Raw genomic sequence first — 72,089 nt, forward strand, 5'->3', positions numbered from 1 at the left:
AGTCCTGCACCAAGTCGCGATCCAGGATGTTCCAGTCCAGGACCCAGGAGCGTTCCTCCGGACCATATCCCTCCCAGTCCACCAGGATTGACCTTCCTCAACACCGTGAAGGGACCGATGAAACGGGGCGCCAGCTTGCGGGACTCCACCCGCAGCGGGAGATCCTGAGTAGAAAGCCAGACCCTCTGACCAGGACGGAATGAAGGAGCCGGTCTGCGGCGCTTGTTGGCCTGGATCCGTCGTTGCCAAGAAGCACGTTGTAAAGCCAGCCGCGTTCTCCTCCAGGTCCGTCGACAGCGCTGGACAAACTTCTCCGTGGAGGGAACCCCCACCTCGAGCTCCTGCTCCTGGAACAGTGGAGGCTGAGAGGGTCGTGGATAACACGTTTGATGAGGTGGTCACACCGCAGGTAAGGGCTGCACAGGCAGAAGGGAAATGGGTGACCATCAGGCAGAGTAGTAGATGCAGGCAGGTAGTGCAGGGGACCCCTGTGGCCATCCCCCTCTCAAACAGGTATACCGATTTGGATACTGTTGAGGGGGATGACTTACCAGAGGAAGGCAGCAGCAGCCAACTTCCCGGCACCAGGGGTGCTTCTGCTGCTCAGGAAGGGAGGAAAAAGAGTGGGAGAGCAATAGTGGTAGGGGATTCTATCGTAAGGGGAACAGATAGGCGTTTCTGTGGCCGTAGACGTGACTCCAGGATGGTTTGTTGCCTCCCTGGTGCCAGGGTCAAGGATGTCACTGAGCGGCTGCAGGGCATTCTGAAGGGGGAGGGTGAACAGTCAGAGGTCGTGGTTCACATTGGGACCAATGACATGGGTAGGAAGAGGGATGAGGTCCTGCAGCAAGAATGTAGGGAGCTAGGTAGCAGATTAAAGAGCATGGCCTCAAAGATTGTAATCTCTGGATTACTCCCGGTGCCACGTGCTAGTGAGTATAGGAATAGGAGGATAGAGCAGATGAATGCATGGCTAATGAGTTGGTGCAGGAGGGAGGGCTTTAGTTTCCTGGATCACTGGGCCTGCTTCTGGGGAAGGTGGGACTTGTACAAGTCGGACGGGTTGCACCTGAACTAGAGCGGGACAAATATCCTTGCGGGGAGGTTTGCTAGCACCGTTTGGGGGGGGTTTAAACTAAAATGGCAGGGGGTTGGGAACCTGAGCAGGGAGACAGAGGAAAGGGAAACAGGGATAAAAGCAAAAGATAGGAAGGAGAAAAACAAAAGTGGCAGTCAGAGAAATCAACGGTTTAAATCAAATGTGGCCACAGTAAATAATAATTCTAATAGGTCTAAGAGCGTTAAAAAAACAAGCCTGAAGGCTTTGTGTCTTAATGCGAGGAGCATTTGTAATAAGGTGGACAAATTGGCTGCGCAAATAGAGGTAAACGAATATGATTTGGTTGGGATTACGGAAACGTGGCTCAAGGATGGCCAAGACTGGGAACTCAACATCCAGGGGTATTTGATATTCAGGAAAGATAGGCAAAAAGGAAAGGGAGGTGGGGTAGCATTACTGGTTAAAGAAGGGATTAATACAATTGTAATGAAGGATATTAGCTCTGATGATGTGGAATCTGTATGGGTAGAATTGAGAAATACTAAGGGGAAAAAAACATTAGTGGGAGTGGTATATAGACCTCCCAACAGTAAGGCGGAGGCTGGGGATGGCATGAAAAGGGAAATTAAAGAAGTATGCAATCATCATGGGTGACTTTAATCTACATATAGATTGGGCCAACCAAATTAGTAACAATACTGTGGAGGAGGAATTCCTGGAGTGTTTACGGGATGGTTTCCTGGACCAATATGTCGCGGAACCAACCAGAGATCAGGCCATCTTAGACTGGGTATTGTGTAACGAGAAAGGATTAATTAGCAATCTTGTTGTACGAGGCCCCTTGGGTCTGAGAGATCATAATATGATCGAATTCTTCATTAAGATGGAGAATGAAGCAGTTGACTCAGAGACTAGGGTCTTCAATTTAAATAAAGGAAACTACGATGGTCTGAGGAGCGAGTTGGGTAGGACTGATTGGGGAATGGCACTCAAAGGGTTGACGGTGGATAGGCAATGGCAAACATTCAAAGACCGAATGGATGAGCTACAGAATTTGTTCATCCCAGTTTGGCATAAAAATAAAACAAAAAAGGTGACTCAACCGTGGCTAACAAGGGAAATTAGGGATAGCATAAGATCCAAGGAGACGACATATAAATTGGCCAGAAAAAGCAATAATCCTGAGGATTGGGAGCAGTTTAGGATTCAACAAAGGTGGACAAAGGGATTAATTAAGAAAGGGAAAATAGAATATGAGAGTAAGCTTGCAGGGAACATAAAAACTGACTGTAAAAGCTTTTATAGATATGTGAAGAGAAAAAGATTGGTGAAGTCAAGTGTAATGAAATGTGTTTGGCTTGCCTGTATTCGTTTTGCACTCATGTATATTACCCTCCCCCACACGGTGTATAGTTTCACTTCCTCTTTCCTGACTAACCTGGAATGTTCCAGGTCTTGACTCTTGGCTCCGCCCCTGACTTCTCTGACATAAAGATCCCAGGATCTATATGACTCATTCCTGCAAGCCAGTCAGTGTGTTGAGATGTTAGCTCTGATCTTAGTGATTAAAAGCCAACTTGTTAAGGTCTATAACTTCTAGTTTTGTGGTTATTGAAGGCACATCAATTTTAATCACTAAAGAATACTAGGATGGATCGACTCCTAAAACCAGAGCGTCTGGACTTGGATCCACATTTTGCTGAAGCATCAAATCAATTTGGACACTGGCTCAAATGCTTCGAACTCTTCGCGAGGGCCTCATCCGCTAGCGAGGTAGATAAACTGAGTCTACTGACTACTCGCGTTAATCATCGGATTTATTCGTTCATCCGGGACGCCACCTCTTACATGGAGGCCATCACTATCCTGAAGGCCCAATACCAGAGGCCAGTAAACGAAGTGTACGCCAGACATCTGCTGGCTACACGCAGGCAGCGACCTGAGGAATCAATGGACGATTTCTTACAGGGCCTAAAGGACTTGGTCCGGGACTGTAACTGCAAGGCATACTCTGACGAATTGGTCCGCGATTCCTTCATCACGGGCCTCAAATCGAATTATATCCGGCAGAGACTGCTGGAGAAGGAGGTCCTGGACTTAAAAAAGGCAGTGGCCACTGCGCGATCGCTGGACGTGGCCCAGAAAAACTCTGACTCTTATTCTTCCGGCCATGCGGCTCTCACCACCTCGTGCGCGCCGAGCGGGCCGCCATCTTGGAATCAGCCATCTACCCCATCCAGGTCTCAGACCAGCTCTACACCGCCGGAGTCCCCACACAGAAGTTCACCCAGGAGTCCTACTACAGTGGCAATGTCTCGAGGCCCGAAATGCTACTTCTGCGGCCAGGCCAAGCACCCCAGACAACGATGCCCAGCGAAGGACGCTACATGCTTCAAATGTAAGAAAAAGGGGCATTTTAGCAAAGTCTGCAGGGGGAATCCGATTTCCAACTCCGTCGCCGCCTCGTGCGTGCCGTGCGGGCCGCCATCTTGGGATCCGCCATCTTTTCCCGACTCAACGGCCGCCCAGGGCCCAACAGTGGCTTCGATCACGGTGGATCAATCCAGGCCACACCCGTTGACAAAATCCATGATGGACATACAGGTAAACGGGAATTTAAAGAAATGTTTAATTGACTGTGGGAGTACCGAGAGTTTTATCCACCCTAGCCTGGTACGGCAGCACTCATTAACGGTAACCCCTACACGGAGCAGAATTGCTATGGCTGCTAAGCCCCACACTTCGAACATTTTGGGCTACTGTGTGGTAACACTGACTGTAAAAGGCACGGACTACAAGGATTTTAAACTCCTCGTGATGCCAGAACTCTGTGTTAATGTAATCTTGGGCCTGGACTTCCAGTGCCACCACGAAATTGTCACGCTAGCATATGGCGGGTCCCAGCCGCCACTCACAGTCTGTGGCCTATCAACCTTAAAAATCAGCCCGCCCTCTTTATTCGCTAATCTCGCTCCGAACTGTAGGCCCATAGCGACCAAAAGTAGACGGTACAGTCTGGAAGACAGACACTTTATCAAGGCGGAAGTGGACAGACTCCTGCGGGAAGGCATTATTGAATGCAGTACCAGTCCGTGGAGTGCCCAAGTAGTCATAGTTAAAAATAGCGAAAAGAAACGGATGGTAATTGACTACAGCCAGACTGTTAATATTTATACCCAGCCGGACGCCTACCCTTTACCCCGCATATCAGAAATGGTCAACCAGATCGCGCAATACCGAGTCTTCTCGACTATCGACCTCAAATCCGCGTATCACCAGCTCCCCATTAGAACGGAGGACCGCCCATACACCGCCTTTGAGGCGAACGGACGCCTCTACCATTTTCTCAGAGTGCCCTTCGGGGTAACAAATGGGGTCTCGGTCTTCCAACGTGAGATGGACCGCATGGTTGACGAGAATAAACTACAAGCTACCTACCCCTATCTGGACAATGTCACTATCTGCGGGCACAACCAGCAAGACCACGATCTAAATCTTGCGAGATTTTTAAAAACTGCCCTAAAGCTGAATCTAACCTACAACGAAGACAAATGTGTCTTCAACACAACCCGTCTCTGTATCCTCGGCTGTGTGGTGGAAGATGGGGTAATTGGACCGGACCCTGACCGATTACGCCCCCTAAAGGAACTGCCCCTGCCACACAATCCCAAAGCTTTATGCCCAATGGGTGCCCAATTACTCTGATAAGGCCCGACCCCTCATTAAATCGACGTCCTTCCCACTATCAGCTGAAGCTCGGGAGGCTTTCACCAGTATCAAACAGGACATTGAAAGGGCTGCACTGTGTGCAGTGGACGAAAGCATTCCCTTTCAAGTCGAAAGCGATGCATCAGACTTTGCCTTAGCTGCGACCCTCAATCAGGCTGGGAGACCTGTGGCCTTCTTCTCCCGAACCCTTCAGGGACCTGAAATCAGGCACTCTTCTGTCGAGAAGGAGGCACAGGCTATAGTGGAGGCAGTGCGGCACTGGAGACACTACCTAGCCGGCAAACGTTTCACCCTGCTCACCGACCAGCGGTCGGTGGCTTTCATGTTTAATAACAAACAAAGGGGGAAAATCAAGAATGACAAAATACTCAGGTGGAGGATCGAACTATCCACGTTCGACTATGATATTATGTACAGGCCGGGAGCCCTTAATGAACCCCCAGACGCCCTATCGTGGGGAATGTGTGCCAGCATTCATACGGACAAATTACAGGGTCTCCACAACGACCTCTGTCACCCAGGGGTCACCCGACTATACCATTTTATAAAGTCCCGCAATCTGTCCCACTCCATCGAGGAGGTCAGGGCAATGACCAGAGCCTGCCGCATCTGTGCGGAATGCAAGCCTCGTTTCTACAGGCCTGACCGTGCACACCTTATCAAAGCCACACGGCCATTCGAGCGCCTAAGTCTGGACTTCAAGGGACCCCTTCCCTCTGCCAACCGTAACGTATACTTCCTCAATATCATCGATGAATATTCCCGCTTCCCCTTCGTCATTCCCTGCCCAGACATGACCAGTGCCACGGTCATCAAGCGTCTCGGTAATCTATTCTGCATGTTTGGCATGCCGAACTACATACACAGCGATAGGGGGACGTCATTTATGAGTGACGAACTGCGCCAGTTCTTGCTCTCAAAGGGGAAAGCCACTAGCAGAACCACTAGCTACAACCCCCGGGGTAATGGGCAAGTGGAAAGGGAGAATGCTACTGTTTGGAAGGCTGTCACATTAGCCTTAAAGTCAAAAGGCCTTCCGACCTCCCGCTGGCAGGAAGTCCTCCCAGACGTGCTCCACTCCATAAGGTCTCTGTTATGTACAGCCACTAACGCTACCCCTCACGAAAAGATGTTCGTTTTCCCCTGGAAATCTACCTCGGGCACATCTCTACCCATGTGGCTGACGTCTCCGGGGACAGTACTATTGCGGAAGCACGTGAGAGGCCATAAAATGGACCCCCTTGTGGAAAAGGTACAGCTCCTCCATGCAAACCCTCAGTACGCCTATATCGAATACTCTGACGGGCGAGAGGACACTGTTTCCATAAAAGACCTCGCTCCCTCGGGGAGCGGAGAGAACGATGAGAGACTACCCGAGGAAGACCTACACCAAAAAGAGACAGGACGCCCAGAGGTATCAATATCCAACTTTAACCTGGAGGACACTGCAGATAACCTGGACGACACTGCGGAGGCCCGGACAGCGGAAGAACCAGAATCCACTCCCCTAGAGGCACCCCAACCGGCTTTGTGCCGATCACTGAGAACCGCAAAACCTCCTGACAGACTCACTTATACCAACTTTTAAGAAACATCACCCCGATGGACTAAATCTAAGGGGTGAATGTAATGAAATGTGTTTGGCTTGCCTGTATTCGTTTTGCACTCATGTATATTACCCTCCCCCACACGGTGTATAGCTTCACTTCCTCTTTCCTGACTAACCTGGAATGTTCCAGGTCTTGGCTCTTGGCTCCGCCCCTGACTTCTCTTACATAAAGATCCCAGGATCTATATGACTCACTCCTGCAAGCCAGTCAGTGTGTTGAGATGTTAGCTCTGATCTTAGTGATTAAAAGCCAACTTGTTAAGGTCTATAACTTCTAGTTTTGTGGTTATTGAAGGCACATCATCAAGCGTAGGTCCCTTGCAGTCAGAATCAGGGGAATTTATAATGGGAAACAAAGAAATGGCAGACCAACTAAATTCATACTTTGGTTCTGTCTTCACAAAGGAGGACACAAATAACCTCCCAGAGATGCCGGGGAACATAGGGCCTGATGAAAGGGTGGAACTGAAAGAAATCAGTATTTGTAGGGAAATGGTGTTAGGAAAATTGATGGGACTGAAGGCCAATAAATCCCCAGGGCCTGATAATCTACATCCCAGGCTACTTAAGGAAGTGGCCCTAGAAATAGTAGATGCATTGCTGGTCATCTTCCAGAACTCGATAGACTCTGGAACAGTACCCAAGAATTGGAGGGTAGCTAATGTTACCCCACTATTCAAAAAAGGTGGTAGAGAAAAAGTGAGGAATTATAGACCAGTAAGCCTGACATCGGTAGTGGGGAAAATTCTAGAATCTATTATAAAAGATGTAATAGCAGAGCACTTGGTAAGCAGTGACAGGATCGGACAAAGTCAACATGGATTTACAAAAGGTAAATCATGCTTGACTAATCTACTGGAATTTTTTGAGGATGTAACTGGTAAAATAGATAAGGGAGAACCAGTGGATGTGGTGTATTTGGACTTTCAGAAGGCTTTCGATAAGGTCCCACATAAGAGATTAGCGTGCAAAATTAAGGCACATGGGATTGGGGGCAAGGTATTGACTTGAATAGAGAACTGGTTGGCGGACAGAAGGCAGAGAGTTGGAATAAACGGGTCGTTTTCCGAGTGGCAGGCAATGACTAGTGGGGTACCGCAAGGATCGGTCCTAGGACCCCAGCTGTTCACAATATATATTAATGATCTGGACGAGGGAATTGGATGTAATATCTCCAAATTTGCAGACGACACAAAGCTGGGTGGGAGGGTAAGCTGTGAGGAGGGTGTCGAGAAACTCAAGTACGATTTGGACAGATTGGGTGATTGGGCAGAAACATGGCAAATGCACTATAATGTGGATAAATGTGAGGTTATCCACTTTGGTGGCAAAAACAGGAAGGCAGATTATTATTTGAATGGCAATAGATTGGGAGAAGGGGAAGTGCAAAGAGACCTGGGTGTTCTTGTGCACCAGTCGCTGAAGGTAAGCATGCAGGTGCAGCAGGCGGTTAAGAAGGCAAATGGTATGTTGGCCTTCGTAGCAAGAGGGTTCGAGTACAGGAACAAGGATGTCTTGCTACAGCTGTACAGGACCTTGGTGAGACCGCACCTTGAGTATTGTGTGCAGTTCTGGTCGCCTTACCTGAGGAAGGACATTCTTGCCATGGAAGGAGTACAGCGAAGAGTCACCAGGCTGATACCTGGGATGGCAGGAATGACGTATGAGGAGCGATTGTGTCGATTGGGCTTATACTCACTGGAGTTTAGAAGATTGAGAGGGGATCTCATCGAAACCTATAAAATTCTGTCAGGCCTGGACAGACTAGATGCAGGAAGGATGTTTCTGATGGCCGGGGAGTCCAGAACCAGGGGTCATAGTCTAAGGATAAGGGGTAAGCCATTTAGGACTGAAATGAGGAGGAATTTCTTCACCCAGAGAGTGGTGAACCTGTGGAATTCTCTGCCACAGAGGGCGGTGGAGGCCAGTTCATTAAATATATTCAAAGAGGAGTTGGATATATTTCGTAAGGCTAAAGGGATCAAGGGATATGGGGAGAAGGCAGGGACCGGGTACTGAATTTGGATGATCAGCCATGATCTCATTGAATGGCGGAGCAGGCTCGAAGGGCCGAATGGCCTACTCCTGCTCCTATCTTCTATGTTTCTATGTTTCTAACTGGCACTCGAATGGTGATATTCCTGTGGAGGAGCAGCGCAAGGTGTTGTGCGCGTACTCAGCCCAGACGATGTGACGGCTCCAGGTCGCAGGGTTAGCGGACACGAGACACCTCAGGGTCGTCTCCAGGTCTTGATTGATCCGTTCCGTTTGACCGTTAGACTGAGGGTGGAAACCCGAGGAAAGGCTGACAGTAGCTCCAATGAGCTTATAGAAAGCTCTCCAAAACCGGGAGGCGAAATGTGGACCACGGTCAGAGACGATGTCAAGAGGCAAACCGAACAACCTGAAAACATGCTGGACCATGAGCTCGGCTGTCTCTTGGGCTGAGGGAAGCTTGGGCAAGGGCAGAAAGCGACAGGCTTTGGAGAAGCGATGCACGATGACCAGAATGACAGTGTTGCCTTGAGATGGTAGAAGGCCTGTGATGAAATCCACAGTGAGGTGTGACCAGGGGTGGGTGGGAATGGGGAGAGGATGCAGCAAACCCTGGGGGCGGGATCGAGGGTTCTTGTTTCGTGCACAAGTATCACAAGCTGCCACGAACGCCTTTACGTCCCTCTCCATGGTGGGCCACCAGAACCTTCTGCGAAGAAACTCCAGCGTCCTGGATGTGCCTGGATGACCGGTGAGTCGAGACGAATGCCCCCACTGCAGAACTTGTGAGCGTGCCGTGTTGGGAACAAAAAGGCAACCTGGTGGGCCGTTGCCAGTGTCTGCCTCCCTCTGTTGCGCCTTTCTGACCAGCGTCTCGATCCCCCAGCGAACCGGTGCTACAATTCGAGAAGTTGGAAGAATAGGCTCTGGTTGTCTCTCCCGCTCAGGTGGATCAAATTGCCTGGAGAGAGCATCAGGCTTGAGATTCTTGGATCCTGGACGATATGACAGGACAAAGTCGAAATGATTGAAAAACAGTGCCAAGCGAGCTTGACGGGAGTTAAGCCGTTTGGCCTCCTGGATATAGGCCAGATTCTTATGGTCTGTCCAGACAATGAACGGGTGTTTAGACCCCTCCAACCAATGTCTCCAGTCCTCCAGTGCCAACTTAACTGCTAGTAGTTCCCTGTTTCCAATATCTTAGTTTCGCTCTGCAGGAGTGAGTCGGCGAGAAAAGAAGGCGCAAGGGTGCAGTTTGTTGTCATTAGACCGCTGGGACAAAACGGCACCCACTCCTATATCAGAGGCATCCACCTCGACAATGAAGGGGAGTGAGGGATCCGGAATCACGAGGACAGGAGCAGACGTGAAGCGCTGCTTGAGATCCTCGAAAGCCTGCGCAGCCTCAGCGGACCAACTGAAGCGGGTGGAAGCGGTTTTGGTGAGGGCGTTGAGAGGGGCAGCAATGGTGCCGAAGTTCCTGATGAATCTCCGATAGAAATGAGCAAACCCCAAGAAACGTTGCACCTGTTTGAGAGAGGTGGGTGGTGGCCAATCTCGGACAGCTTGGGTCTTGCCAGGGTCCATTTGGATATTGCCGCTGGAGATGATGAAGCCCAGGAATGAAACTGTGGAAACGTGAAACTCACACTTCTCAGCCTTGACAAACAAGAGGTTGTTAAGCAGACGTTGCAGGACTTGCCTTACATGCTGGACATGATCGTGAAGAGTTTTGGAGAAAATGAGAATGTCATCCAGGTAGACAAAGTCAAAGCGATTCAGCATGTCTCGGAGGACGTCGTTGATGAGCGCTTGGAACACAGCAGGGGCGTTGGTCAATCCAAAGGGCATGACCAGGTTCTCATAGTGCCCAGTAGGTGTGTTGAATGCTGTCTTCCACTCGTCCCCTTCGCAGGCACGGATGAGGTTGTAGGCGTTGCGGAGATCCAATTTTGTGAAGACTGTGGCTCCTTGTAGTAGCTCGAAGGCCGTCGACATGAGCGGAAGAGGATAACGGTTCTTTATAGTAATCTTGTTAAGGCCACAGTAGTCGATGCAGGGGCGGAGATCTCCATCTTTCTTACTCACGAAGAAAAAACCGGCACCAGCAGGAGAGGTGGACGGACGGATGAAGCCAGCGGCGAGGGCGTCACGGATGTAATCCTCCATGGCAGCGGTCTCTGGAACAGAAAGAGAGAAGATCCTACCCCTAGGTGGCCATGTCCCAGGCAGGAGGTCAATGGCACAGTCATATGGCCTATGAGGCGAAATGATGTGGCTCGAACCTTACTAAAAACCTCTCTTAAATCCTCATACTCGGGAGGCACTCGGGACAATTCAGAGTGAGATGGGGGCTCCTGGGGCTGGGAAGGAGGCTTGGAGCAAAGGCAGGTGGTGTGGCAGGCGGAGCCCCATTCCGTAAGCTGGCCGGCGGCCCAATCCATGCGTGGATTATGGCAGGCCAACCAAGGGTAACCCAGAACTAATGGAAACTCGGGAGAGTGGATAAGGGAGAATTGGATGGTCTCGAAATGTTGTCCTTCCACGCCCAAACACGGGGGGGCAGTATGATGGTGAATAGTTCCGGAGCCCAGGGGTCTTCCATCCAGGGCGACAACAGTGAGGGGGTGATCTGGATGGGTCAGGGGAATCTTGAGCTGTTTAGCTAAACCCAGATCCATGAAGTTACCATCGGCCCCAGAATCCACCATGGCCTTAAGATCATGTTGTTGATCGCCCCAGAAAAGGGAAGATGACAGCAGGACCCTAGAAACAATGGGGCCGGGAGGGACAGTTACGCTCATCTCAGGGCCTTCCGTCCTGGATGAGCCCTGGCTTTTCCCATCAACTCTGGACAAGAAGAGCGAAAGTGGCCCAGTTCCCCACCATAGAGGCAAGATCCCTCTCTCATTCGGCGATCACGTTCAGGCTGCGAGAGACGAGCTACTCCCAACTGCATAGGCTCCTCTGGAGCAGTCAAAGATGGACTCGGGATGGCTCGGAGGCTCTCGAATGGCTTCGAAGCAGGGAAGGCTCTTGTTTCCGGAAGTGGGATGAAAAAGGAGCGGCGTTCTCTTCGCCTCTCACGGAGACGATTATCCACTCGAATGGACATATCAAAGAGAGACTCCAAATCACTCACTGAATCTCTGGAAGCCAGTTCGTCCTTGATTTCATCCGTGAGACCGTGGCGAAAAGCGCCTCCGAATTCCATTGGCTCTCCGCCGCGAGAGTGCGAAACTCAATGGCGAAGTCCGCAATGCTACGAGCCCCCTGGCGAAGCCGAAGCAGTTTGTTAGATGCCTCTCTCCCACTGACAGGATGATCAAAGACCTTTCTCATTTCCTCAGTGAAAAGTTAGTAGTTTGAACATGCCGGAGTTTGCTGTTCCCAGACGGCCGTAGCCCAGGTAAGTGCTTTGCCGGTGAGTAGCGAAACGATGTAGGCTACTCGGGAACGGTCAGTGGGAAACAATGAACCTTGCAGCTCGAAAGCCAGGGAACACTGGGTTAGAAAGCCTCGACATCCTCCCGGGTTACCGTCATAGCGCTCGGGTGCAGGTAATCGGGGTTCTTTCAGAGGGAGAAGCGAAACCGGAGGAGCGGGTAACGGTGCTGGAGTAGCTTGGGTCGCCTGACTCTGGCTCTGATGGAAAGCAATGACGAGGGCCTCCAGCTGTTTCTGGCTTCGGGAGACCGCAGTTCATCCAAGATCAGTTGTAGATGTTCAAAGATTCGTCGTAGCCATTGGTCCCTCTCTGCTGGGTCCATGTTTTGCTCAGTCTTGCTGTGACGAGTGGCACTGGGTGAACCCAACTGCAGGAAGGCAAACTGAGGCAGAGGTTAGGTTGCATAAACAAAGGTAGACTTTACTAGAAACAAACAAAATAACAACAGCACAGATACAGGCTAGCAGGCCGGCAAGAGGATCACAAGGCAGTGTGAAACTCAAGACTGAGCACCGGACATAAAACTAAGCACCACTTAAATAGCAGGCATATAACCATGCACAGGTGAGTACGATTAGGAAGAAAGAAGGAAACAATTAAGAGTTCATGGTGCCCTCTGGTGGCGAGGCGAGGCAGAACCTGGGTCATTCCTGACAGGCCCATCTTGTTCGTGCCAGCCGACAAACAGCTATCCAGCCTAATCCCACTTTCCAGCACTTGGTCCATAGCCTTGTAGGTTACAGCACCTCAAGTACATATCCAAGTACTTTTTAAATGTGATGAGGGTCTCTGCCTCTACCACCCTTTCAGGCAGTGAGTTCCAGACCCCCACCACCCTCTGGGGAAAAAAATTCTCCTCAAATCCCCTCTAAACTTCTGACCAATTACTTTAAATCTATGCCCCCTGGTTACTGAGCCTTCTGCTAAGGGAAATAGGTCCTTCCTATCCAATCTATCTAGGCCCTTCATAATTTTATACACCTCAATTAGGTCTCCGCTCAGCCTCCACTGTTCCAAAAAAACCCCCCAGCCTATCCAATCTTTCCTCATAGCTAAAATCCCCTAGCCCAGGCAACATCCTTGTAAATCTCTTCTGCACCCCCTCTAGTGCAATCACATCCTTCCTGTAATGTGGTGACCAGAACTGCACACAGTGTTCTAGCTGCGGCCTAACTAGTGTTTCATACTGTTGTGTCTGTGTGTTGATAGAGACACTGAAGACAGGAGTTGGTTTGATAGGTGTTTACTAAACAAAGTCTGGAGGGGAACTAACGGATACAACACAATACTCAGGCTTATATAGCCCGAGTGGCCATTACCGGCATTACAGTACACATGGGGCTCTTAAAGGCACATACACTACACATACAGTTCAAGCATACCCTCCCTGCTCTTATATTCTATGCCTCGGCTAATAAAGGCAAGTATCCCATATGTCTTCTTAACCATCTTATCTAACTGTCCTGCTACCTTCAGGGATCTGTGGACATGCACGCCAAGGTCCCTCTGATCTTTTGCACTTCTCAGTATCTTACCATTTATAGTGTATTCCCTTGCCTTGTTAGCCCTTCCCAAATGCATTACCTCACACTTCTCCAGATTGAATTCCATTTGCCACTGTTCTGCCCACCTGACCAGTCCATTGATATCTTCCTGCAGTCTGCAGCTTTCTTCTTCATTATCAACCACACGGCCAATTTTTGTATCATCTGCAAACTTCTTAATCATACATAGAAACATAGAAGATAGGAGCAGGAGTAGGCCATTCGGCCCCTCGAGCCTGCTCCGCCACTCAATGAGATCATGGCTGATCATCCGAATTCAGTACCCTGTCCCTGCCTTCTCCCCATATCCCTTGATCCCTTTAGCCTTAAGAAATATATCCAACTCCTTCTTGAATATATTTAATGAACTGGCCTCCACCGCCCTCTGTGGCAGAGAATTCCACAGGTTCACCACTCTCTGAGACATCCTTGACCCTTGCACCAGGGAGGCAACACACCATCCTGGAGTCTTGTTTGCAGCCGCAGAAACGCCTATCTATTCCCCTTACAATAGAATCCCCTATTACTATAGCTCTACCCCTCTTTTTCCTCCTGTCCTGTGCAGCAGAGCCACCCCTGGTGCCAGGAAGTTGGCTGCTGCTGCTTTCCTCTGATAAGCCATTCCCCCCAACAGCACTCAAAGTGGTGTATCTGTTTGAGAGGGGGATGTCCACAGGGGACCCCTGCACTACCTGCCTGTGCCTAGTACTCTGCCTGTTGGTCACCCGTTCCCTTTCTGCCTGTCCAACCTCTACCTGTGGTGTGTCCAACTCCGTAAACATGGTATTCACGATGTTCCGAGCATCGCGAACGCTCCAGTATGCATCTAATTGCAGCTCCAGTGCCGCAATGCGGTCTGTCAGTAGCTGCAGCTGGATGCACTTCCTGCACATGTAGTTGCCAGGGACACAGGAAGTGTCCCTGAGTTCCCACGTATCGCAGGAGGAGCATACCACGTGGCCGGGCTGTCCTGCCATGACTTACCCTTTAATTAATTGAATTTAAATTAAATCAATCAATCCCACTAATTACAGTATAGTTAAATGGTTTACCAACAGTCCCCGTTACACCAGAGAGACCTTAGTAACTATAAACCACAGAGTTTAAGTTTATAAAGAGAGAAATACTCACCAACCAATCACTTACCTGCTTTCTGGTGACGTCACACTTGAATTACTTTTTACTTCTCTCCCTCCCTCTGAGCTCGGAGACTGGAGACTGGTACACCTCACCTGAACTCTGGCGCTTTTTTTAAACCGCCGCTCAGCCTCGTCCCTCGCAGGTCCGCACCGCCGCCGCCACCTCCGCTGCTGCTGTGGGGCCTCACCTGAACTCTGGCGCCCTTTTCAAACCGCCGCTCAGCCTCGTCCCTCGCAGGCCCGCACCGCCGCCGCCGTCTCCGCTGCTGCTGTGGGGCCTCACCTGAATTCTGGCACCCTTTTCAAACCGCCGCTCAGCCTTGTCCCTCGCAGGTCCGCACCGCTGCAGCCGCCGCCTCCGCTGCTGCTGCTTCCTACATTCAAGTCCAATTCATTGATATATACCACAAAAAGCCAAGGACCCAGTACTGAGCCCTGCGGAACCCCACTGGAAACAGCCTTCCAGTCACAAAAACACCCTTTGACCATTACCCTTTGTTTCCTGCCTCTGAGCCAATTTTGGATCCAACTTTGCCTTGGATCCCATGGGCTTTTACTTTTGTGACCAATCTGCCATTAAAAGATCATGGTCATGGGAGATCCATTAGTCTGTTAAATAATCTAAAATGTAGAAGGTATATGAATTACTTGAGGAACAAAATCCCTCCCTGCGAAAGTAAAACCATGAGTGTTTTAAGGATCTGAAAGCAGATGAATTGATTTGTGTTAGGTGGGGCTGTAGAATTTGTTATCAGGTAGTCTGACTAAAACTGTGTCCAGTTATTTTCTGTCTAAAGTAACCCTAGATTGATTGCTCAAACCTTTCAACAAATTAACTTCTCCTCAGGGAGCACATCCCTCCTGCAGTCTGGGAATTCACTCTTTATTGACTCTTTTACTGCCCTGTCTGTATGTTCCCAGAAGTGGTGATCAGGGTAACAATACAGGCGTGTTTTAATTTGAAACTTGAGAAAAGCAATACCTGCTAGTGATGTATTGTGGCGGTGAAAAGGTTAAAGAGTCCTCATTAGTTTCTGGAATGCCACATTTAACATTCACTCCCAGGCTTCAGAGGGGGCTGGGTGGGCGCCGGGACTGAGTGAACACTGGGAGAGAAACTTGGTTTACAACCAGTGCTCGGGGGCTGACAACCACGTCTACTCCTTGAGGTAAGAATTCCGAGGGGTTTCATTCTTAATCTTGAGAAGTAGTGTTCCCAGCTCAGTTGTGTAAGTGAAGAGATGCCAAACTCCACACAATACTAAGAATGAGAATATGTGGGTTATTATGCAAGCTGCTGGTTGGTCTGGGTGTTTATTTTAGAAATGATATCAGTTTCTCTCATGTTTCCTCAGATAATAAAAGTGTTTGCCAAGACAAAGCATGAAGGGTTCAGCATTGCCAGTGCAACTCCCACTCCTGCTCCTAATAACGTGGCTCGCTTTGGGACCAAGTGCTGAAGCCACTCCTGAGATCTGCCGGGGTCTTTACTGCTACGCGGCGGCCAGCGGGGAGGGCAGCCGGCCGTGCACCGGAGCTCACTGCCAGGGCAGGTCGTTCAGACCGTCCCGGGGGAACTCGGGCAACATTCAGGACAGGGCCAGCTTGGGCTCTCGGGGTTATCAGAGAACCGGCGGCGGCGGCGGCGGGGCGGGTTCCAGATCCACCGCTGATCCCAACACCATCCTGCACACCGTGAGGAGGAAGGAGAACGCGAGGGTCCCAGCTCCTGACAACGGGGGTCTCTGCCCGGGGGGCGACTGCCCGGGCAGACAACCCAACTCGAACGACACGAAAGAATGCAAAGGCATCGAGTGCAGGTTGCCCCTGAGGATCCGCCTGAAGCCCAAACCCCGAGCTCACTGTGCCGGAGAGCACTGCCCTCCTGGTCCTATTGGGTTAGGGGCAGCAGTCCTTGGACAACCCAGCCTGGTCCACAGGCCTGACAGAGCAGCTCAATTCATTGGGGAGATTCCTGACCTCGGCTATTCAACAACCGAGCTAGGAGCAGCAGCTCTGGGAGTTCAGCTAACATGTGACATAAAACCAGGTCAGTGGAAAATCTTCTGGCATTTATGCTTATGATAATTGTTAATTAAGAATGCAAACAGGCAGTTATGCCTTTGTGGAAAAATGGAAACGTTGTCAAAAAGACAGGCCCCTACATCATAAAATAAAGACTCGCATTTCTATAGCGCCTTTCACAATCTCAGCACGTCCCAAAGTGCCTTACAACCAATGAAGTACTTTTGAAGTGCAGTCACTGTTGTAATGTAGGAAATGCAGCAGGCAATTTACACACAAACTGCAATGTGATAATGACCAGATAATCTGTTCTAGTGATGATGCATGGCACATGGCACACTTATCAAAATCAAATCAAATCAACTTTTATTGTCATTGTTAGTGCACAAGTGCAGTACAACAAAATGTAGGCTTGCGGCTCCTGAGAGTGTACATTTAGATTAAGACATTTAAACATTCAACATACATTTGGCTTGTAATACATTAACATAAACATAACCATAATAAAGTGCATTGGCAGATGTGCAGGCTTTAGAGTTTATTTGTGGAGTTCAGTAGGATGACAGCCCTGGGAAAGAAGCTGTTCCTAAATCTGGTCGTACGGGTGCGAATGCATCTGTAGCGTCTCCCAGATGGCAGGAGGGCGAACAGACTGTGGCTGGGGTGGGTAGGGTCTTTGATGACGGAGCGTGACCTCCGTAAACAGCGTTTCTGGTATATGTGCTCTATGGTCGGTAGCCGGGTGCCGGTAATGCGTTGGGCAGTGTTGACTACCCGCTGCCGGGCTTTCCGGTCATAGTAGCTACAGCTGCCATACCATACTGTGATACAGTTTGTCAAGGTGCTCTCTATTGTGCAGCGGTAAAAGTTAGAGAGGATCAGGGGTGACAGGTTACATCCCTTCAGCCTCCTTAGGAAATATCGGCGCTGCTGGGCCTTCTTCACCAGAGAGGAGGTATTGAGGGACCAGGAGAGGTCTTCCGTGATGTGGACTCCGAGGAACTTAAAGCTGTCCACCCTTTCCACCACAGCCCCATTGATGTGGATGGGGGTGTGACTTCCGCCTTTAGACTTCCTGAAGTCCACAATGATTTCTTTGGTTTTCTTGATGTTAAGGGCCAGGTTGTTATCGGCGCACCACTTCACGAGATGCTGGAACTCCTCCCTGTAGGCTGACTCATCGTTGTTGGTGATCTGGCCTACTACCGTGGTATCATCCGCAAACTTGATGATGGTGTTGGAACCATGAACAGCCACACAGTCGTGGGTAAAGAGGGAGTAGAGGAGGGGGCTCAGCACACATCCTTTTGGGGCCCCCGTGTTCAGGGTCGGGGGGGGGAGGTGTGGTTACTTAATTTGACAGACTGGGGTCTGTTTGTTAGGAAGTCCAGGGTCCAGTTGCAGAAGGAAGTGTTCAGGCCAAGAGTTTGGAGTTTGGTGGCCAGCTTGTTGGGGACGATAGTGTTGAATGCTGAGCTGTCGTCTATGAACAGCATTCTGATGTAGGTCTCCTTACCATCTAAGTGATTCAGTGCCGAGTGTAGAGCAGTTGTGATTGCATCCTCCGTTGATCTGTTTGCACGATAGGCAAACTGGTGTTGGTCAAGAGAGGCGGGGACACTGGCTTTGATGTGAGCCAGGACCAGTCTCTCGAAACACTTCATTATGATGGGTGTTAGCTTTTCCTACAGTGTAATTTAAAATATTATTTCACAAAATATACACCATTCACTTTCTATTATCAACAGTAGTAGAAGACAGTGTGTAAGTTTTGGGCTGCAGTTGTAGTGAGACCACTAGCTGTAGATTGGGAAGTGCAGTCAGATCTGTAAGTTATATTGAAGGCTGGAAACTTATCCTAACGGGAAAGGTCCCTGTGCATGTGTTTGCAACAATAAGGACTTACATTTATATAGCGCCTTTAAAACATCCCAAGGGGCTTCACAGAAGATGCGCACACAGAGAGCACCTAAAATCGCAATCCAAAAGCGGCAGAAACAGCAGCCTCAGGCCGTGCAGACCATACTCTCTGGCATAGTATCTGGGCTCAGTCTTCAAACATAAACCACCTAAACTTTGCTCTCATGTTTTATGACTTGACCTGAACTTAATTGGGTTCTGTGTCTTGTAATTCACTGGCAAACATCTGGGGTCCTCAGTTTATCACAAGCACAATAAAGCAAGGAATGACAGAAGGCTATACACAGTTCACTTCCTCATGTACTCCACCTGGCCTATTTAATGTCCTGAGGAAGGATCTGCAGTTTCCCCCTGCCTCTCCTCCCCCACGATAAATCAAATAAAACATCAAAATATCAATTTAATCTTGCAGCCCACATCATTTATCCCTGACTACTTGCTTTCCTTTTGTTACAAACCTTTTTGAAAGGGTTATTTCAATAGCTGAGGAAAAAGTATAATAAAGTCCTATTAACGCTGTGGTCCTTTAATGCAAATCACACTTTTCTGACCATTTCAACAGCTCTGATATTGTCTTAATTCCTGTGTTATCTGGCTGCTGTGGGAATAATAATTGCGAGGTTTGTATGGTATTTTTTCTTTCCACAAGTGAGTTCCTTTAAGGGGAACTATCTTTTACAGCTCATGTATACTGCAGTACCGGCAGTGACCACACCTGTATACAGCACTGAGTAGTAATCTGTACAGATCAGTTCCAGTGTGAGCCTCATTGAGTAAACACCTGTTATACCGTTCTCCTGCAGTCTGTGTCTTATTATACACAGACACAACATTGGCGACAAGGCAAGTTCGAACCTACCTGCAACTCTGCATCACCTCCCGGGGATTCGTTCCTGGAGATCAGTGGATTGGAGGTCAAGGCCAGAGACTCGGGCGTCGACCATGGGCAACCGCCCAGTCATCCAGCAGAGACTCGAGAATTGCGGGGGAGGCTGTCGAGAGCCAGGCAGTCGAGGTGGTCCAGCGAAACGGGCTGGCAACAGGTAGTGCGCAGACCCTTCCCGGACAGCGGCGGGCTAGAGCCCGACCGAGCGGCACAGCAAAGGGCCGAGCAGCGTCGACGGGGGAGAGAGAGAGGGCAGAGTGCACAGGGCGCAGCCGGTGTTCAGGGGCCAAGCAGCGTCGGAGAGAGGGAGAGAGAGACGCACAGAAACCCGCGAGGCGCGGCCATTGTCACGAGGACCGTTGAGAGTGGCGTTGGCAGCAGCGCAGGAGAAGCGCGCGAAACCGACAGGGTGCCGCCATTGCCATGAGAACCACCGGGAGCGGCGTTGGCAGCAGCGGGGGAGGAAGGAAAGTGCGGGAGACGCCATTTTAAGTCATTGGGAGACGCCATTTTAAACCACACCCAAAATGCCGGGCAGTATCACTGCATTTGACAATGAAGTCGAAGATTGGACTACATATGTCGAACAAATAGAGGTATACTGCTAGGCAAATGAGGTGTCAGATGACAAGAAAGCATCGGTATTGTTAAATTTAATGGGTGCAAAGACGTATGGTTTATTATGAAATCTAGTAACCCCAACGAAGCCAATGGAAAAGAGTTTTGAAGACATAGTAACGATACTACAGGAACATTTAAACCCCACACCGCTGCTGATAGCAGAAAGATTCAAGTTTCACAAACGGAACCAGCATAAGCATGAAAGCAATGCTGATTATTTAACAGAACTGCGCAAACTATCGAAACACTGTCAGTTTGGAGCGGGACTGGCAGATACCTTAAGGGACAAGTTTGTGTGTGGGCTTCAAAGTGAAGGAACCCAGAAACGGCTTTTATCTGAAAAGGACCTTACGCTGGAAAAGGCTTTCAGCATTGCGGTATCATATGAAGCAGCAGCACGGGGTGCTGCAGAGATACAACAGAGACCGCAAGAATATGGCACAAACAAAATGTCATATGGAACAGGGAAGTGCTATCGCTGCGGCAGAACAACACACGACCAGAATGATTGCTGGTTCAAAGACAAAGTGTGCAAACAGTGTGGAAAAGTAGGACACATAGCACGAGTCTGCAGGTCGGGAAAGAAAACCAGCAATAAGAAACCTACCAAAGGAAAGTACAAGAAGGTACATAAGATGACGGAGAATAGTTCAGACGAACAAAAGAGTGATAACGACTCTGAAAGCAGGGAACTGAGTTGTCTGAAACTACATAATGTGATCACAACGGAGGATCACCGAACCATTTGGGTCACTCTCAAGATAGCAGGAGTCCAGGTAAAGATGGAATTGGACACAGGATCAGCCCTAACAGTCGTAAACCGACGGGACTACGAGCGGCTATTCTCACACATACCCTTGAGAGACACAAAAATTATTTTGAAGACGTACACGGGGCAAAAAGTCTACCCCAAAGGAAAAATAAGGGTGACCGTTATATATAACGGTAAGGAAACACCAAAACTAGACCTGTATGTATTGCAAGATGGAGGACCACCATTACTGGGACGTGAATGGATCCGGAAAATACAACTGGATTGGCATTCCATACAGGCACTGACTGTGGCTGACGAAAAGGATGATGACATCACACCTGGGCGACTGTCAAAGATCCTAACTGACGCGAAAGAAGTGTTCCAGCAAGGACTCGGAACACTAAAAGGCATGACAGCGACGATTAAAATTGAAGAAAACGCAAGCCCAAAATTTTTTAAGGCCAGACCGTTACCCTATGCGATCCGCCCAGCCGTCGAAGCAGAGCTGGAGAGTCTGGAACGTTCAGGTGTACTGTCCAAGGTAGACTGGAGCGAGTGGGCTACACCCATTGTCCCTGTGATGAAAAAGTCGTTGAGCAGCACGCCTGGGGAACCAAGGAAGGTTCGCATCTGTGGGGACTTTAAGGTAACAGTGAACCCGGTCCTTCACACCGTACAATATCCACTTCCGCGGATTGAAGATATTTTCGCCTCGCTATCTGGAGGGAAACGCTTCACTAAGATTGATCTGGCCCAGGCGTATCTGCAAATGGAGGTAGAAGAAGCATCAAAAAAATACCTCACAATCAACACCCATAAAGGTCTCTACCAATACAACCGGCTGGTATTCGGGGTAGCATCAGCTCCGGCTATTTGGCAGGGGGCAATGGAACAAATCCTGCAAGGGATCCCAGGGACCCAGTGTTATTTGGACGACATCCTGGTCATGGGCGAAAATGACAGTGGTCACCTTGCCAACCTGGAGCAGGTGCTCACTAGATTGCAGGAATATGGGCTCCGAGCTAACCGCCCCAAATGCGAGTTTTTTAGAAAACAGATCTCGTATTGTGGCCACGTTATCGATAAAGAGGGGTTACAGAAGTCCCCAGAGAAGATTGAGGCAGTAGTCAAGGCTCCAGCACCGGAAAATGTTTCACAACTGAGGTCGTTCCTCGAGCTGGTAAACTACTACCATAAGTTCTTGCCAAATTTGTCTACAATACTACACCCACTGAACACCTTACTGCAAACTGGGCTGCCATGGAAGTGGAGTGATGAATGTAGACGAGCTTTCCAGAAGAGCAAAACACTAATCACATCGCAAGAGGTATTGGCCCATTACAACCCAGCATTACCAATTCAGCTGGCATGTGATGCGTCACCCTACGGCATTGGAGCGGTGCTGTTGCACAAATTTTCGGACGGCTCAGCGAGGCCAATAGCCTTTGTGTCACGATCACTAACCTCAGCCGAGCGTAACTACGCCCAGATTGACAGGGAGGCCCTCAGCCTAGTGTTGGGAGTGAAAAGGTTCAATCACTATCTGCACGGGCAGAAATTCACCTTGTTGACTGATCACCAGCCTCTTGTCTCCATTTTTAATCCGAAGAAGGGCGTTCCACTGGTGACTGCGCAATGACTACAAAGATGGTCACTTTTTCTAGGGGCGCACCACTATGAGATTGAATATAAGGGCACGAAACAGCATGGAAATGCTGATGGGCTATCACGCCTGCCACTGCCTACTGCGGAGGAAGCACCAGCAGTGGATCCTGTCGAAATATTCCATTCAACTATAGTTGAATACCTACCGGTAACTAACGCTTGTATCGAAAAGGAAACCCGAAATGACCCGACACTGTCTCGGGTATATGATTTGACGGTGAAGGGATGGCCAGCACATGGCGACTCACTGTTGCCAGCATTCTCGACAAGGAGAGAACAGCTGTCAGTGTGCCGGGGGACCTTGATGTGTGGATCCCGAGTGGTAATTCCACCCAAGTTAAGGGATAGAGTGCTCAATGAGCTTCATGAGGGTCATCTGGGAGGGGTAAAAATGAAAAGCCTAGCCAGGGCTTATGTGTGGTGGCCGGGAATCGATAAACAAATCGAGGACCTGACCAAGAGCTGGCTCAGGATGCCAGAAAGTCCAAAATGCACCACCACAGGCCCCTCTACACCCATGGGAGTGGCCCTCATCTCCATGGCAACGGGTGCATATTGATTTTGCTGGTCCATTCATGGACTGAATGTTTTTAGTAGCCGTGGATGCGCACTCGAAATGGCCTGAGGTCATCAAAATGTCCTCCACCACCACGGAGAAAAGTGTTGCAGTCCTACGGACCATTTTTGCCAGGAATGGCTTGCCAGAACAGATTTGCTCCGACAACGGACCACAGTTTGTGTCCGAAGAGTCCCGGAGGTTCTTGAAAAAGAATGGGGTAAGGCATTACACATCCGCCCCGTATCATCCAGCCACAAATGGATTGGCTGAGAGGTTCGTACAAACCTTTAAGAAGGCAATAAAGGCTATGTACAATGACAACATTCCGCTGCAGCACAAGGTGGACAATTTCCTGTTCGCCTACCGGAATGAGACACATGCAGTCACCAACCAGGCCCCAGCCATGATGTTCTTTAACCGAAGGTTAAGATCTCGCCTGGATTTGCTCAGACCAAACGTACGAAGAGATGTTGAGAGTAAGCAATTCCAGCACATCCATGAGAAGCCACCAAGGGGCTTCAATGTAGGGCAACCAGTCTTGGCCCGCGACTACCGAACAGAAAAATGGCAGCCAGGAACGATATGCACACGGCAGGGCCCACTAATGTACACAGTGGACGTTGGGGAGAGCATCGTGAGACGCCATGCTGACCAGATCCTAGAATCACAGGAACAAGTCAACCCCATGCCTCGCCCATACGTACCTGGTGATGAACCCGAGGTACAGGTCGCATCTACCCCAGAAACAGTAGCATCGGAAGCTGATGAACCAACCGACGATAGGGGGCCAGAATCGCCTTCGCACCAAGAGCAAGACACTCGGGAAAGGTGCCATCCAGAAAGGGTCAGGAAGCCTCCCCAAAGACTGAATATATAAATAGACTATTTTCAGCTAATGTTGCATGTTAAAAGTGTTAATTGTAATTAGTTTGATATTTAATTGTTAAATGAATGTTATGGTACTGTTAATCTAAAAGGGGAGGAATTGTAATGTATATACCTTTAAGGGGAACTATCTTTTACAGCTCATGTATACTGCAGTACTGTCGGTGACCACACCTGTATATAGCACTGAGTAGTAATCTGTACAGATCAATTCCAGTGTGAGCCTCGTTGAGTAAACACCTGTTATACCGTTCTCCTGCAGTCTGTGTCTTATTATACACAGACACAACAATGTAGACCTTCTGAAACTATTCCAGCGCTAGTGTTGTGCTTCAATTAAGAATGGGTACTGAGAAAGATTTATAATAAGGGTTTAAGCTGCGCAACTACAGTAACCTATCCGGTTACATCTTAATTGTAATGGTCAGCTACTTGCTCCCAGCTTTGACTCATGGGGAGAAGGTTTCCTCTGTGCAAAGCCATCTGAGGAGAACCTATTTACAATTTTGTTACATGGGGGGGCCGCGGGGGGTGGGGGGGGGGTGCGAGAGACAAATCTTCCCCTATGCTGTTAGACAAAAGTTGAAACTCCTGTGGGATTTACTCATTTAATCTCCATCCTTCTGAGCGTGGGTCTTGCCTCTGCCTCTGATTTACCAGAATAGTGTTGTTTAAGACTGGCAACTTGCCATGAGTCCTTCCACTCTATTGCCTGTTACTTCACTCTGCTCCTGGGGTGGGTGGGGGGGTGGGGGGCGGGACTTCTGCCTGTCTGTCTGACACTGCCACAACCTTGACCCAGTTTCCTGGATTGGGGGTGATCATGGATGCTGAGCAGGATTTGGGGTACGACAGCATGGTGGTTATGTTACAGGACTAATAATCCAGAGGTCTGGACTAATGATCTGGCGACGTGAGTTCAAATCCCACCACGGCAGCTGGGGAATTTAAAATCAGTTAATTAAATAAATCTGGAATAAAAAGCTAGTCTCAGTAATGGTGACCATGAAACTACTGGATTGTCATAAATATCCATCTGGTTCACTAATGTCCTTTAGGGAAGGAAATCTGCCGTCCTTACCTGGTCTGGCCTATATGTGACTCCAGACCCACAGCAATGTGGTTGACTCTTAACTGCCCTCAGGCCAAGCAAGCCACTCAGTTGTATCAAACCGCTACAAAGAAGTATCAAGGACTGCAGCGGTTCAAGAAGGCAGCTCACCACCACCTTCTCGAGGGCAATTAGGGATGGGCAATAAATGCTGGCCTTGTCAGCGACGCCCACATCCCGTGAATGAATTAAAAAAGAAATTCCCGCCAGCAAAGGGGAACCTGCCATTGCCTGCTTGTAAAATCTTAATGATGCTGCAGAACCAGTTGAGGCAGCCGGGAAGTTAAAGGGACAGAAAAGCCCCGAAGACCTGCAGCTCAGCTGCCTTGTAGGGGCCTACAAAGGAAGGTAAGTGGAGGCCACAATGGAGGGAGAGGAGTCTGCTACAAGGTCTGCTCCATCTACTGGGGAATGTCAGGGCCGTTACCGCTGCTTCCTGAGATTTTCCTTCCTGACAGTGACCGTGGGAAGTGCTGGTAACATGGGCAAGTGCAAGGAAAGTCTGCTGGGGATCTGGGCCTTTTCTCACTGCCCCTAGTTACGTGCTGCGGGCGGGGAAAGTGCACCACTAGTGGTCCTAGCGGGGGTGGGGTGCAGGGAAATGCTGGTGGGGCAGTGCGTTGGTGGCAGGCATCACCAACCAAATTTTTCACCATTCCCCGCCATCATCCTACCTAATTACAGGTGGGATCGCGAAGGAGAATCAGCTAATGTTGTTCAAGTCACAACGAATGCTGTTTTGTGACTGGGATCAGCCTTTAGTTCCATCTGATTTCTCTGAAATCTGTTGATTGAACCCGCTTCACGCAACTATGTAGAATATGTATGACAGTGCACACATCTGTTATATCGACCGTCAATCCATTTGTGCTTTTGTGAATCTGGGCAGCAAGGCTACCCGAGAGAAGTACAGATATGAATCTATGATCTTAAAGGCATATTGCGAATTGGTAGAATCTTTTCAAAATATACCTAAACAGAGAATTGCTTAAGGACATATTCAGTGATCTCATGGCCTGTTTGATCACATGTGCTGCTGTAAATTTAAACATTTTAATTAAAAAAGACTTTAGAAAATGAACTATGGTAATGTTATAAATTTACAGCAACGTCTCCTACAGCATACATTCTCCAAAGGGGCTGATATGCCAGTGTTTGAATGAAGTTTTAGGAGCTGGCTGTTCACAGAACATAGCCTAACAAATAAAGTGACTATGGCGCTTTAAAGTAAACTGATATCCCATTAGTATCATTTGGCTATGATACAGGAGCAGTCGTGTCACAGTTAGTACCTGTACCTGTCCAGTCTGGGTACTTATTCTGTGGTTGATGAACCTTGCTAATGAAACCTGATATTTCACAGTGAATAAACTAACATAATAACAAGACTCCCATATGCCATCATCACTAATTGTGGTGTATGTGCCTTTAAGAGCAATTATGGTGTATGTGCCTTTAAGAGCCCCAGGTGTGCGTAATGCCGGTAATTGCCACTTGGGCTATATAAGCCTGTGTATTGTGTATATCCTTTAGAAACCCCCCCTCCCCAGACTTGCTTAGTAAATACCTATGAACCAACTCCTGTCTTCAGTGTCTTTATCTACACACGGACACTACAGTGGCGACGAAGTGGAAACGGACTTACCTGCAATTCGGCAGCACCTCAAGGACATCGAGTCCTCCAGCGTCCAGAAGACTCAAGGAAGTAAGAGAAACTGTGGTTTCACCAGCTGGCCAAGCTGGTGACAGGTACTGCGCTAATCCTTCCTGGGCGTCAGGCTGGAGCTCCAGCGGCGGGCTCTACAGCTGAGACAGGCAGCGAAATCGGAGGCAAGCAATAACGGACTGGGAGGGTGCACTCGAGAGACGGCCGGCGCGGCAAGCAGGTCAGCGTTTAGACCTCCGTCGGGAACGAGTCTCCAACAGTGAATAAACGGAAACCACAGTAAAACAGCGTTGTTATCGGTAGCAGCGGCGGGAAAGCGCGGGAAGCGCCATATCTTTTCTGAAATGCCTAAATCTGGTAATATTGAGGCTTTTGATGGCGAAATAGAAGATTGGACCACATACGTGGAAAGAGTAGAGGTTTATTGCACTGCAAATGGAATAACAGATGAAAAAAAAGCTTCAGTACTTCTGAACTTAATGGGCGCGAAGACATACGGGCTGTTACGAAATTTAATCACTCCAGCCAAACCAAAGGACAAGACTTTTAAAGAAATTGTTGATACCCTGCAGGAGCATTTAAACCCAACACCGCTGCTGATAGTGGAACGATTCAAGTTCTTCAAGAGAAATCAACACAAGAATGAAAGTAACGCTGATTACCTAACCGAATTAAGAAAGCTATCAAAGTACTGCCAATTCGGAGCAGGACTATCGGATTATCTTCGAGACAAATTTGTTTGCGGTCTCTTAAGTGAAGGAACACAAAAAAGACTGCTTTCTGAAAAAGATTTAACATTGGACAAAGCTTTCAGTATGGCTGTATCATACGAAGCAGCAGCAAAAGGAGCTGCAGAGATACAACAAGAGACACAGGACTTCGGCACCCATAAAATGACACAGGAGTTCGGAAGATGTTATCGCTGCAGCAGATCCACCCATAACCAGAGGGACTGCTGGTTCAAGGGCAAAGCATGCAGGCAATGTGGTAAGATTGGACACATTGCACGGGTATGCCAATCTGGACAAAATAAATCCACTGACAGAAAACAAAAAATCAATAAAGAAAAGTACAGGAAGGTACAAATGATGACGGACAATAGCTCCGAAGACCAGAATAGCGATAGCGACTCCGGAAACAAGAGACTAAGCTGTCTCAAATTACATAATGTACTTGCCAAAGAGGATTACCAAACCATTTGGGTTACCCTCACAATAGCAGGGTCCCCAGTTAAAATGGAGCTAGATACAGGATCAGCTCTAACCGTAATAAATCGACGAGATTACGAGAGGCTATTTTCGCATATACCTCTAAAAGACACATCCATTATCTTAAAAACATATACGGGGCAGAAAGTCTACCCCAAAGGAAAAATAAGGGTGCCTGTGGTATACAACGGCAAAGAAATACAAAAGTTGTATTTATACATTCTACAAGATGGTGGTCCACCGTTGTTGGGACGTGAATGGATAAGGAAGATACGTTTAGACTGGCACTCCATTCAGGCACTGACGGTGACCAGTAAGGAAAAAAACAATGATGACATCATACCTGAACGATTAAAAGACATCTTGGCCAACGCCAAAGAAGTGTTTCAAGAGAAACTAGGAACCTTGAAAGGCATCACCGCCTCAATAAAAGTGGAAGATACAGCAATTCCAAAATTTTTTAAGGCAAGACCGGTGCCATACGCAATACGTCCGGCAGTCGAGGCAGAGCTGAAGAATTTGGAAAAGGCAGGCGTATTATCCAAAATAGATTGGAGCGAATGGGCAACACCCATCGTTCCAGTCATGAAAAAAACATTGAAAAATAACTCTGAGGAACAGAAAAAAATTCGCATCTGTGGGGACTTTAAGGTGACTGTAAACCCGGTCCTTCACACGGTACAGTATCCTCTTCCGAGGATAGAAGATATTTTCGCCGCACTATCCGGAGGGAAACGTTTCACAAAAATTGACTTGGCACAGGCATATCTACAGATGGAGGTTGAGGAGACCTCTAAAAAGTATCTCACAATAAACACACACAAAGGCCTGTACCAGTACAATCGACTGGTTTTTGGAATAGCATCAGCTCCAGCTATCTGGCAAAGAGCTATGGAGCAAGTCCTGCAAGGGATTCCGGGGACTCAATGCTACCTAGACGACATCCTTATAACAGGAGAAAACGACAACGAGCACCTTGCCAATTTGGAGCAGGTGCTCACTAGGCTGAAAGAACGGGGCCTACGAGCAAATCGCCCCAAGTGCAAATTTTTCCAAAATCAGATATCATATTGTGGCCACATAATTAATAAGGAAGGGTTGCATAAGTCACCTGAAAAAATTGAAGCAGTTATAAAAGCCCCAGCACCTGAAAATGTTTCACAATTAAGGTCATTCCTGGGATTAATAAATTACTATCATAAATTTTTACCGAACTTATCAACTATTCTACACCCTCTTAATGATCTTCTACAGACAGGAGTGATTTGGAAATGGAACGAAGACTGTAAATGTGCCTTCCATAAATGCAAAGACTTAATCACATCCGAGAAAATTTTGGCTCATTACAACCCATCACTACCAATCAGACTGGCGTGCGATGCATCCCCTTACGGCATAGGAGCGGTATTGTCCCATAGATTCCCTGATGGCTCGGAACGGCCGATAGCTTTTGCGTCACGCTCATTGAACTCAGCTGAGCGTAACTATGCCCAGATAGACAGGGAAGCACTCAGCCTGGTATGGGGACTGAAGAAATTCAACCATTACCTGCACGAACAAAAATTTACCTTGCTGACTGACCATCAACCCCTCATCTCCATATTCAACCCTAAAAAAGGTGTCCCCATTATGACGGCACAAAGACTACAGAGGTGGTCCCTTTTTCTAGGGGCACACCAATACAACATTGAATACAAAGGGTCAAAACAGCATGGGAATGCTGACGGTTTATCACGCCTACCGTTGCCAACGATAGAAGAGGCACCTACAGTAGACCCAGTAGAGATATTCCACTCTACCATAGTGGAATGTCTACCGGTGACAAATTCTGCCATTGAAAGGGAGACAAGAAATGACCCTACTCTCTCACGGGTCTACGATTTAACAGTGAAGGGATGGCCAGCACATGGCGAACCACTGTTGCCAGCATTCTCGCAAAGAAGAGAACAGCTGTCAGTGTGCCGAGGAACCTTGTTGTGTGGATCCAGAGTGGTGATTCCACCCAAACTCCGGGATAAAGTGCTAAAGGAGCTTCACGAGGGGCATCTGGGTGGAGTGAAAATGAAGAACCTAGCTAGGGCGTTTGTATGGTGGCCAGGTATCGATGGAGACATCGAAGACATGACCAAGAGCTGCCTAGGATGCCAGAAGGTCCAAAATGCTCCGCCACAGGCCCCTCTACATCCATGGGAGTGGCCCTCATCTCCCTGGCAAAGGGTGCACATCGACTTTGCTGGTCCATTTATGGACTCAATGTTCTTAATCGCAGTTGATGCACACTCCAAGTGGCCGGAGGTAATAAAGATGTCCTCCACCACCACGGAAAAAACCATCACAGTATTAAGGACCATATTTGCCAGGAATAGGCTGCCGGAGCAGATATGTTCTGATAATGGACTGCAATTTGTGTCCGAAGAATTCAGAAAGTTCTTAAAGAACAATGGGGTAAAGCATTACACGTCCGCCCCATACCATCCCGCCACCAATGGATTGGCTGAAAGGTTTGTCCAGACCTTCAAGAAGGCCATCAAGGCCATGGGTAATGAAGACATAAAACTTCAGCACAAGGTGGATAACTTCTTATTTGCATATAGGAATGCAACGCATATGGTTACTAACCAAACTCCCGCCATGATGTTCTACAATAGAAACCTAAGATGCCGGCTGGATTTGGTCAAGCCCAACATCCGAAGGGACGTGGAGAACCGGCAGTTTCAGGGCATGAATGAAAGGCCAACTAGGGCCTTCTAGATAGGCCAACCGGTTTTGGCCCGGGACTACCATACCGAGAAATGGCAGCCTGGAACTATCTGCACACGATTAGGACCACTGATGTATACCGTGGACATCGGAGACAGCATAATAAGGCGCCATGCTGACCAAATCATCAAGTCATCCGAAAAGGGACAACCTACGCCACCACTCTATACATCTAACGATGAAGTAGAGATACCCATATCTACCTTCCAATCCGGTGATACTGGAGCCCGATGAACCCGACACTGGCCTTCAAGCCGAATCAGCCTTGCCAGAAGAACCTACTACACCACCAGAAACTACTACACCCCCGAGGCGTTATCCGGACCGAGTCAGGAAGCCTCCTGAGAGACTAACTTATAATTAATTAATACAGCAATGTATATTATTTTGCATATAACATGTAATTAATAATTACTTAAAATATGATGTACTAGTTAGCTAGAAGGGGAGGAATTGTGGTGTATGTGCCTTTAAGAGCAATTATGGTGTATGTGCCTTTAAGAGCCCCAGGTGTGCGTAATGCCGGTAATTGCCACTTGGGCTATATAAGCCTGTGTATTGTGTATATCCTTTAGAAACCCCCCCCCCCAGACTTGCTTAGTAAATACCTATGAACCAACTCCTGTCTTCAGTGTCTTTATCTACACACGGACACTACACTAATGACACGATGAATCAACTGGGAAACATGACCGTTCATTAAATTTTTTTTTATAAGTATCACATTTTTTATAGAGAAGTCGTGAAATACACTACTTCGTGGACACTTAACCAACAGCTCATCTGGAACCTCGTCCCCGGTGCCTTGCGAGGGGATCCTCACTCCTCTTCTTAGGCAGTCCCTTGGAACCGAGGATGACTTGCTTCCACATTAAAAATGAGTTCGCAGGTGACTGACTAGTCCAATGCGGGACCTACAGTCTCTGACACAGGTGGGGCAGACGGTGGTTGAAGGGGCGGGTGGGTGGGGTGCTTGGGTTTACGTGCACTCCTTCCGCTGTTTGCGCTTGGCTTCCGCTTGCTCCCGGCGAAGAGACTCGAGGTGTTTGACGCCTTCCCGGATGCTTCTCCTCCACTTTGTGCTGTCTTGGGCTAGGGATTCCCAGGTGTCGGTGGGGATGTTACGCTTTTTCAAGGAGGCTTTGAGGATATCCTTGAAGCATTTCCTCTGCCCACCTGGGGCTCTCTTGCCGTGCCAGAGCTCCGAGTAGAGCGCTTGTGACCCGTCCATCGGAGCTGATTGAGCGTGGTCAAAGCTTCGATGCTGGGGATGTTGGCCTGAGTAAGAACACTGACGTTGGTGCGCCTATCCTGCCAGTGGATTTGCATGATCTTGCGGAGGCAGCGTTGGTGGTACCTCTCCAGTGCTTTGAGGTGCCTGCTGTACATGGTCCATGTCTCTGAAGCATACAGCAGGGCGGGTATCACTGCTGCTCTGTAGACCATGAGCTTAGTGCCGGGTTTGAGGTCCTGGTCTTCAAACACTCTCTTACTCAGGCGACCAAAGGCTGCACTGGCACACTGAAGGATCCTCACTAGTTAAACATAAATAGTACTGTTAACACTTGTAGAGGATTTGTCCTTCAAGCAGGCGTTTTCCAACCCATCATGCTTACCTGGTCTGGCCTATATGTGACTCCAACACTGCATGAAAATTGAGAGGGACATTTAACACATTTATAATTTTGGAAATTGAATATTTACACTTTTGTTAAGCTCTGACAAAGAAATGAAAGAAAAGAAGAAAGAAAGACTTGCATTTATACGGCACTTTCACGACCACCGGACTTCTCAGAGCGCTTTACAGCCAGTGAAATACTATTTGAAGTGTAGTCACTGTTGTAATGTGGGACATGCGGCAGCCAATTTGCACACAGCAAGGTCCCACAAACAGCAATGTGATAATGACCAGATAATCTGTTTTTGTTATGTTGGTTGAGGGATAAATATTGGTCAGGACACCAGGGATAACTCCCCTGCTCGTCTTCAAAATCGTGCCATGGGATCTTTTACGTCCACCTGAGAGAGCAGACGGGGCCTCGGTTTAACGTCTCATCTGAAAGACAGCACTTCCGACAGTGCAGCGCTCCCTCAGCACTGTACTGGAGTGTCGGCCTAGATTTTTGAGCTCAAGTCCTTGGAGTGGGATTTGAACCCACAACCTTCTGACTCATATGATATGAAATGATACAATGCTGATAAGTTTGAGCAACCCACGTTGATCAGATGCTGTACATGTTTTTGAAACCCTGTCGTGTTTTTGAAACCCTGTCGTTTATTGGAGTACCTTGTATATTGTCTTGGCATAAAAGAATGATGAGGAACAATAGATATATTGATTACGTTCAGTTTAGGATTGGCCATTATTGTAATTAGCTGTTTTACAAAGCATAATTACAACACACACAATGCTGAGGAGGGCCACGGGTGCAGGAACAACAGGCTGTTCAACACACTGGTGTGGTACTTGGTGACGTATTCTCGAATGGGCTGAAACAAAAATGACGAGAGAAAATATTTTATGCTTGAAACCTGCATCTGATGAAGCGATGGCTAATTTTTCATTTCTGCAATGACCATTGCTCCCCATACTATGTGAATAGCATTGATTACATTGCCCTTGAAGCCTCTTCAAAGACATAGGCCTGGGTTTTACGGGGCCTATGATGGTGTACACACTGCGCATGCCGTCGTAAGTGCCCCGCATGTTCTGGGTTTCTGCATGCGATGTGCACGCGTGGAAACCTGGTGGAAACCCGGAACTTGCGATCCGTCAAGTTTCGTCTTGACAGATCGTACGCGTCCGCTACAAATTCACTTTAGCTGGCGCAGGGTTGGGCTATTTGCACAACTACAGCCCAGCGAATACCCACCAAACCCTTACGCCTGGTAAAAGCAGGCATAAGGCCTTTTACCAGTGCAAGCGTTTAAATAAATGTTAAAATAAAAATTTTAAACGATTTAAACATTCACTTACATTTAAAATGAGTTTAGGTCAATTTTGTCCCGGTTAAAAATGTTTAAATTTATCTCTCAAAAAATTTAATTTTTATTTTAAATGTTTAATTAAATGGTATTTTAATTAATTTTGATTCTGTGATCATTTATTTTTATTTCAGTATTGAGAAATTGTATTTATTGGATGATTTCTGTTATGTTTATGGGGCTTCTGTACGTAAATGGAATCCCCATAAGCATAATGGGAATGTCCCTTTGTCATTGTCTGGCCTGGCCCATGTGATCCCAGGGACACTTGCGAATTGCGTGCGCCCCAGGATGCGTGGGCCTTTGCGCAGGCCTGTGCCTGCAGGCCCAGGACCACAAGAGTCCGAAGCTCCGGAGACAGCAGGTAAGTGCGTACTTTTCTTGCGGTTTGGAGGCGTACGGGGGTGGCAAGCCTCCGACCGCATTTTCCAGGCCTATGTTACAATCCAGGCTTCTCCAGATACTTTGTTTTCTTGTGCCCAATACAAAAGCCAGACAAGCCCATGCTTCCTGTTGGCTGAAGCATGACCTTATGTGCAAAGTAATCTTGGAATCCATGCCCTGAGCAAACAATAGACTTGTTTATTGTTTCTGGATTACAAGTAGGATTTTCAGTATGCCCCCCCACATCACTTTAGATGATGATTAATATCAGTCACACTAGACACTTCCATAATGTACTAAACTACCAAACTGGTTTATTTATGGAAAGTGTTATGGAAGCAAGCAGTAACCATGAGTTAATGAGGTCAGTCTAACTAACACAGCAGCTTAGAACCAGTTCATAAAAGGGTTAAATAGACAAACCAGTCAGTTAAGTTCCTTTGAATGGCTTTTATTGCAGATCTTTGAAACATAAAATTGACAAATGCTTCTTGGAAGAGGAGTAGCAGCCTGACCCCTACAATCGTGTGATTTACTAGTACAGTATATCAAAAGTCTCCTGATTCTTGTCTCCATGAAACCCTTTGGAATACAGTCTCACCTTTTCAGGAGCCAGTCTGTAAAACAGAGGCACTTTACTTGAACAATGGACAACAGCCTCTATATCACATACAAAAATCAGACCAGTGGCCACTTGTGGGTCTAGAAATTGGATCATGTTGTGCCTGTTTTACAGGTGTAAAATGGGCCATATGGCAGGTGGTGTGCACCCGCTCACTCTGTGCCAGAAATACGTCGCCTGCCATATCCAGGGCGTGTGCCTGAAACAGGTGTGAGGCATTGTGCATATATAAATATGTGGCCTAATGCCTGTTTGAGGTCCCCTTTGAAAAATTGGACACTGTGGTGTTTGACAAGTGCTGTCCAGGTTCAAGCTACCTGAATAGGTTATGTTGCTGATGAATGTCTTTGATACACAATTGTTTCCAGCATTTAGCTGCACTCAGTGACTCTTCCCAGATTCATATGATGGTTAGTGATCGACTATTTTCCTGTACTTTGTGGAGAGAAAAAAGAATCAAAGACATTTTTGCAGCATGCAGCTGCCTGTCCATTTTGGAGGAGATGCTTTTCTAAAACTAACACACACCAGAAAAGAGACCCAAGACTCATAAATTGATTTTCTAGCCATTGCTGGGCTTTCCCTGATGCCTGTATTGGGTCCATACAGGTCACATTGCTAACCTGTCTGGCAGTGCTCAGCCTGCCCATGATCAGGCCAGCAACATCGGAGTCAAGCACTTGCCTTGCTGCTGTGGCTCTGTTGCCGCTGGATGTGCAGGAAAAACCACCTCCTCCTTCTTATGTTCGTAAATAAATAGACGTTTTCATTATGAACAGCTAGCTTGAGCTAGTCATTTATTCAGCCATGTGGACTAGTGTACAGGCATCCATCTTGACTACTGCCTTGTGGGTAGCCCACTACTAAACATACAGCTCCACCTAGTGTACCATTCTAGAATGACATGTTACTGATCATTACATCCCCCTTCCTTAGAGGTTAAACAAAATCAATATCAATCAATCATAACAACATAAACATCTTCACAACAGTCAACACATTTTCAAAGCTTTACTTTATGAACTCTAAGCTTTTCATTCTTTTATTATAGTTTTCTTTGTACTTAAAGATTAAGTCTAGCAGGCTTTTTTACTTCACGTGTGGATCTTCTCAGCACAGGTAAGTCTGATGTGTTTTCATGAGAGCCTGTATGTGTGTTTGTGTTAGATTGTTCTGGTGGTGAGTGACAAGATTCAGTTGCGGCATTGTCATCGATTTGCTCTTGGATAGTTTCTTGTGTTTTCAGGAGGGAACGGCGGTTCCTCCTGAGAATCTGTCCTTCCTCAGTTCTAACAGTGTATGAACTTGGTCCTACTTCCTCAAGAACTGTAGCTTTCCTGTTCCATGCATCTGGATCCTCAATCCTGACAACATCATCCCTTGCCAATGGTTTCAGAGTTTTGGATGACTTGTCATAGTGTGATTTCTGTTTCAGCTTTAACAGTTGAAGTCGCTGTCTCAGTTCCTTACTCTGCTTTTCTTTTGCACAGCAGGGTAGCGTGGTGCGCAACTTGCGACCCATTAGGAGTTCAGCAGGTGAAGAACCACAGTCTAAAGGGGAGACTCGGTAGCTCAGCAGGGCGAGATAAGGATCAGACTTGCTTTCTGTTGCTTTCTTCAGTAGCTGTTTGAGAACTTGAACACCTTTCTCTGCCTTACCATTTGACTGAGCATACAGCGGACTGGATGTGATGTGTTGAAAATCATAATGTGCTGCAAACTGTTGCCACTCCTTACAGTTGAAGCACGGACCATTGTCGCTAACGGCAATCCTGGGAATTCCATGTCTGGCAAAGATGGATTTAACATGCATTATGACACTGCTTGCTGATGTGCTTGAGAGCAGCGCCATCTCAGGATAGTTAGAATAGTAGTCAATCACTATTAGATAGTCTTTACCATTCAAATGAAAGAGGTCCATACCAACCTTTTGCCATGGTGCTGTTGGTAAGTCAGCTACTATCATTGGATCCTATTATTGTTTGTTTGGGTGTTTCTGACATGTCTCACATATGCCTATCATGTTCGCAATGTCCTTATTTATGCCAGGCCAATAAACAGTGTCTCTTGCTCTCCTTTTGCATTTTTCAATTCCGAGGTGTCCCTCATGAATCCTTTTGAGCATGTCTTGACATCGAGCCTGTGGAATGACTCTTCTGTTCTGTTTTAGTAATAGTCCACTTGCGACACTTAACTCTGACCTGATGTGATAGTACTTTGGACAGGAACCTTTTGGCCAACCATGATGAATGTTCTCTATTACTGTTTGTAACACTGTGGCCTAGAAATTGAGTTTCCTTAGCACCGATTTTGCGGCGCTAGAGGGCCTAGCGCTGCAATTGGCGCCGGTTCCTAAATTGCCTGGGGCCCTTCCGCGGCGGTAGACTGGTAGCGCTGCGCCGGCACCGATGACGTCATCGGTGTGCGCAGCGTCCCGGTTGCCGTGGTAACCCGGCCCCAAGCCGAAATTCAGTTGCGGCCGCCTCGCCAGTGGCAGCCGCAACTAAGACTCCGGCAAACGAGTGTTGCCGGAGTCTGCGCTGGCGCTTTAAGGAGGCGCGGCGGCCGGCCGCTTTCCCGCCGGCCGCCTGCCCGCAGCTCCCTCCCCGGACTTCTCCCCCCCCCCCCCCCCGGAACAGATGCAAGCCCGGCACTTGTCCGAGGTGCCGGGCTCATTTTTGCAGAGATTTGCGCGGGCCGCGGCCGGGTGCAGGCAGCTCCTCCTTAACGGAAGGAGGAGGCCTGCACTTCCCGAGCCTGCCGCACCGCAGCAGGCGCCGCAGCGCCGGAATAGCGCCGCAATGCGGCGCGTTGCGCCAGTTTTCAGGCGTTAAAACCCTTCAGTAGCGCCGGCAGCCGTTTGGGCGCGGCGCTACTGAATTTTTGGCGCGCGCAAAGGGACTTAGCGCCGGCGCTAACTTCCGGCGCTAAAGCCCTGGCGCAGCGCAAACTCAATTTCTAGGCCTGTATCTTTTACTGTTTCTTCTGCTATTTGCTTTGATTTTGTGTCTGACACGGACAGCGCAGCAGTGACCATACTCACATGAACATCCACGTCTTCCTCAGTAGAGCTCACACGACTCATTGTGGGTGCTCGGGATAGTGCATCTGCTAACACTATGTGTTTGCCTGGTGTGTAGATCAGTTCAAAGTCATATCTTTGCAGCTTCATCATGAGTCGTTGAATCCTTGGAGACATCTCATTCAGATTTTTTTTTATGATGGCAACCAGTGGGCAGTGGTCTGTCTCAACTGTGAAGGTGGGAAGTCCATATATGTAGCCATGGAACTTTTCTAGTCCAACTACCAAGCCTAGACATTCCTTTTCAATCTGGGCGTATCGACACTCAGAATCAGTCATAGACCTGGAGGCATAGGCTGCAGGCTTCCAATCTTCACCCTCTGCTTGTAGCAAGACCGCGCCTAGGCCATCTTTTGATGCATCCGTTGACACTTTGATTCTCTTTGTTGGGTCAAAGAAGGTGAGTACAGATGTGGTTGTCAGTACTGTTTTGAGGTTCATCCACCCTTGTTCATGTCTTTCTGTCCGTTCGAACTCATTTGTTTTATGTAGCAGGTCTCGCAGACAGGCTGTCTTGGCTGACAAGTTAGGAATGAACTTTCCAATGAAGTTTATCATCCCCATGATGCGTAGCACTCCTTTTTTGTCAGTGGGTCGGGGCATGTTGAGTATGGCGTTTACTTTTTCCATATCTGGCTCTATTCCTTTACCAGATAGATTATCTCCTAGGAAAGTGACTTCCTGGACGCCAAACTGACACTTGGCTTTGTTGAGCTTCAGTCCATTCCGGCGTATGCTCTGTAGCACTTTAGTCAGTCTCTCATTGTGTTCTTTCAGTGTGGAGCCCCAGATGATGATGTCATCAACATAGACCCAAACTCCTTCCAGACCTTCAATTATGTGTTCCATCGTTCTATGAAAGATTTCAGATGCAGATATTATCCCGAAAGGCATTCTGAGGAAACAATACCTGCCAAATGGTGTGTTGAAGGTACAGTATTTGGTGCTCTCTTCTTCCAGTTTTAGTTGCCAAAATCCTTGTGAGGCATCGAGCTTTGTGAAGTATCTGGCACCTGACATTTCACTGGTGATTTCTTCTCGCTTGGGAATCTGGCAGTGTTCACGTTTTATGTTTGCATTTAAGTCCTTTGGATCCATGCATACTCTTAGATAATTGTTCTTTTTCTTTACAAATACCATGGAGTTAACCCAGTCTGTTGGCTCTTCGACTTTCCTGATGACTCCTAGTGTGGTCATTCTGTCCAGTTCTTTCTTGAGCCGGTCACGCAGGGGTGCTGGAACTCTCCGTGGAGCATGTACCACTGGCTGAGCATCCTCCTTTAGCTGGATCCTGTAAGTGAATGGTAGAACTCCAAATCCTTTGAACACATCCTGGAAATTACTCACTACAGAATCCATTGAGTCATCTGGTCTGCTTATGGCACAGTTTATACGGTAGACTCTCTTGACCAGTTCTAAGTCCTCACAAGCTTTGTCACCTAGTAGTGAATCAAGTCCTTCAGCCACAACAGAAAATATGAGATGATGCACTTTGTCTTTGACTGTCACTTTGAGTCTGCATACACCTAAGCTATCTATTTTCTGTCCATTATAGTTCTTCAGTAGTACTGACTTTTTCTGTATATTGGACTTTTCTTTCATATTTTCAATGTCACTCATACTGATTAAGTTTGCTTTTGCCCCAGTGTCTAGTTTCAATGTAACTAATGCTCCCTTTACCTGCAGTGGCATCATCCATTTGTCCTCTTTTACTGCATTAATTTTATGTTCAGCATTGTCCATTCCTGAGGGCTGCACATTTTCTGTATCCTTTTTGATATTGTCACATGACACCATTCCTACAAAAAATGTCTCACTTAAATCAGTGTCCTCAATCACATTGACTTGTTGCCCTTTCTTTGTTTTTACTTTTGAAAAGCATTGTTTGGCAAAGTGATTCTTTCCATTACATTTTGTGCGCATTTTTCCAAACGCTGGGCATTGTCTTGGCTGGTGCTGGTAACCACAGCATTTACAATTAAAAATTCCATCCTCCGATTGCTTTGCATTTCTGTTCTGCCCATGTTTCTTCCCCTCGTAGGACACAACACCGACAGCAGCACAGTCACTCATTACAGTCGCATCATTATTAATTTCACTGAAAGTCTTTGCGTGCTGTTGAGCTAGCTCACTGGCATGGCATATTTTCACAGCATCCTCCAATGTTAGTTCGGTTTCTCTCAACCAACATTCCCTGACCTTTTTATCATGAATACCAAACACAATCTGGTCACGAATCATGGATGAGTTCAGTTCAGAGAAATTACATGTCTGTGCTTTCAGTTTCAGATCGGTCACAAAGCTATCAAAAGTCTCATTTTGCTGCTGTGTCTGTGAACGGAACACGTACCTCTCATAGGTCTCGTTCTTTTTGGGAGAACAATGTGTATCAAACTTCTTTAGCACATCGTCCATTTTTTTTCTGTCCTCCTCTTGATCAAATACAAACTTATTAAATACCTCTATCGCCTGCGGGCCTGCAACCGTGAGCAGTAACGCTATGTTCCTTGCGTCTGGCTTCGTACCGAACCCGATGGCAGCAATGTAGAGTTTGAATTGTTGTTTGAAAGTCCGCCAATTGCAGTCGACATTCCCCGTGAGTTTCAAACCCTCCGGTGGCTTCAAATTCTCCATGTCACATTTCACAATATTCAGCCGATATTACCAATCCTGGTACCATGTTATTATGTTCATAAATAAATAGACGTTTTCATTATGAACAGCTAGCTTGAGCTAGTCATTTATTCAGCCATGTGGACTAGTGTACAGGCATCCATCTTGACTACTGCCTTGTGGGTAGCCCACTACTAAACATACAGCTCCACCTAGTGTACCATTCTAGAATGACATGTTACTGATCATTACACTCCTGTGGCTCTCGCCATCATTGAAAGCGCTAGCACCGCCCCCTGCATGTTCTGTCACTGCCACCAAAGATGGGCCAGCTCCCAACTGTAGCACCTTAAAGGGGAAGAAGAGCAGTTGAAAGCAGGTTTCACTTTGTAGAAGCAGATTTTATTTTTGATGTTTTAGTAAAAATACTGGACCATGTTCACTTGCTCTATACTGTTACCAAGATTGTTCACCTTTCCACTCTCCTTAGCAGGGTCAATAAGGCATCCTTAATTGCTTCTGCATATGGAGAAGGCAAGACCTGGGTGGTTCTTGGGTGTTTGTGTTCCCGGTATATTTTGTAAAGAAACTTTGGTGGGCCATCTGGTCTCGTGATCTTTAAGGCCCATATTAAATTACTGCCTGATGCTTGCTCTGTCTGGTGTACACAAGGGTGGAAAGATAATCTGTCTATTGAAGCTGACCTGTTGTTCACTGCTGCTTTATGATTGCACGAGGCGTGCACTCACACTGCAGAGTAAGAGCAGAATGAAGAAATTTGCATAATTTCTTAATGCATCTGAATATAGAACAGCCACAAATTCAAGCTAAATTAGTGGGACTGGGAACTCTCATAAGCTAGACTGACACTTCAGTGCAGTAGTAAGTGGAGTTCTGCATTGTTGGAGGGGCTTTCTTTCAGATGTGATGTTAAACTGAGCCCGGTCTGCCTTTTCAAGTGGATGTAAACAATCCCATGGCAATATTCAAAGATGAAGAGAGATTTCTCCTTGTGTTTCAGCCAACAGTCAACCCTCAACCAACAGCACCAAAACAGATTAAGCGGCTGATGCTTTGGGACATCCTGAGGTCATCAAAAGGTGCCCTTTCTATTTGACTCTGTACCCCTTATTGTTTCGAGCTGTTCTAATTATTTATGTTGCTGCACTCCTGTCCCAAAATCTTCAGGAGAAGCTGTTGGGTCCGTAAGCCAGCGATTGGTGTTGAAGTCGGGGAGAGATGGGCACTGTACAGTGTCAATGAGGTAGCAGCTCTCTGCGTACTGACTGCTAAACCTTCATTATGTTTCAGGAGACAACGAGGTGCCATCTGAGGATGCGCTGATCTTGCAGCTCCAGTTGTCGAAGGGGCAAGAGAAATTTGTGGAAATGTTGAAGAGTCAGCAGAAAGCTATCGGCGATTTACAGCAGGGGCTCACGGAGCAACAGGCCACGTTGATAAACCAGCAACGAGAGATTCTGGGGCAGCAGAGGAAGATGTTTGAACAGCTGGAGCTGGTGAAGGTCCAGTATGGCATGCTCTTCGATACCATTAAGCAGACGTCGCTTTCGAACTTGCAGGCTGAGATTCAGAACCAGTTCGAGTCTCACCTTCAGGGGCTGCAGAGTCAGATACAAAGTCAACTGCAAAAGACATACGCGGTGCATAAAGTGGACGTGGATGCGAAGGTGATTGACATCGGTGACCACCTGCTGGAGTGTGGTTTGTGCCAAAGTGATGAATATTGTGATTTCCAGAAGATGCCGCCCCAGTGCGAGAGGTGTACCATGTGCCCGGCAGGGTTTTTCCAGGTGTCTGAGTGCTCAGCCACCGCTGACCGAATATGCCAGGTAAAGCAGTTCCCCATTTCTCTGCAGTTCAATCTGAAAGGACTCTGTATTAAGCTGCCTCCTTCCTTCTGTCTGTGTATCACTGCCTTGGTTATCATTTCAAATAAGAGTCAAGAATTGGATTTTTTTTATCTCCACTTCTTTGATTTTCTCCTCTTTTTCCCTCCTGTCCTGACTCATACTGGAGTAATAATTCCACGGATGGAAGAGCCCGTCAATACCTTACCCAGATAGTCCTTCATGTGTGAGCTTGTTCGGAGTGTCAGTTGGCTATTTTATCGTGTCAGCTGTCACAGTCGAGCCTGTTCTCATAGGAACAGGAGTAGGCCATTCAGCCCCTCAAGCCTGCTCCGCTATTCTATTAGATCATGGCTGACCTGTACCTCAAACCCTTTTACCCGCCTTAGCTCCATATCCCTTGATACCCTTACCTAACAAATCCACATCCACCTACTCTGGAATCGGCAGTAACCAGTCAGGGGCAGAGGCAGCGGCCGAATTTCTCCCCCCATCCTTATCCAAGGGATTGTAGCATCCCACTGTCAGCCCAGCTGAGATTGAATATCGCAGACTGAGCTAGGGACCTTGAAGCCCTATATGGTTTAGTGCCATACTATTTACCCATCGAGCGATTGGCAGCAATCTCTGTAGCTGGTCCCACTGGGAGTGTCAATGAGTTAGACTCAGCTTCTCATCGAGCAGGTGATGTGATGACAAAAATAATGTATGGCTCAAATTAAATGAAATATGGAAGTTATCCCCCTCCCCTCGCTTCCCCCCCCTCCCCTCGCTTCCCCCCCCTCCCCTCGCTTCCCCCCTCTCCCCTCGCTTTCCCCCCTCCCCTATCTCAAAGAAAGGCACAAAGAAATGAGCACAGGGGTTGGGGAACAGACTTTATTGATGCACAGTAAAGGTGATCGCCCTTAACTGTATACAGAGAGTGAATTTACCGGTTTCTGTATCTTTTGAGTATACTGTGACAAACTGTTGAAAACCATGATCCTTTATACACCATATTTTAACTACATCAAAGGAAAATGTCAAAATTACATATCTATTTCCCAAATCCTCTGAAAACAGACTATCTATGAAAATAGTTTGCAATTGTTTACCTCAGAACCATTTCCCTTACCTACTGTTATCTTTAGCAAAATGATTCACTACCCCTGTTTTATTACCCTGCACTTATTTCTTTCCACAAGCACTTTACATATCAGAAGACAAGCCATGCTTTCTCCTCACAACACTTCAATGTCATCCTGTTTATATCGGAAAGCCTGATAGTGTATTCATTTTACAACACTTCCAGGAAAACCTGTTTAACAAAGAAGTTCGACTGTTAAACCTTGTCCTGGCCAATATTTATCCCTCAATTAACATCACTCAAACAGATTACCTGGTCATTATCACATTACTGTTTGTGGGAGCTTGCTGTGCGCAAATTGGCTGCCGCGTTTCCTACATTACAACAGTGACTACACTTCAAAATGTACTTCATAGGCTGTAAAGCACTTTGGGACGTCCGGTGGTCGTGAACGGCGCTATATAAATGCAAGTCTTTCTTTCTTTCTTTCTTTCTTTTAACTTCCTAAGATCTCCAATGTACTTCTCTCCAGGATGTCTAACATGCTACCATTCCTGATGAGCTCCTGAAGCTCACTATCTACATCCTTTGGGATTGGTTGGTATAGGTGCTACAATAGTTGGTGTGAATGATAGAAACACAGAAAAATAGGAGCCGGAGTAGGCAATTCGGCCCTTCGAGCCTGCTCTGCCGTTCAATATGATCATGGCTGATCCTCTATCTCAATACCATATTCCCGCTCTCCCCTCATACCCCTTGATGCCTTTTGTGTCTAGAAACCTATCTATCTCCTTCTTAAATATATTCAGTGACTTGGCCTCCACAGCCTTCTGTGGTAGAGAATTCCACAGGTTCACCAACCTGAGTGAAGAAATTTCTCTTCATCTCACTCCTAAATGTCCTACCCTGTATCCTGAGACTGTGACCCCACGTTCTAGATCCCCCCAGCCGGGGGAAACATCCTCCCTGCATCCAGTCTGTCTAGCCCTGTCAAAATGTTATACGTTTCAATGAGATCCCCTCTCATTCTTCTAAACTCTAGTGAATATAGGCCTAGTCGACCCAATCTCTCCTCATACGACAGTCCTGCCATCCCAGGAATCAGTCTGGTGAACCTTCGCTGCAGTCCCTCTATGGCAAGTATATCCTTTCTTAGGTAAGGAGACCAAAACTGCACACAATACTCCAGGTGTGGTCTCACCAAGGCCCTGTATAACTGTAGTAAGACATCCTTGCTCCTGTACTCAAATCCTCTTGCAATGAAGGCCAACATACCATTTGTCTTCCTAACTGCTTGCTGCACCTGCATGTTTGCTTTCAGTGACTGGTGTATAAGGACACCCAGGTCCCTTTGTACATCAACATTTCCCAATCTATCACCATTTAAATAATGCTCTGCCTTTCTGTTTTTCCTACCGAAGTGGATAACTTCACATTTATCCACGTTATACTGCATCTGCCATGTATTTGCCCACTCACTCAACTTGCCTTGAAGCCTCTTTGCTTCCTCATCACAACTCACAATCCTACCTAGTTTTGTGTCATCTGGAAACTTGGAAATATTACATTTGGTTCCCTCATCCAAATCATTGATATATATTGTGAATAGCTGGGGTACAAGCACTGATCCCTGCGGTACCCCACTAGTCACCGCCTGCCACCCCGAAAAAGACCCATTTATTCCTACTCTCTGTTTCCTGTCTGTTAACCGATTTTCAATCCATGCCAGTATATTACCCCCAATCCCATGTGCTTTAACTTTCACACGAACCTCTTATGTTGGACTTTATCAAAGGCCTTCTGAAAATCCAAATACACCACATCCACTGGTTCTCCCTTACCTATTCTCCCAGTTACATACTCAAAAAACTCCAGTCGGTTTGTCAAATACGATTTCCCTTTCATAAATCCATGTTGACTTTGTCTAATCCCGTTGATATTTTCTAAGTGTCCTGTTATCTCATCCTTTATAATGGGCTCCAGCACTTTCCCTACTACTGATGTTAGGCTAACAGGTCTGTAGTTCCCTTTTTTTTCTCTCCTTTTTTAAATAGTGGGGTTACATTTGCCACCCTCCAATCTGCAGGAACTGTTCCATAATCTATAGAATTTTGGAAGATGTCAACCAATTCATTCACTATTTCCATGGTTACCTCTTTTAGTACTCTGAGATGCAGATTATCAGGCCCTGGGGATTTATCAGCTTTCAGTCTCATTAATTTCTCCAGCACTATATTTTTACTAATACTAATTTCCTTTAATTCCTCCTTCTCACTAGACCCTTGATTCCCTAGCATTTCTGGGAAGTTATTTGTGTCCTCTTCTGTGAAGACAGAACCAAAGTATTTGTTTAATTGCTCAGCCATTTCCTTGTTCCCCATTATAAATTCTCCCGTTTCTGACTAAGGGACCTACATTTGTCTTCACTAATCTTTTTCTTTTTACATTCTTTTACAGTCCTCTTTTATGTTCCTTGCGAGTTTATTCTCATACTCTATTTTTCTCCTCTTAATCAATCTCTTGGTCCTTTTTTGCTGAATTCTAAACTGCTCCTAATCCTCAGGCTTGCTATTTTTTCTGGCAACTTTATATGACTCCTCTTTGGATCTAATTCTATCCTTAATTTCTTTTGTTAGCCCTGGTTGGGCTGCTTTTCCTTTTGTGTTTTTGTGCTAGAAAGGAATGTATAACTTGCAATTCATGCATTCATTCTTTAAATGTTAGCCATTGCCTATCCACCGTCATGCCTTTCAATGAAGCTCCCCAATCTATCATAACCAACTCACTCCTCATACTTTCCTTTGTTTAGATTTAGGACCCTAGTTTTGGATTGGAGTACTTCACTTTCTATCTTAATGAAGAATTCCCTAAAGGACCCTGCACAAGATTATTAATTAACCCCTTCTCATTGCACAGTACCCAATCTAGGATAAACTGTTCCTTAGTTGGCTCCTCAACATACTGGTCCAAAAAACCATCTCGTACACACTTCAGGAATTCATCCTCCACAGTATTATTGCTAATTTGGTTTGGCCAGTCTATATGTAGATTTAAAGTCACCCATGATTACTGTAGTACCCTTGTTACATGCATCTCTAATTTCCTGTTTAATGCCATCCCCTACATTACAACTACTGTTTGGAGACCTATAAACTACTCCCACCAATGTTTTCTGCCCTTTGGTGCTTCTTAGCTCCACCCAGACTGATTCTACATCTTGATTTTCTGAGCCAATATCCTTTCTCACTATTGCTCTGATTTCATCCTTTACTAACAACGCCACCCCACTTCCTTTTCCTTTTTGCCTGTCCTTCCTAAATATCGAATATCCTTGGATATTCAACTTCTAGCCTTGGTCACCCTGCAGCCATGTCTCTGTATTCGCAATTATATCATATCCGTTTACATCTATTTGCGCTGTTAATTCGTCTACCTTATTACGAAAGCTTCGTGCATTCAGATACAGTGCCTTTAGATTTGTCTTTTTAACATTTTTAGACATCTTAACATTCTTTTGTACTATGGCCCTATTTGTCTTATTACCATTTTTTCTTACCCGGACCCTATTTGTTAGTGCACTCCATTGTTTGTACGCTCTGTCCCTTCCTGACACAATCTGGTTATCCTTACCCCAATCACTTTCCTGCACTGTTTCCTTGTCTTTTCTCTTTAGCATTCTAGATTTCTCTTCACCGGGACCCTCCCCCCCCCCCCCCCTACTTATTTAGTCTGAAGCCCTATGATGCAGGATGCTGCGATGTGTTGTCTTGCTTAGGGCCAGTGTTAGCAAGCTGTGTGATAAATGAGATCCATCAGGTTTCAAGTTTCTATATATCTTTTATTTCTATATCTTTTTTGGATTTGTAGCTAGGAGATACTTGAAATGGAAGTCATTGCTGTCACTGTGTCTATTAAGAATTCCTTAAACTTGTCATATAATATAATTCCTTCATCTTGAAATGTAATGTAATCCACACCAGCCTGTCAAGAGTGGACTTTGATATTCAAATTGGGTGCCCACCTTTGTGTCATTGTCAGAAAATACTCCCTCAACTGATCAAAATTGGCTTGATTAGTTCCTCAGACAATGTTGCCAGTTTTCTTTGAGGGAAAGGGATGGCCATTATTAGTAAAGTGTGTTCTGCTGCCAGGTTGCTCACCGATTTTTGCAAATTTACTTTGACCTGGAGGTGAGAGAATCTGCTAGAAATCAGATATCTGAGAGGCAGCCTTTGAGTCTTTGAGTTATGACTTGATTGACAGCCCTGTATCAAGAGGCTTTCCAGGCTGGGGATAAAAGTAGGACAGCTGCTGACTGACCATTGCTTTAGTTCACTGGGTTAAGTCCCATATCTAAGTCACTCCTGTAAGGTGGAACCGCTTGAAAACGTGTAAAATTATTGAATTTCTTGGCCCTCCGCCAGTTTGGCTCTGTTCCTTTTGTTATGATCTATTTTGTCCTGCCTGTGGAGAAGTAGTTTTGAGATGTTAAAAGTTCAAAGAGCGTGTAGAATGACACACAGGTTTCATAATGGGCACTTATCATCAAGGCCCGTTTTAACTCTGGTGCAGGAATTGGGGGTACGGGGGCTGAATCGGGCGGCAATCCATCCGGCCCATCCTTGAGCGTGAGGCCTGGGAGATTTTAACTCCGGGCCTCTTTTACATGCCCTGTGGCTGACTCCCACCCAATGCCTTGGAATGATGTCCCCGCTAGTGGTGGGGGATTTGGGGGAAGGTCTCCAGCAAGATAAGTACTGACTTGGGGAGGAAGGGGGCAAGATCAGGGGATGTTGGGAAGCCCGAGGCAGGAGCAACCTACAGTATTCTAGTGGGGGCAGGCGGAGCATGCTTGCTCTTCCTGGCCCACAAAGAATCTTTCACAATTTAAAAAAAAATTCACTTACCAGGGCCTCCCAGATCCTTGCTGCTTCCAGTTTTGCTAGCAGGTTGAAGACTGTGCGGTCCTGTGGTTAAAATGGTCTGCGCATCCCGATGCTGTCATTGGAATGCGACTTTACCATTTAAATTAGCCCCAGAGCCTCTGGGGAGGGCGGCCTCCCCGTGCCTGAATTCGGGCAAGTGTAAATGGTGCAGGTGGGAATACGGTGGGAATCCCCTCTTAACATCACCATCTTCACCGCCCCCCCACCATCCGCACCATTCCCACTGTTAAAACCAGCCCTATAGTGTTGGTAAATCAACATGCATTATACAGCTAGGTAGTGATAGAAACATTTATTCCTTTAAGATTTCGGTGTGGCTACAGTTTCGGCTGTAAGTTGCAATCTGAATTTGTGCCATGCTGCAAAGAGCTGTGAGGTTGTCTGAGTGCTTTGGATGGGCAGCAGTGAGTAAGAGACAGTTTCTGAGGAATCATTTGGGGCAACCTTAATTAGGGAGCTGCTCGGTGTTGGAAAGTGTAAGGTAGTCTCACGTTGACAGCTTATCTCCGCTCTGTTATCGCCTTCCACATTTGTAGCCAGGTCGTCTAGGTGCTGCTGACATTATTTGCCTTGCCAGCAATCTCCTGCCAGGCTCGTTGGGCTGCTCTTACCTGGACAGGGGACAGAGCAGAGAAGATTAAGGGGAGATTTGATAGAGGAGTTCAAAATCTAGAAGGGTTTTGATAGAGTAAATAAGGTGAAACTGTGCCCAGTGGCAGAAGGGTCGGTAACCAGAGGTCACAGATTTAAGGTAATTGGCAAAAGAACCAGAGGCATAGAAACATAGAAGATAGGAGCAGGAGTAGGCCATTCGGCCCTTCGAGCCTGCTCCGCCATTCAATGAGATCATGGCTGATCATCCAAATTCAAAACCCTGTCCCTGCCTTCTCCCCATATCCATTGATCCCTTTAGCCTTAAGAAATATATCCAACTCTTTCTTGAATATATTTAATGAACTGGCCTCCACCGCCCTCTGTGGCAGAGAATTCCACAGGTTCACCACTCTCTGGGTGGAGAAATTCCTCCTCATTTCAGTCCTAAATGGCCTACCCCTTATTCTTAGGCTATGACCCCTGGTTCTGGACTCCCCGACCATTGGGAACATCCTTCTAGCATCTAGTCTGTCCAGGTCTGACAGAATTTTATAGGTTTCGATGAGATCCCCTCTCAATCTTCTAAACTCCAGTGAGTATAAGCCCAATCGACACAATCTCTCCTCATACGTCATTCCTGCCATCCCAGGTATCAGCCTGGTGAATCTTCGCTGCACTCCCTCCATGGCAAGAACGTCCTTCCTCAGATAAGGCGACCAAAACTGCACACAATACTCAAGGTGCGGTCTCACCAAGGCCCTGTACAACTGTAGCAAGACATCCTTGTTCCTGTACTCGCACCCTCTTGCTACGAAGGCCAACATTCCATTTGCCTTCTTAACCGCCTGCTGCACCTGCATGCTTACCTTCAGCGACTGGTGCACAAGAACACCCAGGTCTCTTTGCACTTCCCCTTCTCCCAATCTATTGCCATTCAAACAATCTGCCTTCCTGTTTTTGCCACCAAAGTGGATAACCTCACATTTATCCACATTATAGTGCATTTGCCATGTTCCTGCCCAATCACCTAACCTGTCCAAATCGTACTGGAGTTTCATAACCTCCTCCTCACAGCATACCCTCCCACCCAGCTTTGTGTCGTCTGCAAATTTGGAGATATTACATCCAATTCCCTCGTCCAGATCATTAATATATATTGTGAACAGCTGGGGTCCTAGGACCGATCCTTGCGGTACCCCATTAGTCATTGCCTGCCACTCGGAAAATGACCCGTTTATTCCAACTCTTTGCTTTCTGTCCGCCAACCAGTTCTCTATCCAAGTCAATACCTTGCCCCCAATCCCATGTGCCTTAATTTTGCACGCTAATCTCTTATGCGGGACCTTATCGAAAGCCTTCTGAAAGTCCAAATACACCACATCCACTGATTCTCCCTTATCTATTTTACCAGTTACATCCTCAAAAAATTCCAGTAGATTAGTCAAGCATGATTTATCTTTTGTAAATCCATGTTGACTTTGTCCGATCCTGTCACTGCTTTCTAAGTGCTCTGCTATTGCATCTTTTATAATGGACTCTAGCATTTTCCCCACTACCGATGTCGGACTTACCGGTCTATAATTCCCCGCTTTTTCTCTGCCACCTTTTTTGGATAGTGGGGTAACATTAGCTACCCTCCAATCCATGGGTACTGTTCCAGAGTCTATCGAGTTCACGAAGATGACCAGCAATGCATCTACTATTTCTAGGGCCACTTCCTTAAGTACCCTGGGATGTAGATTATCAGACCCTGGGGATTTATCGGCCTTCAGTCCCATCAATTTTCCTAACACCATTTCCCTACAAATACTGATTTCTTTCAGTTCCACCCTTTCATCAGACCCTATGTTCCCCGGCATTTCTGGGAGGTTATTTGTGTCCTCCTTTGTGAAGACAGAACCAAAATATGTATTTAGTTGGTCTGCCATTTCTTTGTTCCCCATTATAAATTCCCCCGATTCTGACTGCAAGGGACCTACGCTTGACTTCACCAATCTTTTTCTCTTCACATATCTATAAAAGCTTTTACAGTCAGTTTTTATGTTCCCTGCAAGTTTACTCTCATATTCTATTTTTCCTTTCTTAATTAATCCCTTTGTCCTCCTTTGTTGAATCCTAAACTGCTCCCAATCCTCAGGATTATTGCTTTTTCTGGCCAATTTGTATGTCCTCTCCTTGGATCTTATGCTATCCCTAATTTCACTTGTTAGCCACGGTTGAGTCACCTTTTTTGTTTTATTTTTATGCCAAACTGGGATGAACAACTTCTGTAGTTCATCCATTCGGTCTTTGAATGTTTGCCATTGCCTATCCACCGTCAACCCTTTGAGTGCCATTCCCCAATCAATCCTACCCAACTCGCTCCTCAGACCATCGTAGTTTCCTTTATTTAAATTGAGGACCCTAGTTTCTGAGTCAACTACTTCATTCTCCATCTTAATGAAGAATTCGAGCATATTATGATCGCTCCGACCCAAGGGGCCTCGTACAACAAGATTGCTAATTAATCCTTTCTCGTTACCTAATACCCAGTCTAAGATGGCCTGATCTCTGGTTGGTTCCTCGACATATTGGTCCAGGAAACCATCCCGTAAACACTCCAGGAATTCCTCCTCCACAGTATTGTTACTAATTTGGTTAGCCCAATCTATATGTAGATTAAAGTCACCCATGATGACTGCTGTGCCCTTATTGCATGCTTCTTTAATTTTCCTTTTAATGCCATCCCCAACCTCCGCCTTACTGTTTGGAGGTCTATATACCACTCCCACTAATGTTTTTTTCCCCTTAGTATTTCTCAATTCTACCCATACAGATTCCACATCATCAGAGCTAATATCCTTCATTACAATTGTGTAAATCTCTTCTTTAACCAGTAATGCTACCCCACCTCCCTTTCCTTTTTGCCTATCTTTCCTGAATATCGAATACCCCTGGATGTTGAGTTCCCAGTCTTGGCCATCCTTGAGCCACGTTTCCGTAATCCCAACCAAATCATATTCGTTTACCTCTATTTGCGCAGCCAATTCATCCACCTTATTACATATGCTCCTCGCATTAAGATACAAAGCCATCAGGCTTGTTGTTTTAACGCTCATAGACCTATTAGAATTATTACTTACTGTAGCCACGTTTGATTTAAACCGTTGATTTCTCTGACTGCCACTTTTGTTTTTCTCCTTCCTATCTTTTGCTTTTATCCTTGTTTCCCTTTCCTCTGTCTCCCTGCTCAGGTTCCCAACCCCCTGCCATTTTAGTTTAAATCCTCCCCCACAGCACTAGCAAACACTCCCCCTAGGACATCGGTTCCAGCCCTGCCCAGGTGCAGACCGTCCGGTTTGAACTGGTCCCACCTCCCCCAGAACCGGTTCCAATGTCCTAGGAACTTGAATCCCTCCCCCTGGCACCCTTCCTCTAGCCACGTATTCATCTGAAGTATCCTTCTATTTCTACTCTGACTAGCACGTGGCACTGGTAGCAATCCTGAGATTACTGCCTTTGAGGGCCCTGTTTTTTAATTTACCTCCTAACTCCCTATATTCTGCTTTTAGGACCTAATCCCGCTTTTTACCTATATCGTTGGTGCCTATATGCACCACGACAACTGGCTGTTCACCCTCCCCTTCCAAGATGTTCTACAGCCGCTCTGAGACATCCTTGACCCTTGCACCAGGGAGGCAACACACCATCCTGGAGTCTCATTTGCGGCCGCAGAAACGCCTATCTATTCCCCTTACAATAGAATCCCCTATTACTATAGCTCTAACCACTCTTTCCTCCCATTCTGTGCAGCAGAGCCACCCCTGGTGCCAGGAAGTTGGCTGCTGCTGCCTTCCTCTGATAAGCCATCCCCTCCAACAGTACACAAAGTGGTGTATCTGTTGGAGAGGGGGATGGCCACAGGGAACCCCTGCACTACCTGCCTGCGCCTAGTACTCTGCCTGTTGGTCACCCGTTCCCTTTCTTCCTGTCCAACCTCTACCTGTGGTGTGTCCAACTCCCTAAACGTGCTATTCACGATGTCCCGAGCATCGCGAACGCTCCAGTATGCATCCAATCGCAGCTCCAGTGCCGCAATGCGGTCTGTCAGTAGCTGCAGCTGGGTGCACTTCCTGCACACGTAGTTGTCAGGGACATGCGCAGCGAGTTGTTATGATCTGGAATGCACTGCCTGACAGGGTGGTGGATGCAGATTCAATAATAACATTCAAAAGGGAATTGGATAAATACTTGAAAAGGAAAAAATTGTAGGGCTATGGGAAAAGAGCAGAGGAATGGGACTAATTGGATAGCTCTTTTGGCATGATGGGCCGAATGGCCTCCTTCTGTGCTGTATCATTCTATCATTCTATGAATCTAGGATGCCCTTCAGTGCCTGCGATTTTCTAATGTGGCGGCACCGGTCAAGGCTCCTTTGCAAGTGGGCGTGTACTTGAATAATTTAGGCTAATACTACTGCAAGTCACATGTTGTCTTATCTCCATACATTCCAGCTAGCATGTGTTTATATAATAGAATTTCAGAGCACCAATAAGATCACATTGTCTTAAATTACTTTCAATCACAGCTTTCTATTCATTTTGTCTTAAATCCAGGACAAAGATGAGTGTCTGGAGTCAGCAGATCTTTGTGGCGATCGGATAAAATGTCTTAACACTCCAGGTGGGCACTTTATAATCTCTGTTAGTCTCAAAGTGGAAAGTGCCAGGCCCTGATGACAGCGTGCTTCAGTCAGTCTCTCTCTCTCTCCTGCTCTTTTTAACAGGTGGATTCAGGTGCCTGGGTGTTGCTGAAAGGGACATGGCCTCGGGGTTATGTGGGCACAGCTACTTCTTCAACAGAGAAATGCAGGAATGCCAGGCCTGTTCGCTGTGTGAGGAAGGCACAGTGGCTCTCCGGTGCTCCCTGCGCAGTGATACCGTTTGCACCCAGTCGCCCGAAAACCGGATCTCAGAATCGTGGTCGATGAACACCGAGGACCCGTCGCTTAACCTTGGACAGAGCCCCGTTCACCTGGGCTTGAACCTGCCCTTAAAGGGAAAGCCCCTGTCCGACCTGGCAACCAACGAAGATGGCAGCTTGGTCTTCAGGCAGCACGGACTGATCTGGGCCGATTACAACTTTGCCGTTAGGCACAACTGCAGAAACTTCCTCCAGCTTTCGTTGAGGCTGAACGAGGAGGAGGAGGAGGGTCAGGACCTCGGCAGCGTCCGTGTTGAGCAGCCCGAGGGGAAGTACTACCAGAGCGGCAGCGTGAGCGGCTCAGCCGAGGTGGAGCCCAGCCACATGCTTCACCTCTTCGTGAAAAGCCCCAATCAGTTCTGTAACCAAAGTAGCGACCTCAACTTCTACCACCTCCACAACCCATTCAGCTTCTTCTGGCTGTCCCACGACACGGGGGCGGTGGCCATGAGCGCGCACATGGCAAGCTCAGTTCACTACCAGACCAACTATCGGCCTGTCTTCAAGGTCATTTCTCTCTCCGATCCCTACATGATCACCTTGTTCCACGACGGCAGGGCTGTGAGATTCACTGAGCAAGGGGTCATAAAGTTCGTGTATCACCAGGCGCTGTACGCAATGGGCCACACGTGCGTTCGCGAAGGCTTCACATTACTTTCCTACATCAACAGGAATGGGACGAACGAAGAGTTGACGCAAGTTTATAAATCTGGTGTCAACTATCGGGATACCTCGATTTCTGCCTCTGGAGCTGCCATGGTAAATGGCGGAGACACGATCAGCTTTCAGATCCACTCTCCTCCGCAGTGCAGTGTACGCTACTTTGGAGACACATCTGGGATCAGCGTTTTCAGCCTAATTTGGATCCCATCGGCGGTTTCCTCGGCCCTTTCGCTCGCAGTTTCGGGGTCTGCATTACCAACGGGGGCTGTGAGGAATAAGTTTCTCAGTTTTCAGGAGGTTTCGCCAGCGGCAGAGCAGAGCCAGGTGGCGCTGGTGACGTCCGGGCAGTTTGCACACAAGCACGTCCTGTTCCGCGACAGCGGAGTGGCCAGCCTTGCGTTCAACATCAAACTGATTCACTCTTGTGATATCGTCAAAGTCACCCTGAACCGGTTGCAGAGCGATCACATCCAGCCGTCTGCTGTCGCACGCCAAATTGGAGGTCAGATGCCTGCAGGTAGCCAGTGGACAAGCGTCGGTCTACGTGCTTCGTTTGGTGTCCGGAACGGCACAATGGCAGCCATCTCCCTGGACTGTGTACGAGGGCGGATTAATCAGATTGCACACGGTCACGGGACCAACCTCTCCATTTTATGGGTTTCATCCTGAATCATACGGTTGAATGGAGGAGAGTCTTCAGCACTTGCGTGAAGGTACATTAAGCCAATAAAGCATCATTGAAGTTACAAATAAAAACAGAAAATGCTGGAAACACTCAGCAGGTCAGGCAGCATCTGTGGAGAGAGAAACATGAGTCAACGTTTCAGTATCGATGACCCTTCGTCAGAATTGAAGTTACAACTGGTTTCAGATAATTGACTTCCTATTACAGCTGATGAAGGTTTTGAAGTTCCTTACTGTGATCTTTGGTGGGGGGTGATGGGGGAAAGTAGCACAGTTGAAAGCAATGGATGCCAAAATGAATGCTGTGCCCCTCCCTCCCCCTCCACCCTGCAGTGTAAAATACAGTTGGATATTAAGCCAGACAAATGGAAAGAAATTGATGGCAAAAGAGAATCCAAATTGACTATGCGTTTGCTGCAAGATTTCAAATGTACATTGTAACTGCTGCTTTAGGGAATATTGTGTCAAGGATCCAAAATTGTGACGCAGCAGACATTTTTGTGGTACAGATCTCATCGCTTATAGAATGTGGCTTCTGTGTAGTGACCTTTTGCTCCGTTATTTCCAGCTCCTCTCTGACCTGCAGCTCTATTTAAACTGTAGTCAGTGCTTAGTACAAACTGTAACCCCCCTCGCCACTTATTAGAAGGGCTTAAAAACACAAAAGGCAATTGAACATTAACGAGATGTTATTTACTTAATGTTTGTTCTTGCGTTCAGTGCACCTTAATGAGGTGCGAACTCGTGAGTAAGCATAGCTGTTCCTGCCTGAAATAAACGGAGCACTTAAGACACTATAACCAGCAACTTTGAAATTGATGTTAATACAAATGGATAGTGGTTATCACTTGTTGGCCGATAGAAGCGACTACCCGTTTTAAGTGGTGGGCATTGTGCCTCAAATGTATCTCCTCCTTTACGGTGGGAGGTGTCCTCTGGGGGTGTGCTGGGGCTCACTGCTGCTGGGAAATATTTACAGTTTCTACCTCTTCACATGCAGGCAATAAGAACAATTGACTACAGGCTGGACACGATTTTGAACAATATAAATGAGGTTTTCATCCTCTGCTGTGAGCTCTGTTGAAAACATAACCACAGCTCTTCCATGGCGAATTTTTGTTCTACTTTTGCTTCCTGGTGTGGTGATTAAATTGCCTCTTGTTTGGCCCTTGGCACCGCACCAGCTGTTAAATGTGAAAATTCAATTCAATTGGCACTGCCAACTGATCACTCAAATGGCGGAGAAAAATTGCTCTGGTCGCTATGTGTAGCAAAGTTATAAACATGTTCTTTGTGAATGTATTTACTGTTGCTGCACATAGCAAGCAGAGTGATTCTTCCCACCGACACATCCACACATGCAGGAAGCCAGTGGAAAATGGAACTGTAGGCGATGGGACGGTTTCTAAAGAAAATGTGATTGTCACGCATTTTTCACTCATTTGTTTCATGCAGGGTGAACAAGGAAAGTAATTACCTTTTTAAATATCTATAATAAGGCCGTACATACATTGGCTTTGAAATTTGCTGTGTGAATATTAGTGTACAAATGTTTATTGTGTCCCTATACAGATTCTTTGTTAATTTTTGAATGGAATCGTTAATCCACTTAATCAAATAGTGGAGGACGGAAACAAACAGAAACAGGCTCAGCGCTAATAATCACACAGTATAATTTCAAGATCTTAGTGGTCACAGACGCTTGTAGGGATAAAAGGGTTATCACAGAAAAACAGCTGGAAAGGATCCTGAAAAGAGGGGTAACAAAGTGGCATATGAAACTTCTTTTTACAAAAGGGATTTTATTTTGGTTGTTACTGAGCCCAGGTACTAAACAAGTTAACGATGTCCATGTTTTAGTCAAGGCCACGCTTACTGCAATTATGTTTTCTATTAAAACTAATAAGAATCATATGCATGTTTCTATTTCAAATCCTGTGCCAAAAATGTACAGTGAATGTTTGATGACACTTTGATGCTGTTTTCATTTTTTATTAACTAAATAACATGTTAGAACAGCACTACTGTCACCAAATCACCAGTATAACCTGTTTATACTATTTATTATATAAACATCGTAGGTTAAACAATATATTGTAGAAAGGATTTTAAAAAATGTTTTATTTCCAAATATTTGTATTACTTTATTTGCTATAATAAAATATTATAACCACCAAAAGTGTCAACTTGGAAATATTTTGAGATAGAACTGTAATTCTTATTGGGGTGACATCATGGGGCTACCATCACAATTACACTTGTTTAGTCATTCACAAATCAACAGTTAGAGTGGCCCAGTGCAGATGATGGCCTATCCACAGAACAGCGGCTCATGTCTACTAATGTCAAACATCACCCACCTATTTTGTTTGTCATGCCTAGTTAATCAACTGATTAGTTATTTTTCATTATTTTTTGCATTCTAACCCCATGTTTGCCTACATAACAACAGTAACTACACCTTGAAAGTAATTAATTGGTGCTATATAAATGTAAATTCTTTCTTGAGTTAGGACAGTGGGATATCCCAGGCTGTAAATTTCTCCATGGATACAGTTGCTATGACTTCATATTGACAATAGTGGACCAGAGTAAGTTTCCCAGGTGTTGGTTTTACCTTTTTTTAAGGATGGTTGTTTCAGAAAAGGGGAGAGACTGGGATAGACTCATCTTTTAAAGGCGTTCCCCCTTGTGAATGCCAGCTAAGCCATGAGCTTGGAGATAGGATGGAAGGAGTGGCTTATCCTTCAGGCAATCGCTTCAAGAAATCGAGGTGCCCAGAGCAAGACTTATGACACCTGCTGATGTTGAGCCCTGCTTTGGGTAAAGTTATCTGTGGTCCTTGAGAAGGACACATCCGAAGTCTCCTGCCCCTTTGGTTCTTCTGTTTCAAATTATAAAGCTGGACACAACATTGGACCAAGTCTCCAGCCGGTAGAGACACCAAGGCAGAGTAATGGTAGATTTAAGCTACCACTTCCTAGAGTTCACGTTAATACTTTATGGAGAAAGTATATGCTACTTGAATGTACATCATAGATTTCAAAGATGCATGCTTCCATATACCCATGGCTGTTCTGGATTTTCTCCCCAAATATTATTTATATATATAGCACACTTCCTGGAGAAATGATCCTTTAGATTTAGGTAAATGCTCAGTTATAAATAATGGGTAAATTTCCTCTGTGATATGTGTAGGGCAATCATACTCTGTTAAAAATTGGGTTTAAAGTTTTGTTACACTTAACACGGAGCAAATCTTCCCCCATAGTGCTGGAGTGCCACTGTGATAGTCCGCAGTGCCTGCTGTTAAATTTTTCAGTCTTTATAGAAACTGTTTGGATTCCACTGATCATTCTTTTAAGTGTTGTAGACTGTTAATCATCACATGGGAATTGCACAACTGAAGTCTTTGGTTCACTGGAATCTGAAAGTCTGCCAAGCCAATTGCTAAATTAAAATCAGGTGTCCAGAGACTAATATTGCAGATGTGTTGAAACAGAAACCAAATAGAAGTCTGTACCTACCAGTAAGGTTGTCTCAACTTATTACAGCTTCTGTTCTCTTGTAGTAAGTTGAAAATAAGAAATTTGCTAGCTTTTGTTTTCTCCATTTGGTGAGACGGGATACCTGTCTTCCATAAATGAAGGTCAGCTGTGGCAAACCGTACTTGAGAAAAGCAGGATGACTCAATACAAGATGGTTCATTCAGCTACTCTCAATTACCTTACAATACGAGCTGGGTGACTCAGTTATCTTCCTTTAGGAAGTTGGCGACTCAGTTATCTCACAACTGGAAAGGGTAACACACAGGTACAAAAGCAAAATACTGCAGATGCTGGAAATCTGAAATAAAAACAAAATGCTGGAAATACTCAGCAGGTCAGGTAGCATCTGTGGAGTGAGAAACAGAGTTAATGGCCCAGAAATTCGGGTTGGAGGCTTCCCGCGGGTGCAAGCCTCTGACCTGCACTTACCTAGCGCGCCGGCCGTTAAGCTGTGGGCCTGCTCCAACTGCCGGCGCGCAGTGCTTGCGTATCCCAGGGGCGCAGTTAGTTCGAAGCATCCCCTTGGATCATGTGGGCCATGGAGAGCCAATGGTAGCAGGGAAATGTCCAATCATAAAATTGACAGGAAGAGCTGTCAAAACCATAAATACTATAAGCTCCAAAACATCACTAAAACTTCAAATAATTTTTTCATTAAATCACATTTTTAAAATAACTATAAATTATATAAAATAACTATTTTAAACAATAATTTAAATTTTTGAAAAAATTAATTACATTTTCTAACGGGGCTAAAAATAAACTTACCTTTCTTTAAAGTATTTAAAAATAATAAACCTGTGGAAAAAATGTTTTAATTTTAATTAATTCACCACTTACCTTGTTAAGAGCAGGCCTTGCGCCTGCTTTTTATATGTGTAACTCCTGGAGACATACCCACCTGGAAAAACCTGGAAAAAAACGCAAGTTCAATGCGCACGCGCTGCCTCTCCGGCGCACGTGTTCCACCTCTGAACCCCTTCTTTCAAGGGAATGGAAGTTCCGGTTTCCCGCGCATGCGCAGTGCATGCACGAAACCGGCACTTCCATTGGGCCTACAGGTGAGTACCCCATGCGTACTCACCCGTGGAGACCCGAATTTCTGGGCCATTAATGTTTCAGGTCGAGCCCTTTCGTCAGAACTGAAGGATAATACAAGTGTTCTCCAATAGATAAGTTAGCACGATGGACTAGTTATCCTTAATAGACAAATTAAGTGACAATTGCATGAACCTTACTATTCAGTCATCAGGAGTGTATGAAATATAAATATCATGTGGAAGACTTGGGAGCATTTGTAAATGTTCTGTAAACATTATATGATCACTTTGAAAGGGGACATACTGAAGTTGCTCATTGTCTTTGGCAGTTACACTGTTGTTACGCCATTATTACACCAAAAAGATTGAGGAACTATTTGTTTTAGTACATTACTTATACTCCATTATTGCGCTAAATGCAAATTCCCTCGATCTTTTTAACAATGCGAATCTTATGCCTATCAAAGCCTCTCGCGGCTTATTTGCATAGCTGTACTGTTCACGTGCATGGACATTTCCTGGGTTTACGTCACTCCTCCAATCAAGAGTAACTTTTTACCCAAAAAACAATAGTCTAACAGCTCCCTCCAGCACTTCAAACAAGTGTAAGTGAGGAGTTGGTGAGCTGCAGGGGGCACCAACCTCACTTACTGATTACAGGCTTTCCAGGAACGATTAAAATCCCTTCCTTTACACTTTAAAATCCCTGACACCTGCATCTCATCTTATTGTTGTGCTTTCCCCTCTTCTCAGAAAAAAAAATTGGGTCCCCCGACAGCTCCCACCCTCAAACCCACACTCAGATCGACTTCGAACAAGGGATGGCTTTCCCCATGGCCATACCATTCTATACCACCATAATGGAGGAGGAACAGCAGCAGCACTGTGTCCAGGCCAGGAGATTCAGGCAGCATTGCGGAGGACAGCAGCCCACCAGGTACGACCCCCGCCCCCCAATGTGTATCTAGGAGCTGTGCATCTGATGGCTGTACCTTTCCAAGGATGCCATTGGGCCTCTTCATCATGAAGATTTTTATTCTCGCTCCACTGCCACAACTGCCCTGCATGTGGCAATTAAATGTGACAGCAGCCCTCAACTTTTATGGCTCCACATCCTTCCAGGCTGCCACAGGGCCAGGGACTTCGACAGGATAGCTGGAGTCCCCATGACACTGGGGGAATCATAAATCAAGTTGTACTGGCCAAGTGTCAGGATGTTTTCAAAGAAGGCTGGTGGTGGGAGGAGTTAGAAGTGACTCTGCATCTTCAAATTGATAGCAAGATCCCACCTACACAGTTGCAGTCATGAAGCTAGCTGTAAAAGAATTTGCCAAGAATCACGTTAAGGAGTTTGTTGATAGGGAAGTTCCTGTATTAGCCAGTGTCCTAACTGATTAGAACCCCTCAGTTGTGGTGGTGATGAAAGGGAGTGAGCGAAAGGGATCTAACAAAGCCCTCAAACACAATCACAATCCACTACGAACCATTGATGATGTTCTGCCTGAAATAGTGAAAACAAAGACCAGGTTTTGGTATGTTATATTAAATGAAGAATTGGGTATGCTGACTACCCTTTCCATACACGCCTATTGGAATCTCTTCTGCTCCTGAGGAATTTTATGGAGGCACTTAAAATCCTGGAAGGAGTCATTGTCATGGTGGAGGACATGATAGTTTAGGGTACAGGTGAAAAGGAGCATGATCAGAAACAAAATCCCCAGTGGAAGTGATGCCAACAAAATGGTATCAAACTGACCAAAAGTAAAATGAAGTTCAAGGAACAAAAAGCGAAGTATTTAGGGCATAAAGGGGGGGAAATTTGGTTGCTTTGCGCCTCTTGTTAATGCCCTAAGAGCAACAGCAGGAGGTTAGCGGCGGCGGTAACCGTTAGCGCAGTGCTCCGCTTGCGATCTTCGGTAGCGCCCCCTGAATTACCGCTGGACGCTATGTCTGACGGGGTCAGGGGGGCCTACCAGTGGCCAGGGCGGCACTAATTAAAGGCGAGGTGCCGGGTGGCCAGTTTTGTTGCTGGCCGCCTGCCAGCATCTGCTCCCGTTGCCGTCCCCGGCCTCCTCTTCAGCCCCCCCGCGGAGTACCAGCTGCGCTCCGTGAGCCCGGCACTTCTCTTGAGTGCCGGGCTCTTTTGCCGGCAGTCCGATCCCTGGTGGCCCAGCTCTTCTTCTTCTTAGGCAGGCCCTCAGAGCCGAGGATGACTTGCTTCCACATTAAAAATTAGTTCTCAGGTGACTGATGAGTCCAATGCGGGACCTACAGTCTCTGTCACAGGTGGGGCAGACGGTGGTTGAAGGGGCGGGTGGGTGGGGTGCTTGCGCTGCCTGCGCTTGGCTTCCGCTTGCTCCCGGCGAAGAGTCTCGAGGTGTTCGGCGCCTTCCCGGATGCTTCTCCTCCACTTTGTGCGGTCTTGGGCCAGGGATTCCCAGGTGTCGGTGGGGATGTTACACTTTTTCAAGGAGGCTTTGAGGGTGTCCTTGAAGCATTTCCTCTGCCCACCTGGGGCTCTCTTGCCGTGCCGGAGCTCCGAGTAGAGCGCTTGTTTTGGGAGTCTCGTATTGGGCATGCGGACAATGTGACCCGTCCATTGGAGCTGATTAAGCGTGGTCAGAGCTTCGATGCTGGGGATGTTGGCCTGAGCAAGAACACTTATGTTGGTGCGCCTATCCTGCCAATGGATTTGCAGGATCTTGCGGAGGCAGCGTTGGTGGTACCTCTCCAGTGCTTTGAGGTGCCTGCTGTACATGGTCCATGTCTCTGAGGCATACAGCAGGGCAGGTATCACTGCTGCCCTGTAGACCATGAGCTTAGTGCTGGGTTTGAGGTCCTGGTCTTCAAACACTCTCTTCCTCAGGCGACCGAAGGCTGCACCGGCACACTGAAGGCAACAGCTGGGTCGCGCTGCGCTAGGCCCCTCCTCTTTAAGAAGGGGAGGAAGGCCTGCAGTACCGTGGCATATAGCGCCGCGATATTCCCTCGCAGCGCCCCAAGAGGGAGGCGGGGCACTTCCAGTAGCACCCCGGCGAAGTTAGCGCCTCAAAGGGGGCGCGACTCAATTTTTCCCCCAAACTCTCTAAGATGGACTAAAACCAGATCCTGCTAAAACTAAATTGTAGTGTATGTGCCTTTAAGAGCCCCATGTGTGCTGTAATGCCGGTAATGGCCACTCAGGCTATATAAGCCTGTATATTGTGTTATATCCGTTAGTACCCCCCCAGACTTTGCTTAGTAAACACCTATGAACCAACTCCTGTCTTCAGTGTCTCTATCAACACACGGACACTACAGTGGCGACAAATTGGAAATGGACTTACCTGCAATTCGGCAGCACCTCAAGGACATCGATTCCTCGGGCGTCCAGAAGACTCAAGAAAGTGAAAGAAGCTGTGGTTTCACCAGCTGGCCAAGCTGCTGGCAGGTACTGCGCTAATCCTTCCTGGGCGTCAGGCTGGGGCTCCAGCGGCTGGCTCTACAGCTGGGACAAGCAGCGAAATCAGAGGCAAGCAATAACAGACGGGGAGGGAGCACTCTGGAGACGGCCGGCGCTGCAAGCAGGTCGGCGTTCAGACCTAGAGAGAAAGTCCAGCGGGAACGAGTCTCCAACTGTAAATAAATAAATAATTTTTTTAAAAAGAACGGAAACAGCGTTGTCATCGGCAGCAGCGGTGGGAAAGCGCGGGAAGCACCATATCTTTTCTGCAGAAAAGAAAGAAAAGCGCGGGAAGCGCCATATCTTTTCTAAGATGCCTAAGTCTGGCAATATTGATGCTTTTGATAGCAAAATAGAGGATTGGACCACATATGTGGAAAGAGTAGAGGTATATTGCACTGCAAATGGAATAGAAGATGAAGAAAAAGCTTCAGTACTGCTGAATCTAATGGGCGCAAAGGCATACGGGCTGTTACGAAATTTAATCACTCCAGCCAAACCAAAGGACAAGGATTTTAAAGAAATTGTTGATACCCTACAGGAGCACTTAAACCCAACACCGCTGCTGATAGCGGAACGATTCAAATTCTTCAAGAGAAATCAACACAAGAATGAAAGTAACGCTGATTACCTCACCGAATTAAGAAAGCTATCAAAATACTGCCAATTCGGGGCAGGACTAGCAGATTATCTTCGAGACAAATTCGTCTGCGGTCTCTTAAGTGAAGGAACACAAAAAAGGCTGCTTTCTGAAAAAGATTTAACACTGGACAAGGCTTTCAGTATGGCTGTATCATACGAAGCAGCAGCAAGAGGAGCTGCAGAGATACAACAAAAAACACAGTACTTCGGCACCCATGAAATGACACAGGGTTTTGAAAGATGTTATCGCTGCGGCAGACCCACCCATAACCAGAGGGACTGCTGGTTCAAGGACAAAGCATGCAGGCAATGCGGAAAGATTGGACACATTGCACGGGTATGCCGATCTGGACAAAATAAATCCACAGACAGGAAAAAAAAATCAATAAAGAAAAGTACAGAAAGGTACAAATGATGACGGACAGTAGCTCCGAAGACCTGAAGAGCGATAGCGACTCTGAAAACAAGAGACTAAGCTGTCTGAAATTACATAATGTACTTGCCAAAGATGATTACCAGACCATTTGGGTTACCCTCACGATAGCAGGGTCCCCAGTTAAAATGGAGCTAGATACAGGATCAGCTCTGACCGTAATAAATCGACGGGATTACGAGAGGCTATTTCCGCATATACCTTTAAAAGACACATCCATTATCTTAAAAACATATACGGGGCAGAAAGTATACACCAAAGGAAAAATAAGGGTGCCTGTTGTATACAACGGCAAGGAAATACAAAAGTTGTATTTATACATTCTACAAGATGGTGGCCCACCGCTGTTAGGACGTGAATGGATCAGGAAAATACGTTTAGACTGGCACTCCATTCAGGCACTGACGGTGACCAGTAAGAAAAAAAACGATGATGACATCATACCTGAATGATTAAAAGACATCTTGGCCAACGCCAAAGAAGTGTTTCAAGAGAAACTAGGAACCTTGAAAGGCATCACCGCCTCAATAAAAGTGGAAGATGCAGCAATTCCCAAGTTTTTTAAAGCAAGACCAGTGCCATACGCAATTCGTCCAGCAGTCGAGGCAGAGCTGGAGAATTTGGAAAATGCAGGCGTATTATCCAAAATAGATTGGAGCGAGTGGGCAACACCCATCGTTCCAGTCATGAAGAAAGCATTGAATAATTATAAATCTGAAGAACAGAGAAAAATTCGCATCTGTGGAGACTTCAAGGTGACGGTAAACCCGGTCCTTCACATGGTACAGTATCCTCTTCCGAGGATAGAAGATATTTTCGCCTCACTATCCGGAGGGAAACGTTTCACCAAAATTGACTTGGCACAGGCATATCTACAGATGGAGGTTGAAGAGGCCTCTAAAAAAAATATCTCACGATAAATACACACAAAGGTCTGTACCAGTACAATCGACTAGTTTTCGGAGTAGCATCCGCTCCAGCTATCTGGCAAAGAGCTATGGAGCAAGTCCTCCAAGGGATTCCGGGTACTCAATGCTACCTGGACGACATCCTTGTAACAGGAGAAAACGACAACGAGCACCTTGCCAATTTGGAGCAGGTGTTCACTAGGCTGAGAGAACGGGGCCTACGAGCAAATCGCCCCAAGTGCGAATTTTTCCGAAATCAAATATCATATTGTGGCCACATAATAAATAAGGAAGGGTTGCATCAGTCACCTGAAAAAATTGAAGTGGTCATAAAAGCCCCAGCACCTGAAAATGTTTCACAATTAAGGTCGTTCCTGGGATTAATAAATTACTATCATAAATTTTCACCGAACTTATCAACTCTTCTGCACCCTCTTAATGAACTGCTACAAACAGGAGTAATTTGGAAATGGAGCGAAGACTGTAAACGTGCCTTCCATAAATGCAAAGACTTAATCACGTCCAAAGAAGTTTTGGCTCATTACAACCCATCACTGCCAATCAGACTGGCGTGCGATGCATCCCCTTACGGCATAGGAGCAGTATTATCGCATAAATTCCCTGATGGCTCGGAACGGCTGATAGCTTTTGCGTCACGCTCATTGAACTCAGCTGAGCGTAACTATGCCCAAATCGACAGGGAAGCGCTCAGCCTGGTATGAGGCGTGAAGAAATTCAACCATTACCTACACGGACAAAAATTTACCTTGTTGACTGACCATCAACCCCTCATCTCCATATTCAACCCTAAAAAGGGTGTTCCCATTATGACAGCGCAAAGGCTACAGAGGTGGTCCCTTTTTCTAGGGGCACACCAATACAACATAGAATACAAAGGTTCAAAACAGCATGGGAATGCTGACGGTTTATCGCGCCTACCGTTGCCAACGGTAGAAGAGGCACCTACAGTAGACCCAGTGGAGATGTTCCACTCTACCATAGTGGAATGTCTACCAGTAACAAATTCTGCCATTGAAAGGGAGACAAGAAATGACCCGACTCTCTCACGGGTCTACGATTTAACAGTGAAGGGATGGCCAGCACATGGCGAACCACTGTTGCCAGCATTCTCGCAAAGAAGAGAACAGCTGTCAGTGTGCCGAGGAACCTTGATGTGTGGATCCAGAGTGGTGATTCCACCCAAACTCCAGGATAAAGTGCTAAAGGAGCTTCACGAGGTGCATCTGGGTGGAGTGAAAATGAAGAACCTAGCCAGGGCGTTTGTATGGTGGCCAGGTATCGATGGAGACATCGAAGAAATGACCAAGAGCTGCCTAGGATGCCAGAAGGTCCAAAACGCTCCACCACAAGCCCCTCTACATCCATGGGAGTGGCCCTCATCTCCCTGGCAAAGGGTACACATCGACTTTGCTCGTCCATTTATGGACTCAATGTTCTTAATCGCGGTTAATGCACACTCCAAGTGGCCGGAGGTAATAAAGATGTCCTCCACCACCACGGAAAAAACCATCACAGTATTAAGGACCATATTTGCCAGGAATGGGCTGCCGGAACAGATCTGTTCTGATAATGGACCGCAATTTGTGTCCGAAGAATTCAGGAAGTTCTTAAAAAACAATGGGGTTAAGCACTACACGTCCGCCCCATACCACCCCGCCACCAATGGATTGGCTGAAAGGTTTGTCCAGACCTTCAAGAAGGCCATAAACGCCATGGGTAATGAAGACATAAAACTTCAGCACAAGGTGGATAACTTCTTGTTCGCATACAGGAATGCAACACATATGGTTACCAACCAAACTCCCGCCATGATGTTCTTCAATAGAAACCTAAGATGCCGGCTGGATTTGGTCAAGCCCAACATCAGAAGGGACGTGGAGAACCTTCCAGGTAGGTCAACAAGTTTTGGCCCGGGACTACCGTACCGAGAAATGGCAGCCTGGAACTATCTGCACACGACTAGGACCACTGATGTATGCCGTGGACATCGGAGAAAGCATAATAAGGCGCCATGCTGACCAAATCATAGAGTCATCCGAAAGGGACAACCTACACCACAACTCTATACGCCTAACGATGAAGTAGAGATACCCATATCTACCTCCGATCCGGTGATACTGGAACCCGATGAACCCGACACTGGCATTCAAACCGAATCAGCCTTGCCAAAAGAACCTACTACACCACCAGAAACTACTACACCACCGAGGCGTTATCCGGACCGAGTCAGGAAGCCTCCTGAGAGACTGACTTATAATTAATTAACTACAGCAATGTGTATATTATTTTTCTTATAACATGTAATTAATAATTACTTAAAATATGATGTACCGGTTAGCTAAAAGGGGAGGAATTGTAGTGTATGTGCCTTTAAGAGCCCCATGTGTGCTGTAATGCCGGTAATGGCCACTCGGGCTATATAAGCCTGTATATTGTGTTATATCCGTTAGTACCCCCCCCAGACTTTGCTCAGTAAACACCTGTGAAACCAACTCCTGTCTTCAGTGTCTCTATCAACACACGGACACTACATAAATCTGATGAAGGATACACACCTGAACATGATAACCAGTCTTTTTTCACAGATGCTGACTGACTGACCTGCTGTGCATTTTCCATTTTTAATTTCTTAACCATTGTTTTTGGTTTGAAGAGGTCCAATGACGGAGCACACCCAGACGGAGCTTTTATCGTCGCGGGGGACTTCAATCACACAAACCTAAAAACTGTACTACCAAAATTCCACCAGAATGTCTCCTGCCCCACAATAGGGGAGAACACACTGGATCAAGTCTACACGAGCATTGTAGACGCTTACAAGGCCATTCCCTGCCCCCACCTTGGGAAGTCTGACCACCTCTCCCTGTTTCTAGCCCCGGCATACAAATCGCTCATCAAAAGAGAGAGAACATCAATGAGAGCAGTGAAAGTATGGCCAGAGGGGGCAGTATCGGAGCTTCAGGATTACTTCGAACGCACTGATTGGGGCATGTTTGCCCATAATGACATCGAGGAATACGCATCCACAGTGCTATTCTACATCAACAGCTGTGTCGAGGTCGTCACGACCCACAAAAATATCAGGTCATACCCCAACCAGAAACCCTGGATGAACGGAGAGGTCCGCTCACTGTTGAAAGCACGCGACGCAGCATTTAAATCTGGCAACACGGCGGCTTACAGAGCAGCTAGGACCAACCTAAAAAAGGGTATCAGGACTGCCAAATGGAAACAGACACTGCGGATAGAGGATCACTTCCGCAACAACTCGGACCCCCGGCGCATGTGGCAAGGCATCCAGTCCATCACTGACTACAAGGGCAAAAACACCAGTCCCCCGGTCAGCGACGCCTCCCTTCCGGAGGAGCTTAACAACTTCTACGCTCGCTTCGACAGGGACAACAAGGAGCCGGCTACCAAAGCCTTGCCACCCCCGGAAGACCAGGTGCTCACTCTGTCGACCTCCGATGTAAGGGGCGCTCTACGCAGAGTGAACACACGAAAGGCTACTGGACCGGATAGCATCCCTGGACGGGTACTCAAGGAATGTGCTGATCAGCTGGCTGATGTCTTCACCGCCATCTTCAACCTGTTATTGGCCCAGGCAGTAGTCCCTACATGCTTCAAGACCGCCACCATCATTCCTGTGCCTAAACAAGCGGCTGTGACGTGTCTGAACGACTATCGACCTGTCGCACTCACACCCATCATAATGAAGTGTTTCGAGAGACTGGTCTTAGCCCACATCAAAGCCAGTGTTCCCGCCTCTCTTGACCAACACCAGTTTGCCTATCGGGCAAACAGATCAACGGGGGATGCAATCACAACTGCTCTACACTCGGCACTGAATCACCTAGATGGTAAGGAGACCTACATCAGAATGTTGTTTATAGAATACAGCTCAGCATTCAACACTATCGTCCCCAACAAGCTGGCCACCAAACTCCAAACTCTTGGCCTGAACACTTCCCTCTGCAACTGGACCCTGGACTTCCTAACAAACAGACCCCAGTCTGTCAAATTAGGTAACCACACCTCCCCCCCCTGACCCTGAACACGGGGGCCCCACAAGGATGTGTGCTGAGCCCCCTCCTCTACTCCCTCTTCACCCACGACTGTGTGGCTGTTAATGGTTCCAACACCATCATCAAGTTTGCAGATGACACCATGGTAGTAGGCCAGATCACCAACAACGATGAGTCAGCCTACAGGGAGGAGGTCCAGCATCTCGTGAAGTGGTGCGCCGACAACAACCTGGCCCTTAACACCAAGAAAACAAAGGAAATAATCGTGGACTTCAGGAAGTCCAAAGGCGGAAGTCACACCCCCATCCACATCAATGGGGCGGAGGTGGAAAGGGTGGCCAGCTTTAAGTTCCTCGGAGTCCACATCACGGAAGACCTCTCCTGGTCCCTCAACACCTCCTCTCTGGTGAGGAAGGCCCAGCAGCGCCTATATTTCTTGAGGAGGCTGAAGGGATGTAATCTGTCACCCCCGATCCTCTCTAACTTCTACCGCTGCACTATAGAGAGCATCCTGACAAACTGTATCACGGTATGGTACGGCAGCTGTAGCTCCCATGACCGGAAAGCCCTGCAGCGGGTAGTCAAAACTGCCCAACGCATTACCGGCACCCGGCTACCGACCATAGAACATATATATCAGAAACGCTGCCTACGGAGGGCACGGTCCATCATCAAAGACCCTACCCACCCCAGCCACAGTCTGTTCGCCCTCCTACCATCTGGAAGACGCTACAGATGCATTCGCACCCGTACGACCAGATTTAGGAACAGCTTCTTTCCCAGGGCTGTCATCCTACTGAACTCCACAAATAAACACTAAAGCCTGCACATCTGCCGATGCACTTTATTATGGTCATATTCATGCTAATATATATGTACAAATGTATGTTGAAATGTTTAAGTGTCCTAATCCAAATTGTACACTCTCGGGAGCCGCAAGCCTACATTTCGTTGTACTGCACTTGTGCACTAACAATGACAATAAAAGTTGATTTTGATTTTTTTTTGATTTTGATGACAGGTATTTGAAAAGAAAACCGCTAGGGAAAGTGAACACAAGCCATTTTGAAGAAGAGTCTAATTAGTACACCCCAAAAGTTCTAGAAAATGTTATTGAATCTTCAGAAATACAAACTTAATATTGTCTACAAGTTTCTTGTTGATATCTACTTCATATGATCAGAAAGGTTGACAATGAGGAAGTCATGTCAAGCTACACCTCCTCCAAAAACAGGAGAAGAGATGGAGAGCATCAGTAATTTGCAATATTTGCCCCTATCTGAGGATGGAATGACCAATGTTCAGGCAGGGACAATCATTCTTATGAAGTGGGAATGGACATGCCCAGCCATATTGCTTCATTTTCCTGTACCTTTGCCAGCTGAGTATCCATTTGGAGGGTCAACCACAAAAAAGCAGACCTTAAGGTCTTGCACTTGCCTTCTTCGATTGGAGGACTGAAGAAGGGTAGGCAGCGGCCCTGCAGGTAAGTCCGTTTTCTTGTTTACAGGAACATTGTACCAGGGGCTGGCTGGAGGCCCTCAGCTCTCTATATTTCTGAACGTAAGCCAGAAGGCCGCAACCATGGCGGCTAGTATCACTGCTGCAGGATACACTCCGCCTGCTTAGCGCCCAGGTGCAAGGCCCAGAGGAAAATGAGCCCTGTTGTCTGCAAAATCTCCAGAGATTGGAGCATTTACAAGACGTCAGCGATAAAAAGATCATGAAAGAAGCTGGGATATAAAAAAGAGGTTCTTAGACCATATGGCTGATTTTCCTCTGGATGACATTGGCCAGCATAACCAGTACGTCTATCGCTTTTCTCATTGAATCGCAGCAGGAACATGCCTAATTTCACAGCAGTGCGGAACTTCCTAAAGTACAGAGGGTACTTGATGGCAGCCTTGTCTCCATCCAGACGTCACGTTTCTCCTCCTCCTCTGGCTCTACCACTTGCTCTTCCTCACCTGTGCGCAGTGATTCACTACCTCATTAACTGTATTCACTGGGGTTTGTAGAGCTGTACTCGTGCTTACAAACATTGCTGAGAAGGATGCAGGATGCTGTGAAATGCAAGGGAGTTATCCCCGGTGTGCTGGCCAATGTTTATCCCTCAACCAACACAACAAAAACATTATCTGGTCATTATCACATTGCTGTTTGTGGGAGCTTGCTGTGCGCAATTTGGCTGCTGCGTTTCCCACATTACAACAGTGACTCCACTTCAAATAGTACTTCATTAGCTGTAAAGCGCTTTGAGACGTCCGGTGGTAGTGAAAGGCGCGATATAAATGCAAGTCTTTCTTTCTTGTTCTGGGCCACTGACTGCTGACAGACTGCTCCTCCTGCCCTACAATCACAGCAAACAACAAATATTAGACTGCTGCCTGTAGGCCAGCTGTGGCGACTATGTGGTTGCCTGTATGCCTGTGTGTGACTGAGTGAGAAGGGGAGCAAGAGACAACAGCACAGTATGATACTACTCCGAGTATGTGGGGCCCTGCAGCTTCATCAACAGTAGTAGCAACTGTAACAGTCACTACATACAGAGAGTTGTCCAAGAGAACTGTATAGGATAGTAGATACTGTAGTGTATGTGCTTTAAGTCAGAACTACTTTTTACAGCTCCTGTATACTGTAGTACCGGCAGTAACCACACCGGTATATAAGCTGTGCGCATGCCTCTGTACCCCAGTCTAGAGATGACCCTCCTCCAGTAAAGACCTGTTATTTGTTTATGTACAGCATCCGTGTAATTATTTATCCACTGAACCACGGATCTAACAGTGGCGACGAGTGTTGATGCGTATCTACCTGCAACATTAAACAAAAAACAAACAAAAAAAACAAAAAAATAGTCGAGTCCAGGAACACGGGCGTCGACCGTGAGCAACCGCCCAGCAGTCAGGCAGAGATCCAACTTCACTGGTGAGGCTGTGGAGAGCCGGGCTTGGTTCCCCAGCCACAACGAGCAGTA

The 72,089-nt window shown here is 46.9% G+C and overlaps 1 protein-coding gene across 1 annotated transcript; it reads left to right on the forward strand.

Moving 5' to 3' along the window:
* Window positions 1-15,613: 15,613 nt before the first annotated feature.
* nell3 (NELL (neural EGFL like) family member 3) lies at window positions 15,614-57,226 on the forward strand. Its single transcript, XM_085987736.1, has 5 exons — window positions 15,614-15,693; window positions 15,880-16,574; window positions 41,582-42,120; window positions 53,340-53,406; window positions 53,510-57,226. The coding sequence occupies exons 2-5, from the start codon at window positions 15,908-15,910 to the stop codon at window positions 55,036-55,038; spliced, it is 2,802 nt and encodes a 933-aa protein (XP_085843862.1). The 5' UTR covers window positions 15,614-15,693; window positions 15,880-15,907; the 3' UTR covers window positions 55,039-57,226.
* The last annotated feature ends 14,863 nt before the right edge of the window (window positions 57,227-72,089 follow it).

The sequence above is a fragment of the Somniosus microcephalus genome, chromosome 5, assembly GCF_052327205.1.
Source record: "Somniosus microcephalus isolate GS21.2 chromosome 5, FLI_Smic_1.0, whole genome shotgun sequence".
Taxonomy (NCBI): Eukaryota; Metazoa; Chordata; class Chondrichthyes; order Squaliformes; family Somniosidae; genus Somniosus; species Somniosus microcephalus.

Bases quoted from the DNA above. Each gene is read 5' to 3' on its own strand.
- nell3 (XM_085987736.1), top strand. From the start codon at position 15,908: ATGAAGGGTTCAGCATTGCCAGTGCAACTCCCACTCCTGCTCCTAATA. The intron at 42,121-53,339 runs GTAAAGCAGTTC...TCTTAAATCCAG, and splicing joins CCGCTGACCGAATATGCCAG to GACAAAGATGAGTGTCTGGA. The intron at 53,407-53,509 runs GTGGGCACTTTA...TCTTTTTAACAG, and splicing joins AAAATGTCTTAACACTCCAG to GTGGATTCAGGTGCCTGGGT.